The sequence below is a fragment of the Notamacropus eugenii genome, chromosome 3, assembly GCF_028372415.1.
Source record: "Notamacropus eugenii isolate mMacEug1 chromosome 3, mMacEug1.pri_v2, whole genome shotgun sequence".
Taxonomy (NCBI): domain Eukaryota; kingdom Metazoa; phylum Chordata; class Mammalia; order Diprotodontia; family Macropodidae; genus Notamacropus; species Notamacropus eugenii.
In genome coordinates, this window is record NC_092874.1 from 297,667,304 (window position 1) to 297,737,779 (window position 70,476).

The 70,476-nt window shown below is 47.9% G+C and overlaps 2 protein-coding genes and 1 pseudogene across 2 annotated transcripts in view; 1 reads left to right on the forward strand and 2 right to left on the reverse strand.

The window, feature by feature from the left end:
* The first annotated feature begins 19,563 nt into the window (after positions 1-19,563).
* On the forward strand, positions 19,564-20,206 carry LOC140532098 (large ribosomal subunit protein eL29-like; annotated as a pseudogene).
* A 4,568-nt stretch (positions 20,207-24,774) lies between these two features.
* On the reverse strand, positions 24,775-42,400 carry LOC140532099 (SUN domain-containing protein 2-like). The gene is made up of 17 exons (XM_072650642.1): positions 42,270-42,400; positions 41,393-41,592; positions 40,702-40,836; positions 40,357-40,452; positions 39,993-40,086; positions 38,431-38,527; positions 37,691-37,786; positions 29,010-29,261; positions 28,778-28,855; positions 28,007-28,050; positions 27,490-27,655; positions 26,954-27,175; positions 26,688-26,772; positions 26,363-26,478; positions 26,044-26,211; positions 25,132-25,224; positions 24,775-24,888 (listed from the first exon to the last, which is right to left on the reverse strand). The coding sequence occupies exons 1-17, from the start codon at positions 42,398-42,400 to the stop codon at positions 24,775-24,777; spliced, it is 2,187 nt and encodes a 728-aa protein (XP_072506743.1).
* Positions 42,401-58,210: 15,810 nt separating this feature from the next.
* The window catches only part of LOC140532100 (SUN domain-containing protein 2-like), a 17,667-nt gene continuing 5,401 nt past the window's right edge, over positions 58,211-70,476 (reverse strand). Inside the window, exons 8-17 of the mRNA XM_072650643.1 lie at positions 62,484-62,735; positions 62,252-62,329; positions 61,467-61,510; positions 60,950-61,115; positions 60,414-60,635; positions 60,148-60,232; positions 59,823-59,938; positions 59,504-59,671; positions 58,568-58,660; positions 58,211-58,324 (exon numbers count right to left, since the gene is read on the reverse strand). Coding sequence (XP_072506744.1) covers positions 58,211-58,324; positions 58,568-58,660; positions 59,504-59,671; positions 59,823-59,938; positions 60,148-60,232; positions 60,414-60,635; positions 60,950-61,115; positions 61,467-61,510; positions 62,252-62,329; positions 62,484-62,735 — 1,338 coding nt within the window. The remainder of the gene's footprint in view (positions 58,325-58,567; positions 58,661-59,503; positions 59,672-59,822; positions 59,939-60,147; positions 60,233-60,413; positions 60,636-60,949; positions 61,116-61,466; positions 61,511-62,251; positions 62,330-62,483; positions 62,736-70,476) is intronic.

The window sequence follows — 70,476 nt, forward strand, 5'->3', positions numbered from 1 at the left end:
GTTGGGCCTGGGTCAATTATTAGGAAAACTATAAATGTAACTGATTATATCAATAACATAAACAACAAATTTATATGATTTCAACAGGTGCAGACAAAGCTTTTGACAAAATGCCTCATCCCTGTTGAAAAACACTAGAAAGCACAGGAATAAATGGAGTCTTCTTTAAAATAAGTATTATCTAACTAAAACCAAGAGCAAGCATGATATGTAATGGGGATAAGCCTTCCCAGTAAGATCACGGTAAAGGAAGAAAGTCCATTGCCAACCATTGCTATTCAGTGTTGTACCAGTTACAGCAACTGCTAGATATAGCAATAAGGCAGAAAAGAAACTGAAGGGAAAAAACTGCAATGAGGAACCAAAACTATCTCTTTTGGTAGATGATACAATGGTTTACCAAGAGAACCCTAGAGAGTCATCTAAAAAACCAGTTTAAAACAAAACCAGTTCAAACAATTACTTAAAGAAAGTTGGAAGCCCATCAAAACCATCAGCATTTCTATACATTAATCAAGAAAATCCAGCAGGAAGAGATAGAAAGAGAAATTCCATTGAAAATAACTGTATACAATTGTATACTGTATACAACCTGAGAGTTTGCCTGCCAAGACACACACAGGAACTATATGAACACAATTACAAAACATTCTTCATACGTAGAGATCTCAACAGTTGGAGATGTACTCACTCCTCGTGGGTAGGTCAAGCCAGTAGCATAAAAATGATAAAACTACCTAAATTAACTTATTCAGTGCCATACCAACTGAACCACTAAGAAAGTTCTTTGGTAGCAAAGAACTCATTGACAGAGGAGTGGCTTATGGATACAAGGAAATATGACTATGCTGTACGAAGCCACAACTCTGCTTAATTAGAAGACTTACATGAACTGGGGAAAAGTGGAATAAATGAATGAGGAGAACAAGAAAACAAGCACCACAGACAACCATGGAAATGGAAAGAACAGAGATGACCCATGAGGATCTTCTTCCCTTCCTGTCCTGGCTAGGGTGGGAAATACTGGCAGGGAACCTGCATCTAATGCTGGGCTCGCCTGCTGTGTTCTGCTGAACTTTTCTTCCCCTTTTTGGTTTATTCTTTTGCTTAAGGGCTGGCTCTGTGGGAGGGCAAAATGGGAAGGATACACTGAGCAAGGTGGGTCACATGAAAGCAAAAGCTAGAGACAAGTCTTCAAAGTCAGTGGGATGTGTGCGTGTGTGTGTGTGTGTGTGTGTGTGTGTGTGTGTGTGTAAAGATGTACCTAATTCAAAATGATTTTCACTAGTAGATCACACAAGCTTTGCAGGGTTTTTCCAAATTCCTTGCTTCTCTTTCTGAGAAGACACACTGGGAAAGGTAGGTTAAGTAAAAACCAATGATATCAAGAAAACTTTTGGAAACACACAACACGATGAGGAGACATGAAAATGGTTTTCAGACTTTGTGGACATGGACAGGGTTAGAGTTGCTTTGCTTGTCCTGGCAAGGTAGAAGTTGTGGCACATTTCAGAGGCAGGAACAGCTTCCTAACAAGGTGAGTCACTGAGAGGGGAAGGAGCTGCCTCAAGAATTTGGGGGCCTCCACTCTCAGGACTGAGCTGAAGAGGGAGGCTGAGGGCCCTTCCTGATGTTTGCCGTTTCACGGGGCCACTGTTTGTATCCTTTAGTCACCACCCTCTTCTTCTCTTGCGCCAGTGGCCTATTTTCAGATCCAGTGTTGCCTTTGGTTTCTTTGCTTGCCAAGAGCCGCTGGTCTCTGACGGAGGCAGCCTCTAGGATTGCTGGCCTTCTCACTGGAATGTGATGTTTTGGGGCAGCAGTCAAACATCCTTAGGAAACGATGCTATGAGTCAGTGTTCCTTTTGCCGTGCCTGAGTGGTTGACACATCTGAAGAGGAAGGACTGGAGCTGTTGGAGCTGTACGGTATGTTTTTTCCCCTTTTGTCCCCCTTTCTTCTAACTTGCTCGATTTTGACCTTTGTGGGGCCCAGTCACTGATCTGGTCCTTGATGCTGAAATGATTCGTGTAACCAGCATTTCTCATTCCGTGAAGATGGTCCTTTGGTTTCGTTGTGACATCTTTTGGTGCTGATCATGTATCCTGTGCCTGGGGACTTTCTTACTGACAAATAATAGTTGTGTCTTCTTCCCTTGCACGTTGTTTTGTGGACTTAGTACAAGGACAGCCAACAAACACTGATACACTCCCACTAAGTGTAACAGGCTATGCCGAGTGTTGGGGTCACAAGGACAAAATGATCTTCTCAGCTTCCTCCTGGACTTCCTTTGCCCTCTGTTGCCTTATGCTCATTTGGAATAGCAACTATGGGGTTTTTTAGTTGCCTTTAAAAATGTGATGAAATCTAATCCTTGAGGCTGATTTGCCTCCTCCAAATTCTTCTGCCTGTGAGTGATCATTCCACTGATTGTTTCCCCCCCACATCTGAAAAAAAAACTCCTTGCAGCTGACATGAGAAGTCAGACAAATCAAATTCTGACACTGGCTGTGTCCAAAATCGTGGACCTCATTGTGCATCTGACATCCAGCACCTCATCTGTTGCTGTTTCTAGAGCCATGTCCTTTATCCCACCACTCCATGTCACCCCTCAGATTACACTGGAATAATGTCAACCACTTAGACTGTGGTTGGACTGTGTGAGGACTGAGGGAGACCAAGTACTCTTTGTCCTTCTCTGAGGTCCCCTGACCTCTGTCCACAAACAGAAGGTGGCTGCAGAAGGCAAAGGTTGTTTGGTCTTTTTATCTGCTTCCCAAGTCATCATGACTCCCCAAATCCAATCACCTGGTGGCCAAGCTTCTGGTGGGCAGACACCAGGATCTGCACACAGCCTTCAAGTCTTCCCAGCTTGATCAACTCTGATAGTCTGGGCTCTGCTACCAATTTCTGGAGACCCCCCCCCTCCAGAATCACTTCACTGTGTGACAAGGTGTTAGGGAAGGCCTTTTGGGGGAGGCAACTATGATTTCAGTTGAAGGCAGCGGGGGAACGCGGGAGGCTGAGTCTTGAGAGGTTGGCATTGAACTGCCCCAGGTCCCAAAGCTAGCAAGTGGCAAAGCTCAAACTTGAGCCCAGGTTTTCTGACCCTGGCTCCCCAGGGATCTGCATATCCAAGGTGAGAGAGTCTCCTAATGCTGCTTGTGAGTGGCCCTGGTGCAAAGATTGATGAGTTTGGAGATGGAAATCCATGGATAAATCGAGGTTACTAAATGAAGGCTTCATTATAGCCTGGATTTATATTCTCATCTCTTGCCCCACAGCACAGACCATTAAGAAGAGACTGTCACCACTGAGATGAATGACCTATCTTCTGCATGACACACACTTGGCACCCAAACAGCAAAGACAAAGAAATGGAAACTACTGGCTTGCCCCCGAACTGGGCAAGAGCTGAATAAATTATGGTGTAAGGATTGAATACAACCGTGCTCTAAGAAACAATGAAATAGGTGGTATTGAGAGAAACCTGAGAAGACTTTGTATGAACTGGTGCAGAGCAGAGTGAGAAGAACCACAAAGAAGCAACTTTGAAAGACTTTAGAACTCTGATCGATGCAGTGACCAAGTACTTTTCTGGAAAATGACCCAACTTCTGACGGAGAGATGGCCTCAGGAGGCAGAAGGAGACATAGATCTTTTAGACATGGCCAAAAAGGGACTGGTTTGCTTAACTCTGCACATTTGTTACAAGTGGTTTGCTTTTCATTTTTCTGAATGGGTGGGAGAGGGAGAAGGGAAATAAAACAGACTTTTGTTCATTACAAAATGGAAACAAAAGCAGCTTCCTCTGGCTAATCCTGCTTCCCCCTCCTCTGATGCCTCATAGTGCTGCAGAGCTGTTTCAAAGACAGCGCTAGGAGAGGACACCACCTGGAAGATCCTGCCAGGCCAGAACTGTCTTCAAAGATGGTATGGTAATAGTCTGTATGGCTGCCATAGAAGAAACAGCATAGCCAACTCCCTCTACTGCTTCACTCCCATCTGTCCTGGTAGATCTCCATTGTACCTAGTTGTTTCCTCATGACTCGGGGACTCCTTCAGGGCAGGGACTGTGGGCTTGTTTGTTTGGGTTTGAATTCTTTCTTTGAATTCCCATCCCTTAGCACAGTGCCTGACACACAGTAGGCCACACTTAAGAAATGGTAGTGGACTGAGTGATTCTGGGGTTGATTGGAACAGACTTGGTTGTGAGCAGACTGTCTGCCTGTCCTGCACAAAGTGTTCCTGGCACTCACCCAGGCACTCACCTGGAAATATGGGGTGGATTCTCCTGCTTCCCACACCTCCTCTCTCCTGTTGCTGCCCTTTGCTGCCCACCAGGACAGCATAGCAGGGTGGAATGTCTGTAGTCCATAGGGGTAAAAATACCAAGCACCTAGCACATGGGAGGAAAGGCTAATGAAGGCAGAGGCTGAGGCACCAGAAGGGAAACATGTCCAGGATGAGGACCTACACCTGGACTGTGTCTGGCAGTGTCACATCCACATGGGCTCAGACCCTGGCCCAAGGAAGGTGCATGCATTATGGGCCCCATGATCTGGAAGGCAAGACCCTTCAGGAAAGGCATCTCTCATGATCCTTTCAGGAGTCATTACACACTTTTGGATTATGAGAAAAATGAGGGACAAGAAGCAGCTGGGGAGAGGACATGGAGAAGTCCTGCCTCCTGGTCCCAAGCCTGGTCCACATACAGCCCTGTCTCTTCTGGAGGATCAGAGTGCTTTCAGGAGATGCCAGCTGAATAGAGGTCCTGGTAACTGACAGCTTGTGGTGTCACCATTCCCAAGCTGGGCTTCATCTCATAGTAGGGGGTAAGTGATGTCATGGTTCCTGAACAGAGTACAGCTCTTTTGGGACCATCCAGGGAGGACCACCCTGTCCATTCTCCCCAGTGAGAAGGGGCAAAGGCCTCCAGAGCTGGCATTGGCTGTGTCCTGCCCAGCTAACCCATTCATTGTGGACTCAGCTCTTCTACCAGTTCCCCCACCCTCAAGTGCCTTGACAGTGACCACTGAGGGGGCAGATCAAACACCCATGTAAAGCCAGCACTGTCATAGTAGGCATGCAGCATGAGTCTGGGAGGCCTGCATACAGAAGATGCACAAGAAAGGCTTGTGGGATTGGATCAAGAGGAGGAGACACAGGCCGTCTATCCCATTTCAGGCACAAGAACTTTCCCATACAAGGCCTGGGTCCCTTTTCCCCTAAAGGCTAAAGGCTCCCCTTCAAAGCTCTGTCTTCCAGACTTGCGTTCAGCAGCCCTGCCCCCAAGCCCTTGTCTGTCTGGGCTGGCAGGGTGCCCTGGGGACTCAGCAAGGCTCACCGTAAGCCAGCGAAGCCAGAAGCAACAGCATCAAGAGAAGCAGAAACAACTTCTTCAGAGTTGAAAAGCTCCTGGATTTCATGGGGATGAAGGAGGAGACATTAGTGCCTGGTCTTCCCCACCAGATTCCTGTGCGACCCTCCCTGAGCTGCTGAGGAAACCAACAAAGGGTGTGCCCCCACCCTGGGACAGCTACGATGGGGAGCTCTGGGCTTTTATGGACAGCCCTCGAGGTCAAGTGGAAGGAGAAAATTTGACCTTGGTCAAATCTGTGAATGTTGTTATGAAAGGTGACAGGGCTGGTGGAAGGCATCTCCCTCCCAGGGCTCTCAGGAATGTGCTTATATGCTAGTGAATTGGGCAGGCTTCTTTTGGCTAAATCATTTCAGTGCTTGTCAAATTGGGACTTGGAAGGAGTAAGCCCTGACAAGGTTGGCTAGTCTCCCTGGGCCTAGCCTGTGGCCCCAAGAATCCAGAGCTAGATAGGGAACCTGCAGCCTGGAGATCACATGTGGCACTTGAGGTCCTCAAGGGTGGCCCTTTGACTGAATCTAGACTTCCAAGAACAAATCTCCTTAAGAAAAGGATTTGTTCTGTAAAACTTGGCCTCAGTCCAAAGGTTGCACCCCAGGACCTAGAAGGCTACATGTGGCCTGGAGAGCGCAGGTTCCCTACCCCTGCTCTACAGGCTCCTGGACACAGCCCTGGAGGCTGCCTGGAAACCTGGACATGACCCCCCACAGAGAAACTGTAAGGATGGCCTGGCTACCCGAAGGACTGGGAAGAGACTACAACCCCTGGGAGCTCAGGACTTTCCAACTGGCCAAGGTGAAGCCACCAGAGTCAGTGGAGATGAGAGGCAGGAACTACTGAGGGGACAGCTCCTCCAAGATACTCAGGAATAGAGCAGCACCTGTGCTCATGGGGATTGGCATGTGCTGGGGAAGGGTTAACAAGCAGTTCTGAAGGGGGTGAAGGCACACACAACTTGTCCCATCTTCTTCTTCAGTCTAGATACCCAGAGGAGCCCTGACTGGTAGCTGACACTCAGGAGCAGGTTCAAGCTGGTTCCAGCTGATTCCAGCACACCCCTGACCCTGACCTGACCTTCTGTCATAAGATTCATGGCACAAAAGTCTCAAAAGCTGAACTGAGCTCAAGCGTGGTGAAGCTTTTTCAAGCATGGGTTCTTTGGTTCTGGCAGAGCCCAGGGAGGCCTCACTGACCTGGTTAAGACAAAGACGTCCAGCAGGGAGGCAGCTGTGGTCAGGCGGTAGCAGGTAGTGCCCAGCCACCAGTAGAACAGGCCAAAGAGCCAACCTGTAAAAGTCCCAGCAGAGGGGTTCAAAGGCTTCGCCCTCCTATCCCAGAGTTAGCTTGCTCCCAGCCTGCCCACTCTGCAGCTGCCCCTTGAATCTCCCAAGGCTTTCTAGCTGTGCCTGGGGATCCTGCCATAAAAGCCTGTCTCCACACACTGTCCTAGGGTTAGCACCCAGGCCTGGTGTGCCCCAGCGTAGGAATGAGGAAGCTCTTATGGGCCCACAGCAGGGACTGCCCTGGGCAGTGTGCCCACCCACTCCCAGAACCCACCTGGAAAAGTGATGGCCACCCACAAGAAAGCGCCAACTTGGGAGGCAGCATTCCTTAATGAGGATGCTGAGCCAGGCTGGTCCATAAGTGTGTGCCCTGCAGGAAAGTGAAGACATGAGGAGCCACCCAGAAGGAGACACAAGTGGGCCTCAGGCATCCCCATTACCATGCTGAGGCTTGGGCCCTCCCAACCTCCAAACCCCCACCTGGAGCCAGACTGCAGAGTTCTCTATCCTTTTATCTGAAATCTATGTTCTCCCCATCCCCCCTGGATGGGGCACCCTTCAAAGTACACGGGGCAGCGTCCAGGGGATGGAGTTCCAGTAGGCAGGAAGTGCTGCCTACCTGCAGAGTCATCCTCCGAGGAGTATCCTGAGGAAGATCCATAGATATCATAGGTGACTTTGCCCTCATTCAGTCCATTGATCTTACTCTTCTCAGCACCTCCCAGGCCTCTCCTCCTCCTCACCAAGTCCCCACCTGCACAGAGCATGGAGGTGCCTGATAAGCAGGGAGCTTCAGGCTTCCAGCAACAGCAGCTGCCAGAGGTGGAACACCTGGCAGAACTTTTCAGAATTCAGACTTCCCACCCCTTTGGGGGTCTGAACCCAGAAGCCCCCCCCATGTGGTTTAGGGCAGGAATGGAGTTCTGCACAAGGGCAAAATCCGGCCCCCTTCCTATTTCTGTATGAGGTAAGAACACTTTTTATGTTTTTAAGTGTAATGGAACTTTACTGAAACATGTAAAGATGATTTTTAGCTCATTGGCTGCACAAAACCAGGTGGCCTTCTGCCTTAGGAGGCATGGTTATTGTCACCCAGATCTGGAAAAGTGCCATCTATGGGACTGAGGGGCTTCAGGAGAATGGAAGGATCTCCCACCTGGGAGGATCCAGGGAGATGAGCCAACCTGGAGGAGTAAGGTAACTCCCAACAGACACTAGCCTCCTTAGGAATCTTTAGAAGACAGGGAGGAGCTTCCTTCCTTCTCCCCAGCCCAAGCCCTCGGGTTTGTCAAGCTCTGGCCAGAGCTCACCACATTCACTCCAGTAGACATCGCTGTCCAGCTGATCTTGTAGGATGGAGCTTTTGTCCACCGAGGCGACCCGGGGGCCCCTGACGTAGGACTCGCTGACCACTGATTCACTGTAGTAGGTAGTGTGAGGATTGGAAGCAGGGCCCAGGTGAGGGGCTGGTGAGAGGCGTTTCACACTGCCAGATTTCCTCTTCAGAGTCCTGGGGGGCGCCAAGCATGAAGAGCAAAGGAAAGAGGGTGAAGGAGATGAAGCAGGAGAAAAACAGGGGGAGAAAGGCCTGGAGGAGGAAGAGACTTTCAAGGAGCTTCTAGGATGAAAAGAAATGATCCCCAAAGCCCTCTTCTGTTCTTATTCCTTCAACAGATGAATCCTTTATAACATTGGAACAAATCCCCAGCTCCCATGGGCCAGGCAGGGCCTCTTTCCAAATGGAACCACCATGATGAGGTACAAGAGGAGCTAAAGCCACCTGAACCTGTCTCCTCCCCCACAGGTCCATCACCCCCATGGCTTCCTATGCTCTTGCTAGGCCCTGCAGCTCACCCCAGAAACCGTGGGTACTGGGCCACATGATGGTTGTTCCCTGCCCAGCTTTAAGCCTCAGTTTCTGGCCCTCTCAATGCTCAAAGTCACCCCTCCCTAGTTCCTGTTCTCAGAGAGTGAAGGCAGCAGCAGCCCAGGTTGGGGTAGAAGGGGAAGAGACGGTGCTGGGGACAGGAAATTCTCGCATTTGTGGGGAAAGAAAGCACTAGAGTGATGTTTCCACCAAAGATGGGGGCAGGAAAGAAAGGTGCACATGGAAGCTGGCCAGGCCCTTGGCTGCCCTGAGTGGTTGTGATCTGGAAGATGACCTAGGGTCGCTGTGGAGTGGCTTACCTTAAGGGACTGTCCTTGAAGGCAGTGTGCTGACCAGCCACCAGGGAACTTCCTCCACTGCTGCTGCTGCTGCTGCCTCCATCATCATCAACATGGTAACGATGGCTCAGGCGCTGACTGCGTCGAGACATCATCAAAATCTCACTCTAGAAGTGCTAGAAATTCCTGGAAGAAGCAAAAAGTAATGAGAAGCTGTGCTTACTGACTGACTAGGTGTGATTTTCTGGGACCCCCTGAGAAGAGCCTGATGGGGGAGACGTTGAAGGGGAGGGATGGATTCCTCCAAAAGGAAAGCTGGCTGCACTGGGACAGAGAGGCGCTTTCCTAAAGAGTTTCTGAAGTGTCTCCCAGACGCTGAGGGTGGCTGCTCAGCAGGGCCAAGCCTGCCAGCTTTGTGCCTGAGCTGGCCGTGACATCTTCTTGCAGGTGGCTTCCCTGGTGAAGCGCTGCCCCCACTCTCTCTCCAGCCTCCATTTGGAATGTCTCCCTTGGTGTCTTTACTGAATCTGGGGTTTTGACACTTGCCTTGGGATTGTTCTCAGGTCGCTTCACACACACACAATTTCCTTCTCGCCATAGTTGTTAACTCTGAGGGAAAGGCCTGCTTTCCCTTCCATGTCTTTGTTTCCCCTCATCCCCAACAGCACCCAGTTCTGTGATCATTCTGGAGGGTGGATGGGGTCCAAGCTAACCATCAGATACTAACCCCACCCCTTAGGTCATGTGTTTCTTTAGTAAGAGCCCTCAATGGACAACTGGATTATTGAACTCATTTTACAAATGAGTAAACAGACAAGTGGTAAATTCTCCAGGGGTCCCCATACCTCTTTGGAGGAAGAGCCTCCAAAGCAGGCCCTGGGCCTTCCTGTCCCCCAGCTCCCTCAGCTCCAACCTCACTGCCTCCTCAGGGATTTCTGAATTGTCAAGGATTGCACAAGCAAAGTTTCAGTGACAGAGGGCTGATACAAAAGGGAGGCTGTCCCAGCCTTAGGAGACATGGATGTCATGAACATGAATTAGACCACCCCTAACTCAGATTACAGACGAGACCAGGTTGTAGGGGATCTCAGCTTGGTTTCCTAGTCTATCCATGCTATAAAACCATCTCTAATATACCCAACCTTGATTTTGGAGGGCCTGTGACCTTTGCCAGAAGCTGTATTCTGGGGGTTACTGCTTTCATTTCCAAGATGCTTGCTTGGGTCGTGGGACAGAGACCCCAATGGATGTCTCTGCCAGTTGGGAGAACAAGAAGGCCTGGTTTGGATAGCAGGGAGAGTTCCTACTAGACTTGTCCTAAAAAGCAAGAAACCACATGTCTCCCTGGCTAAGGAAGCCCATTTGGTCGACCCGTGAGCTTCTCTGAAGATGGGGTGCCCACTTGGCAAGGACAGGAAGAGGGAAATCGGCAGCAGCCAAGGCAGACAGCTGGCCTGATGTCCCTTGCTAGCTTCCACCCCCACATGGTAATCAAGTCTGCCCCACTGGAGTCTTTGAATGCCCACCCACTCGGGCATCAGCATCAGCTCTCACCCTCCCTCCCCCATGCTTGGGTGGAGTCTTTGCCCGAGGCCTCAAACAAAGCAGTACAGCTAGTAGTCAGGCTGTTGTGGATACAAACCTAACCACATCCCAGGGGAGGCCTGAAAAGGCTGTATGGGCACCCCCCAAATTGCCAAGGAAAGCCCCCGGTCTGCCAGGTAGCCTTATCTTCAGCATTCCAGTATCATAAAGACAGAGAATCTAAGCTCTTGACTATTCTGAATTCTACAGTCAAAGGGAAAAGCCAACCCTACCCTCTGTCATCATAATCTAATCCCTGCTCTGCCCTCCCCCCCTCAAAAAACCCCCATGTTTTGAACAGCACAAGGCATGGTTGCAGGCCCAGTAAAGGCAGAACTCTCTCTCTGCTACTACTTCCTATGCTGACCTACAACCATAGAATATGAGTATTGAAAGGGCCCTTGGAGATTTCAGAGGCAGTCACAGTACTGGCCCCCAATAAGGTGGCGCTCATCAAGAAGAGTCCTTTGTTTTCATGTGAGAGGATAAAAGCCCAGTTTAGAAAGATACTGCCTCATCTGCCATCACATGGTCACCAGCAGGGCCAGGGTGGTGTTAGAACCTGGGGCACCTGCCCCCTACATCCCTCTGCTTTATCCTGACTCACCCCACTCCATCCTGTTATGTGCAAATGAGAGCTGATTTTACCCAGAATCTCACTAGTCTCCCACAGTCTCCTGGGGACTGTCAGGCCAAGATGCTACCATCCCCCTGCCTTGAACCTTCACATGCCTCCCCAGCCAAGTGACTTTCATCTGAAGGCCACCTACTGTCTTGCTCTGGCAGTCACTGACCCACAGGGATGGACTCCTGTTGGCTCAGGCTGGTGAGCACACAGGATCTGCCCAGACTGTGAACAGAATTTGCAGGGCCAGAGATGGACAGACTCTTCCAGGCTGCCCAGAAAGGGCCTGGGGGATTGGTAAGGTTTCAACCACAAACATTGACACTTTTCAATAGCTCCAGCGTGGAGCAGCCTGGCCTTCTCTCATCTGCCCAGCGATGACCCACAACACCCTCCACAGTCCTTTTCAGGATCTGCTAACCCAACGAAAAGGGATCACTTGCACGTGCCGGGAGTCTGAGTTTGGTTCAGCTCTGCAAAGTTCAGGGGAAGTGGAGGAAAGTGGCCAGTGGCCTGAGAGGATTTCTTTCAGGGAGGAACTAGGAAGGGGGCCATGATGCTCCGGCAGGGTCACCCAGTGAGCCAGGGGCAGCAGGGCCTTCATCCTGGGAGGATCATCCCCGGGCTGGGGATGCCCCACGTTAGAGGGTAAGCTGGAGAGCAGCTGGCCTCTGGCACTGGGAGGATGAGCCTGGCCAAAACCAGGCAAAGAGTGGGTGATGAGTCCCAGTCTGGCCAGCCAAGGGGGGCATCTGGGGCCAGGGGACAGGGTGCATCAGGTCTGGGCACGGGACTGTTGCCAGCTCTCCCACCCTCTCCAAATACACACAAGTCACACAGACACGTGTATGCACACACTCACTGGGAAAATCAACACAACTTTGGCCCAGAGGGAGGTGGAAAGGCATGCTAGGCCTTGGCACTGGGAAGTGAGTCCGGGCCTGGGCAACTCCATTTTGGGGTTGTTTGTGGGGAGAGGAAGCAAGGGGGCAAGCAGGCCTGGCACCGAGGGACCCAACTCAGTTACCGACATCCCTGGATGCTGGGGATTTGGGGGAGAGGTTAGGGGATGAACCAGAGGCAGCTGCCCCAGGGGCAACTCTGGCGGGAGAGCTGTGCCCAGGTTTGGGGGGCAGACAAGGGGAGGGGCCGCCTCTGTGCCCAGGTTTGGGGGGGCGGCCGTGTCCTGGCACAGAGGAGGGCACCGTGCCCGAGCCCTGGCCCCTCCCCCGCCCCCTCCTCTCCCGGCCCTGACCCGCCCGGGTACATGCAGAGAAGGTACCTGCAGAAACGGCTCCGACCCTCCCCCGCCCGCCAGCCGCGATCGCGTCCGCGTCGGCCGCTACCGTGGACACGCGGGAGGAACATTGGGGGAACGCGGGGCGAACGTGGGGCGGGCGGACAATGGGGCGCGGGGGCAAAGCGGTGGCGAGCTGAGGCGGGGGCGCGCGCGGGGAGTGGGTCCACGTAAACCTCGTGTGTGAATTCCACAAGTACCTTAATATCTGTTTTATTTCTCAACATCCTTTATTTGGGTGCCGATTACACTACCTTCTTATCCTCCCACTCCAGCTCTTAAAAAAATGGAAATAACTTGAGAATGGTTGGAATCATTCGATTTCCCATAATTAGGTCTAACTCGCTTCAATATTTTACATTCAAGTGTAAATTTCTGCGTGTGTGTGTGTGTGTGTGTGTGTGTGTGCGTGCGTGCGAGTGCATTGCAAGCAAGCTATGTTGCAGGTAAGAGAAAGTACAAGGAAGGGATTGGCATAAATGAGCTGATACAATCTTCTCCTTTACTTCTATTTTCTCTTTTGAGGAGAATGATCTCTGGGATAGGAAGGATCGGACACCACAATGGATAATGGGGAATGGAAGCCCCAGATCAGTGTGGAGGTGGTAAGTCCATTCAGCTCTGTATAATCTGAGAAGTTCTTGCTACATTGTAGGGACTGAGATACAGAAAGAGCAGTGAAGTGGCCTCTGTCCTCAGAGAGCGTCTCTTCTGTTCCGTGTACATGAATGAGTCAGTATGAGGATGGCGAGAACCCTGACAACTGGGGCAGGGAAGGCATCGGACAAGAGGAGGCTGCTGAGATAGGAGCATGAGGATCCTGAGCAGTCTTAGCTATGGGCTCGCCACCAGGTGGTGACTTTTGGCCATGGCAATTCCTAAAACAAAAAGACAAAATTTGTGGGCATCCCTCTTGCAGGACTCCAGTGATAACAGACAGTGTCAGAAAAGGAAGCAGAAGGTGGCTATGAAATTGCAGCTTTGAACCTCATTTTCTTTTCTATTTAAAAAAATACTTCTTTTCAGCATTCACTTTTATAAGGTTTTGAGTTCCAGAATCATTTTCTCCTTTTGTCTCCCCTTCCCTTTCCCCAAGACAGAAAACGCTCTGATATAGGCTATATGTGGACAATCATATTACGCGCGTTTCCACATTAGTCATGTTGTGAAAGAAGAATCAGAAGAAAAGGGAAAAACGAGAAAGAAAAACAGAGAAAAATAGTGCTCTTAAATCTGCAGTCAGACTTCACAGTTCTTTGTCTGGAGGTCGATGTCATTTCTTCCAACGAGTCTTTTGGAATTGTCTTAGAGCCTTGTACTTCTCAGAAGAACGAAGTCTATCAAAGTTACTTATCACACAAAGTGGCTGTTACTGTGTACAATGTTCTCGTAGTTCTGCTCACTTCACTCAGCATGAGTTCATGTGAGCCTTTCCAGGTTTTTCTGAAATCAGCCTACTCATCACTCTCATAGCACAGTAGTATTCCACTCCATTCATACACCCCAGCTTGTTCAGCCATTTCCCTATCGATGAGCATCCCTTCAATTTCCAATACTTTGCTCTCACAAAAAGCTGCTATAAACATTTTTGTGCATGTGGGTCCTTTCCCTTCTTTATGATCTCTTTGGAATACAGACCTAGTAGTGGTATTGCTGGGTCAAAGGGTACATATAACACAGTTGTATAGTCCTTTGGGTATAGTTTGAACTTCAGTTGAACTGCACTTCCTTAAATGTGAGATCCTTCTCCATTGATTCCTATTCAGCATTCCATTGGAGGATAGCATGTGTATCAATATTGACATTTTTGCTATAAATGAAGCCACAGAAATCAGGAAATGGAAGGATGGCTCACAGGCTCTTTGAGAAATCAAGAAAAGGATTGATATCATTGGATCTAACAAACAAGAAGTGACTCAGGTGATTCAGCCTACTTACTTTACAGATCTCATTAGCCAAACGCAAATACAGCAGCTCCCGAAACCTCCTTGGAACTTTGGAGTCAACATCAGAGCAAAAGATGAGGTCAAGAAATTCTATGAAAAAAATGGTAGATTTCTCCAGATGAAGTCAATATACACCTTGATATTTGGTGATTTCAGTGCAAAGGTGGGCAGAGAAAATGGCAAAAAAGACATTGCAAAGTGTAACCTAGGATTAGGAAAGGAAAGAGTTCAGTCATCTATGTAGCAGAAATACTTGTTTCAGGAAGAGTTAGAAGAATTGAAAAAAATTTAATTGCAGGAATTTGAATTGTATATATTTATTATAAGGGTTTTTTTTCCCATAGATAAGGGAGACCAGAGGTGGATTTTCGTTAAAATGAAAAAACATGAGTGGGGTGGCGGAGCCAAGATGGGGGACTAGAAAAACACACTTATGTAGGGTCTCCCCACACAGCCCACAAAATACCTGTAGAGAGGGACTCTCAACAAATCGTGGAGCAGCAGAAGTGGAGAACAACAGACTGGAGGAGATTTTCAGCCTACGGTGACCTGAAAGGCCCACAGAAACATCGTTTGTGCTGGACGCTGAGCGGAGCGTGGAGCCCAGCCTGGCCTTGCCCGCCTGATGTGGCGTGGAGCAACGCGATGAGACTCTGGAAGGAGGACACCTCAGGAGTGGAATTTCCAGTTGTGGAGTCTCCAGTTGCAGCAGCAGGTTCTCAGATCCCTCAACCCACAGGCGCCAAAGATCTGTGATGTGGTTTATTCAGTTGGCCAGGAAGGGAGAAGGGCCTTCCTATAGCTCCAGCAGCAGGCAGCAGCCACAGAGAGTGCACAGCAGCCCATACAGCGTAAAAACCCCTGGGGGCACTGAAGAGCTGAGTCTTACCTCAGCCCTGGGTGGAGGACCTGGCCTAGCTGGTCTTTGTCTCACACTGAATGGCGGCCCTGCCTGTTGGGGTCCCCTAGACCATTTACGGGAACCCCTGACCGCGACCCAAGGCTCTTGTCCAGCAAGAGGCCTTGATCTCGTGAGTAATGAAATGGGGTGGGAGACAAAGGTAGTGAAGACTCCGTTTATTTCATCTCATTCACATGCATATGTAGTCTTTATGTAAAACATTCCTAAGCCTTACGTTGAACCTATCAGCTATCACCTTTCACATTGAACCTATCACCTATCACCTTTCCTTATATGGGTGTCTTCTCCACTGGACATCCGGAGCCAGGACAAAGAACTGCCACGTTGCAAACAAAGACGAGACCCTTCCTCCTGAAATCCATCTAGTTCCACCCCTACTGACAAGCCCCTAGGTTATCTAGGCAGGCTCTCAGTGTGGCGTCCTGAAATGGATAGGGGTTGGCTCTAACTCGTCCCGTTACACCTGCCCATACAGCTTATCTGAAAATCAGCCCCCAGTGCTGACTTGATGGAACTGGAGGCTAGGTGGCTGTGGAGAGGTAATTGCTAAGATTCTGGACATAAAAATCCCTTTCTGCGTCCAGAGCAGCACATGCTTGATCGTGCCACCTTGGAGCAACTGAGATCTCACAGATTCTCAAAGTATACCCTACTCTTGACAAAGGACCCAAGAGTCAAGTAACTGGTTGGGAAAATGCCAAAAAAATGGAAAAAAAAATAAGACCAGAGAAGGTTACTTTCTTGGTGAACAGATATCTCTTCCCATCCTTTCAGATGAGGAAGAACGAGGCTTACCATCAGGGAAAGACATAGAAGTCAAGGCTTCTGTATCCCAAACGTCCAAAATCAATATTCAAGGGGCTGAGGCCATGGAAGAGCTCAAAAAGGATTTTGAAAATCAAGTTAGAGAGGTGGAGGGAAAACTGGGAAGAGAAATGAGAGAGATGCAAGAAAAACAAGAAAAGCAGGTCAACACCTTGCTAAAAGAGACCCAAAAAGATGCTGAAGAAAATAACACCTTTAAAAATAGCCTAACTCAATTGGCAAAAGAGGTTCAACAAGCCAATGAGGAGAAGAATGCTTGAAAAAGCAGAATCAGTCAAATGGAAAAGGATGTCCAAAAGCTCACTGAAGAAAATAGTTCTTTCAAAATTAGAATGGAACAGATGGAGGCTAATGACTTTATGAGAAACCAAGAAATCACAAAACAAAACCAAAAGAATGAACAAATGGAAGATAACATGAAATACCTCATTGGAAAAACACTGACCTAGAAAATAGATCCAGGAGAGACAATTTAAAAATTATGGGACTACTTGAAAGCCGTGATCAAAACAAGAGCCTGGACATCATCTTTCATGAAATTATCAAGGAAAACTGCCCTGATATTCTCGAATGAGAGGGCAAAATAAATATTGAAAGAATCCACCCATCACCACCTGAAAGACATCCAAAAAGAGAAACTCCTAGGAACATTGTGGCCAAATTCCAGAGTTCCCAGGTCAAGGAGAAAATATTGCAAGCAGCTGGAAAGAAACAATTCAAATATTGTGGCAATACAATCAGGATAACACAAGATCTAGCAGCTTCTACATTAAGGGATCAAAGGGCGTGGAATATGATATTCCCAAAGTCAAAGGAAGTAGGACCAAAACCAAGAATCACCTACCCAGCAAAACTGAGTATAATACTTCAGGGGAAACAATGGTCTTTCAACAAAATAGAGGACTTTCAAGCATTCTTGATGAAAAGACCAGAGCTGAAAAGAAAATCTGACTTTCAAACACAAGAATGAAGAGAAGCATGAAAAGGTAAACAGCAAAGAGAAGTCAAAGGGACTTACTAAAGTTGAACTGTTTACATTCCTACATGGAAAGACAATATTTGTAACTCTTGAAACTTTTCAGTATTTGGGGAGTTGGTAGGATTACACACACACACACACACACACACACACAGACACACACACACAGACACACGCACGCACACACACACAAAGCACAGAGTGAATTAAATAGGATGGGATCATATCTTAAAGAAATGAAATTAAGCAGCAAGAGAGAAATATATTGGGAGGAGACAGGGAGAAATGGAATGGGGCAAATTATTTCTCATAAAAGAGGCAAGCAAAAGACTTTTCAGTGGAGGGAAAAAGAGGGGAGGAGAGAGAAAAACATGAAGCTTACTCTCATCGCATTCGACTAAAGGAAGGAATAAAATGCACACTCGTTTTGGTATGAAAACCTATCCTACAATACAGGAAAGTGGGGGAGAATGGGATCAGCAGGGTGGGAGGGATGATAGAAGGGAGGGCAGTGGAAGGAGGGAGCAATTTGAAGTCAACACTTAGGGAGGGACAGGATCAAAAGAGAGAATAGAAGCAATGCGGGGCAGGATAGGATGGAGGGAAATATAGTTAGTCTTACACAACACGACTATTATGGAAGTCACTTGCAAAACTACACAGATATGGCCTATAGTGAATTGCTTGCCTTCCCAAAGGGAATGGTTGGGGAGGGAGGGATGAAGAGAAGTTGGAATTCAAAGTTTTAGGAACAACTGTCAAGTATTTTTCTTGCTACTAGGAAATAAGAAATACAGGTAATGGGGTATAGAAAGTTATCTGGCCCTACAGGACAAAAGAGAAGATGGGGACAAGGGAAGGGCAAGAAGAGAGGGCAGACTGGTGATTGGGGCAATTAGAATGCTTGGCGTTTTAGGGGGAAGGGGAGAAATGGGGAGAAAATTTGGAACCCAAAATTTTGTGAAAATGAATGTTAAAAGTTAAATAAATAAATTAATTTAAAACACAAAAACAAAAAACATGAGTGTAGGAAATCCCTGGATGTGGCAAATGCCAAACAATCTCAGCCTAAAATGTATCTTAATGGATAAGAAATGATTGGTTATCGATGTGGGAATCATTTCTGAATAATCTTTGCAGTCAAATCATCTTGTTAAAGCAGAGGACAAAACCCCCAAATTAGAGAGAAAGATAAGATGGCATGCAATCCAAATAGCTTCAACTTGACCCACTCAAGTAAGTGAAAAGTGGTGAAAAGTAGGAAACAGAGGAAGGAAAGGGCAGAAATTGAATCAACATAAAGCAATTGCCACCTAGAGGAGGTCAAAATATCCTAGAAAATATTTAGCCAAGCACCACCTGATCCCATTATCAAATAGAGAAATGTGGCAACCAAGGGCAACACAGGTTTAGAACATGACCTCGTTCCCAAAACCTGAATTAGGGCGATGGAAGATCATGAAGAAAGATCCCCTCTGCCTTTATAAAAACGGAGAAAAATTGTGGAAGGAAAAGCTAAATTTCCAGCAATCTAGGTGTGAGATTGAACCACCCCGAGAGTATATATCAAAAACGAAACTGCCAAGGAGACAACAAAAATACTAAAAATGCAACAGATGTGTTGGTGTTTCTGTAAGAAATGAGGTTACCATTGACCACATTTGGATGTTTCTGTCCCTCATGTCCTCTGCTGGATTGAGGAATGTTTATTGATTGGGTACATTGTCTACAAGAGGCACATTCACTTCCTTTCTTTCACTCTCTTTACCCTCTGTAGTCTGGCCTCCAACCTCATTATTCCACCCAAACTGGTGACTTCTTGACTGTCCGATCCTCTCTCAGTCCTCTCTCAGTCCTCATCCTCCATCCATCGCTCTGCAGCTTTTAATAGGATCATTCAGTCAATAAATATTTATTAAATACTTATCATGCACCAGGTGTGTTAAAAGGTAGGAATAGAAAGAAAGACAAAAACAGGGTGCCTGCCCTCAAGGGCCTCACAATCTGATGAGAGAGACAACGTGCAAAAAATGAGTACAAAGAATGTACTGAAAAAGAGGAAAAAGTCAGCAGAAGACAGAATGAAGGCGAGTTGGGGGAGGTTTCTTGTAGAAGGTAAGATTTTAACTGGTGCTTGAAGGGAGCTAGGGAAGCAGAGAAAAGGAGGGACAACATTCCCAGCATGGAAGATGGACGGTCATGTGCAAGGAAGAGTCAGGAGGCCAGTGTCACTGGATTGAAGAAGTGGGGAGTGAAGTGCGAGACGAGTGGAAAGGCAGGAGAGGGCTAGGTTAGGGAGGGTTTTGAACTCTCGTTCAGAGAGGATTCTGTATTTGATCCTGGAGGCAATAGAGAGTCACAGGTTTATTGAGGAGTTGAGTGGCATAGACCTGCACCTCAGGAAAATCAGTTTGACAACTGGAAGGAGGAGGGAGAGACTTGAGGGAGGCACATCCACCAGGAAATACTGCAGTAGTGCAGGCATGACCTTTCCTGTCTCTAGCTTTGACTTCTTCTAGTGGGTGGAATGCCTGTTAGTGAAGGTTGTTGTATAAAGATGGCTAAGTCTAAGAACCATACCAGCCACAACCAATCACAAAAATGGCACAGAAATGGCATCAGGAAACCTAAGTCACGGTGATACATGTCTCTGAGATGGGTCAACTCCAAGTTTCTGAGAAACACATGCTTTGCCAAGAAACACAAGAAGGAGCTGAAGAAGATGTAAACCAAAAAAACCAAACAATTCCCAAGGTCCAAGCAGAAGCCATGAAGCCACCAAGGCCTTCGAGGTCAAACTTCTTAGGGCTAAGATCCCTGAGGCGAGTGCCCAGCATGCTGGCCACAAGATGGCCACTAAGCATCCAGGCCCTAGGGTTGCCACCAAACGTCCAGGCTTCAGGATCATGAAGCCTGACTCTAAGGCTCCAAAGCGCACTGACCTTAAGGTCACCAAGTCTGCCATCAAGGTCACCAAGTCTGATCCCACGGCAGCCAAGTCTGATTCTAAGGACACAGAGCCCAGTGATTCCAAGGCTGGGAAGCCTGCTGAGTCCAAACCCAAAGATGCTGGAGCTAAAATTGCTAGTCCCAAGCCTTCAAAAGAGATGTTTCAAAATGAAAGAACTTGTTTAAATCCTAAAACATCATTTTCCCCCAGCCATGGTATGATTCTTCACTACTTTGTACAAATAAAATAAATGGTGAGTCATAAGAAAACAACAGTGCACAGGAGATGAGGCCTGGACTAGGGTAGGGGCAGCATCAGAGAAGAAAGTTCTGTTTTTGAAAGATGCTGCAGAGGTGAGCCTGAGGAGAGATGGTGCCAAGGTGAAATCTGCAAGAGACGTTGAAGGGTGAAATCTGCATGACATATTGGAGAGGTGAAACCGATGAGAGATGCTGTAAAGATGAAATCTGTGAGAGATATTGGAGAGGTGAAATTGATGAGAGGTGCTGCAAAGCTGAAATGGACAAGAGATGTTGGAGAGGTGAAATTGATGACAAATGTTGCAAAGCTGAAATGGACAAGAGATGTTGGAGAGGTAAAACTGATCAGAGATGCTGCAAAGATGAAATCTGAGAGATGTTGAAGGGTGAAATCTGCAAGGGATGTTGGAGAGGTGAAACTGATGAGAGGTGCTGCAAAGCTGAAATCCACAAGAGATGTTGCAGAGGTAAATTGGACAATCTTTGGCAATCCCTTGGACAGAAGTTAGGATTTGAAGATGATGCCAAGGTTAGGAGCCTGGAAGATGGTGGTGCCCTCTACAGTAATAGGGAAGGTAGGAGGGGAAAGAATAGGGGGAAGATGAAGAGTTCTGTTTTGGACATGTTGAGCTGAAAATATCTACACGACATCCAATTTGTGACATCAACAAAGCAACGAGAGATGAAAGACTGGAGGTCAGCAAAGGGTTTTAGGCAGAATAGGTAGATTTGAGAAATCATGAGCATGGAGAGGGTGATTCAATCCATGGCAGCTGATCAGATCACTGAGTGAAGTAGAATGAAGAGAGAAGAGTAACGGACCCAGGATTGAATCCAGGGTCTTCTTCTCCTTCCCACTCTTTTCTCTCCAGGTTTTCATGGGTCCAACCTCACCTGTTTTTCTTCCTTCATGTTTGACTGCCCTTTCTCAGTCTCCTGGTCGGGATCTTCATCCAGGTCATGCCTGTTAAGAGGCTGGGCTCCCTAGAGCTCTGTAAAATCTCTGCATCTCTTCCTACTGGATTGGACAGGTTACCTTTAGGTAATTGTAGGACCCAGATTAACTTACTTTCCTTTTTAAACTCTTCCCCCCCACCACTCCCCCCTTAAGTTAGAAGCATAGAGGCAAAGGTTTATTAACCTCACTCTCCCTTCTCTCCCATCTCAAGGTGAGCTCCAGCCTATTCTAAATGTCCCTTAGGTAACCCTGATTTTATGTTCTTGCCCCATTTGTGCTTTGTGCCTCAATGAGACATTATGGGCAAGTGACTCTGGACAGAGAATCCTGAACTCTCCCTTCCTGTTCACTGCTTTATATAAGGTGCATGAGTTCATCAAGCAGGTGGGAACTGCTCCATCAAGAAAGCCATTTCCAACCTCAGTTGAACAAGCACTTTTTCAGACTGAGCACTATCTCTCCTTTGGTCCACGAAGCAGTTTGTTTTCGTGACAGGAGGGCAGAACTGCACGGGATAAAAATGTGCATTTCCTGCCTACGCTGCCAAGATCCCAGATCCCTTGTAAAATGGTGTCTGATGAGCTGCTAGTCTTTGCTTGGATCAGAGCAATTCTGCAAAGTGCAGTCAGATTTTAGCACAGTCTGAATCTCAGATGACAGGTGGATTTGGAAAGGGTTAACGGGTTACATTGCCCTACCTGTCGAGTGCTGGCTAATGAGCTGATGCCAGCTCCCTGGGAGGTCTCAGGGGAATTGTCCTGATTGCCCCAGGGATCTCCCCTTTTCTCCGTGCTTGTTCAGCATTTTTATCAACGACTTCAGTGAAATAGCACAAGGTGTGCTTGTCCAAATGTGCCAATGCTAGAGCTGGGAGGGAGGGGTGGAGATGTCACATGACTGATAGGATGGAGGAGGTTTCAGCTAGCTAAAATTTAGGATTCTATCCAAATGAAAATATCCAGTGGAGGTAAAAGCAGAGTCCTCAACAAGAATTAGAAAAGAAAAACCAATGAGTGGGGGAGGGTGATGCAGCCATGGCTCCTGTTAAAGGATTTGGGGATTTTAGGGGATAGCAGTGTCTGTGTGAATCACTAGTTAAACTTGATGGTTGGAATGACCAGTGCCTTCCTGAGGGGCATGGAGAGGCCTACGATCTAGGAAGGGGGGTCAGTAACAGGTCAGCCCAAGTCTGTCCTGAGGAGACCACAGCTAGAGGGCAGTGTTCAGGCATGAGCATCACAGTGTGGGAAAGAAATGACCAAGGTGAGGTGCATTCAGAGAAGGGTGAACAGAATGATGAAGGGCTCCAAGAACATGGTGTAAGGCCCTTGAGAAGCTGTCAGAGGACCATGAGAACTGTCTTCAGGTGGCACAGGAGATGGAACTCTGCACCTGGAAGCAGGAAGATCCAAGTTCAAATTCTCCCTCAGATACTTACCAGCTGTGTGACCCTGGACAAGTCATTTCACCTCTGTGCCTACATTTCCTCATCTGCAAAATGGGTCTAGAAATGGTGCCTACCTCACAGGGTTGTTGTGTGGATCAAAGGAGATATTTGTAAAGTGCTCGGCACAGTGGCTGGCACGCAGTAGCCACTCTCTAATGCTACTATTTGAAAAGTGATGTGGAAGGGGGATTAGCGTGTTCTGCTTGACCCAGGATGAAAGAACGAGGAATAGTGGGTGGAAGATGCCCAAAGATAGATTTCAGCCTGATTTCAGGACAAATTTCCCAACAACTTGAGCTGTCTGAAAGTGGAAGAGGACGGCTGGCAGTTTGTGACGTGTTTAACCCTTGCTGGAGGCTGTCAAAGGCATGCTGGTGACCCCTTGTTGAGAAGGCTGTAGAGTATATTCTTTCTTTACACCTGAGTTGAAGTGAATAGCAATGCTCAGATAAAGTGTCTGCTGGGTGGCAGGCCTTGTGCTAGCTATGGGGGAGACCAAGGCAGACACAAAGCTCTTTTCCTTAGAAAGCTGTCCTGCTCCTGAAAGATGGAGCAGGCACACAGAGGAATGTCTGTCTGGATAGGTGTGTGTTTATGTATGGATATGCAGACACACACAAGGAAGTATAAAACATCAATTTGGGCGCACTGAGGGAGGATTAAGACCAGGAGAGGCCTTGGGTGAGCTTTAAAGGAGCAGGCAGAAATGAGAAAGCCTCCTCTGGTTCCCTTACCCAGCTTTGCTTCTCCCAGCCCAGGCCTGGGCTTAGCTCCCTCTCGATGCCCAGGACAATCCCTCCCAGGCCTCACTCAGCAGCAAGGAAGCCGCCCTTTAACCAGGGAGTTTCTACCAGAATACCACCTTCTTTTCCCCACTACTCCAAGTTGGCCTCAAGAGCAACAGGTGGACAAGGAGAAGCCACAGATCCCAGGGAAAATTTATATTTGCATAGGCATAAATTAGAATTTGTTGATTAAAAAATCAAAGTAAAGAATTAAACAGTAGCCTTTGTGATGGGGAAGAACTAAGACCCCATCTGTAGGTTCCTACGCAGGGCTGCTCAGACGCCAGCTTCCTGGTAAGCGAACAGAAGCAGAGGGAGCAAACTGGGTTGAGGGCCAGCTAGGGTCAGCCTGCCACTGTCTGCTGGTGACCCCCAAAGCCTGCAGATGAGTGAGTGCCCCTGCTTGCTTCAGGGACCAGTGGCCAGCCCTGTGGTGTGAAGGCCTGCCTTCCCTCCTACAGTAAAAGGCAGGAAGGATGGCAATGTCACTGTGAGGATCCGTGCCTGACAGCCTGCCCCCCACCCCAAGGTGGAGCTGGAGTGAATATCACCCTGGGCCCCAGGGGGAGGAAGCCGGAAATGAAGCCCGTAGCTTTTCTGTTTGATAACAAAGAACAAAGAGATCTATGTATAAATATAAATATCTATCTATATACATAATACAATCGGCCCGCAGGGCCAAAGAATTTGCCCTTCCCCTCCCATCCCAGCCTTAACTCCAAAAAACTAACCCCAACTCTATCCCAATAAACTTAACACCAGGGAATTGTGGCCAGTCCCAGATACTTCAGATTTCAAAGACTGCCCCCATCATGCCCCATGGTAAAGAGAACTATGCATGCTACCATGGACGGGAGCTTTAGCCACCTGCTGGGGCATGCCCAAGACAGACTGTCTACCAGTCTGCCCTTTGGAACTGCCCAAGTTGTCATGCCCTCAATAAACCAAGTTCTTTGACCTAGACTCTTGGGCAAGGTAAGCTAAGGTGGCCTAAGCTGTGGTTCTGAGTGCTGCTGAGCATAATAAGGCCCTCATGATGTCTTGACTCACACCTTCAACATATCATACATAGCTGTGTATACACCTCCTGAGGGCAGGCAGGGCCTGGTAGGGAGCTGGGCCACCTGACCCTCAAGAGGATGGGGAGTGAAACAAATAGCTGAGCTGGTGATCTCCTCTCCATCAGAGAGGGCAGGGTGGGGCCAAACTGCTCCATGGTGGTAGGCTCCCACCTTGTATCTCTCCCAGAAGCCACAGTGGCCATAAGGGATGAAGTGTGGGAGAGGGCGAGAAAGTAGGATGAAGTGCTTGCTGGGGGAGGGGAGGGGCTGAAGGGGGAAAGAGGGGAAAGGCCCTGGGGGGGAGAGGCTAATTGGCAGGCTTCCCATGGACCCGGAAGCGGTAAATGCAGGTGTACTCAGGGTGACCCCAGTTGCTTAAGATCCGAAGTTCGACCACCTGGTATGGGGCTGTGTCATTGCCCTGTGGGAAGAGGAGACTGGGGTCAGGAAGGCTCGTGATCCCTTGGTGGACATCCTGACCCCAGAGCCCGTCCCCCCCAGGCCTTCTTCAGTGGCTGAATGTTATCCCTCAGGTTGCTATCAGAACCATGGGGTCCTGGCTCAAACTGCAGCTCCTAGCAAAGCCACAGCATCCCCATGGCTGGTGATCTAGCCTTCAAGAGCACCAGCCTCCCTGGGACACTGTGGGGCCAGCCCTCCATACCTGAAAGTGGAAGGTCTGAATGGACTCCCCAGCATTATCATAGGTAAAGTGCCCGAGGGCCACCCCTTCCGACTGTGAATCTTCATTTAGCCCCTACAGAGAAGGAAAAGCAAAGGGAAGGGATGGATGGATGGATGGATGGATGGGAGGGGGTTAGAGGAAAGGTCATGCTGTTAGGACATGAATCCAGATCTATCCAGGGAGGCAAAGGAAGGGGAGGTTGTGGAGGAGGAGGTGGAAGAGGAGGAGGAAGGGGGTGTAGGGGGGGATACATTGGGGAGAGTAAAGGGGAGAAAGGAAAAGCCACCATGATGTTTCCTTCTTTGGTCCCCTCACCTTCCAGCATCTCTCACTAACTCAGTAGACAGATCCTTTTCCCTCCAAGCCCCTGGCCTCCTTCTCTGCCTCTTCCCCTAAGCTGCTGAATGGCTTGGGACACACAATTTAATTGTAGGTGCCTCAGTTTCTTCATCTATCAGGATTTAGGTCCTGAAGCATCCTGTTCCCCTACACGTTTCTTCTTCTCCTCTGGCTCCACTTTTTTCACCCACATCCTCCTTATGAGGACATTCCAACTCTGCCCTAAGGAGGTGACTGTAGGGAATGGTGCTCATCATCCCCACTCAGCTCCCCCATGGGACACCTGGCCATGGAGGCACCCATGTATAAAGGAGTTGTATAAAAGGACCCTGAGACAGCATTGAAATCTTGACTGCTGTCAGCTGTCCTCTTCTGGCTTCTCTCTAAGAAGAGGGGGAGCAGGGAAAGGGCTGGTTGTGGAGTCCAGAGACCAGCCTCAATATCCCAGCTGTAAAATGGGCACATCCTTCCATTCCTCACCTCACAATGCTGCTGTTAAGAAATGGCTGTCAGGCATACTGGAATGGAGAGCTGCAAGGCTCAGATACTCACCAAGATGACAAAATCCTTGGGGGCGCTAGGGATGTTGCTGATGGGAGACAGGGCTTTGGGTACATGCTCCAAGGTGACAGCAGTGAGGTGGATGCGGGCAGATAATCGAACCACAGCAAAGCCCTGGGGGCCCCGGAATGCCCAGCAGTTGCCAGGGTAAACATCTGGCTGTGGGCAGAAGACAAGTCAGGTGACAAGTCAGGTGGGCAGCCAATGGAATAGATTTCCATTGTGTAATCCTCCCACCTTGAGAGCCCAGCCCCCACAGAAGGTGGGAGATGGCAGAGAGCCAAGCTGGGGGCCCTTTGTTCTGTCATACCTGGAGGATGGCTCTTGGGGACTGGAAATAGTACCACAAGGGGATGCCAAACAGACTGAGAAGGGCCGTCTTGGTATCATAGGTCTCTGAGCAGCGGCTACTGATGATGCTGGCCCCTGAAAGAACAAGAGGGAGAGAAGTGAGGTGGGGGCAGCTGAGGGCTGGCAGGACACAGAGGTAGTCCTGAAGATGAGGGGTCACTGCCAGGGCATCAGCCCTTCAACTGCCCCGTCCCATAAGGGGCATCATGAGTTTTTAATTCCTGCTGTCCCTTAATGGGCAACCATCATGTCCCCAGCCCTCTGGCTTTCTACAGGCTACCTACCTGAGGACTCCAGGGCATAATCCACTAGCCCAATGCGGTCTTCACTGTATCTCTTCAGGGCCTCATTCACAATCTGGTGCACATCCTAAAAGACAGGCATGGATGGACTCATGGGCCTAGCTGCCTGCAGAACTGGCCCAGCCCTTTCACCAGAGGGCCACGTGTGCTACCTGCTCTGCCAGGGCTTCCCCTTCCTTCCCTGGAGGCTCCTCTCAGGGCAAACCCATGACCTCCGACAGGCAGACAGGGAATGGGGCAGGCCTCACCTCCTCTGTGACCCCAGTCACTCCTTCCTTGTGAAGGGTCAGCCTCAGGCTGGCAGCAGCTTCACTGGCAGATTTGACCTGCCCTTCTGCCACCTGAGTGAGGATTCTGTGCTCCAGGTCCCGAAGTTGGGCCTGTACCTCCTCCAGCTGAAGAAGCCCAGCCTTAGCGCCCTTGTCTCGAAGAAGGTACTGACTGATCCAGGCTGGGAACTGAGACTCCACCTAGAAACCACCAGAGACCATCCACAAAACAGTAGAGGTAAGGAAGAAAGAGGGCCGGGACAGGGGACCTGGGGAGGGGGTGTCTAGAAAGACTCTGAGAGCTCAGAGCCTATGCATGTCTTCCTGGTGCCAGGGAAGGGACGGCTGTGAACCAAGTGACTGGCATTTTTCCACTGCTTTCAGGTCTACCAAAAAAGATCTCATTGGACCCCAGTGGACACCTTAGAGGGTTGGGTCTCCCTGGGCAGATGCTCAGGCAGCCCACCTTGGAGAGAGGGGCACATGTGGTCTAAGTGGTGGACTGGAGGACTCACATCACTGCGCAGGGCTGCCATCTTCTGTGGCCAAAGGTCTACTTCCTCTGCCACTGCAGCCTGTCTCTGGCTCACGGCTGCCAGTTCCTGTCTCAGGCCAGCCAGCTGGGCCTCCAGTGGACCCATAGCCTTTAATATGTTTTCCTGGAGGGCTTCTTGGGCCAAACTAGACAGTGACAAAAGGAAAAGGGAAGGGCAGCCACTGGCTAGTGACACAGGATAGAGTCAAGCAGAACCACTATCAAAGGGAAAGAACAGAACCAGAGATCTGGGTGCAAGTCTTCCCTGACATTTACTCCCTGTGTGACCCTGGCCAAGTCATTTCCCTCCCAGGCCTCAGGACCCTCATCTGCTCTCTGAGGTCCTTACCAGCTGGGATTAATCCTATGGACATGCTAACCCAAGTATTCTGGCTCTACTGACACCCCCCCAGAGAATCTCAGTGGTGCTTTCTCTGGTCTAGTTTTCTAGCCTTCCTTCCCTCCTCTTCTCTTTGCCAGTTAGTTTGGGGCCTTACCTCTGCCATTCAGATTTTAGCTGGAGCACCCAGCTTTCCAGCTCCTGTAAGGAAGATGATGGCACAATGAGACTGATGAAAACACCAAACCACACTCTGGGGACTCATTGTCTCCTCTGGGTGGACCCTCTGTCTGCTAAGGAGGATCTGAGTCTCTGCAAACTGTTGGGCTCCAGAAATCTTGACCTTGAGTTTGGGCTAGACCTTTCAAAGACTGGACTCCTCTCTTATCATCCCACCAAGAGGAGGCATCTGACAGAGACCCCAACTCAGCTGAGATTAGGCATGAACCACTTTCCCTAGAGTGGTGAGGTCACTTCTCAGTCCCTGAAAAGAGTTTCAAACTCAGCTGTTGAGTTACAGTCTTCTCATTGACAATCTTATCCCTCCCTAGTCTTCATGCATGGATGTGCTCAGTACAGGAAAGGGGTTCCAGAAAGGAGCTACAGGAGGAGGCTTAGGTTGCTTTAGATCAGTAAGCTCTCTGCTTATCCTTCGGACAAGGGGATCCAGAGTCCTCAGACAGGAGCTCTCAGGGACAATGAGTCAATCGAATATGCTCCCATACAAGTATGGAATCTGGCCAGAAACCTGTAAGCAAGTGTTAGGTCTACTGACAGCAGCACCAACATTTCCAGCTACAAGTGACCTCCCCCAAGACGTCTCTGCCCCCTCTCCCCCCCTCCCCGCACCCTTTCCCCCGCCCCCCCCCCCCCCCGCCCTCCATCCCCTGTGTCTCTGCCTCCAGAAGCGTCAGAGCTTCTGGATTACCTGGGATGCCTGAGAAATCTTCTTTAGAACATTATCCAAATCTTGCTGATGTTCTGCCCTGAGGGTGGTGAGTGCTTCCTGGAGACCACAAAAAAGGAGACAGGCGTTCAACAAGACCCAGAGAACTTGGCAGGTCCTGCCAAGCCCAGAGTGCTGCCTCACCTCAAGACCTCTATGCCTTCCACTAGCTGGGCTTGCCGACCTGGTCTTCTTAGCAGAGCGTTCTCCTCACCTGGATGTGGGCAGTGGTGTCCCTACGGAAGTCCTTCTTCAGGGTGGGTTCCCATTGGCTCATCAGGCCCTCCAGGAGAGTTGAAATATCCTCGTGGCTCAGGCTTTTTCCACCTCCATTCCCACTGGCCCCCTGCAGCTCCAGCAACTCCAGCCTGATGGCCTCCTTCTGCCAACGTGCAGAGTATTCAGAAGCCAGAGTTTCCAGCCGCCTTTCTAGGGCATGAACCTTGGACAGGACATGCTGTTCAGCCTTGGGAACAAGGAGGAAAACACACAAAGATGAAAAGTCTCTTAGGAGGAGGAACAAGGAGCACTGGGCATTTGTTAAGCACCACTGTGTGCCCGAGGTGGGGCTGAGTGCTGAGAACACAAGGACCAAGAAGGAAACCTTTCTTGTGTACGAAGAACTTCCATTTGAATGGAGGAGACAAGGACATTAAAAGCCACCAGGTCGTTTAACTGCTGTCGGCAGATTTCTTCATTTCACACTTACGCTATTTACAAAAACGTAAGCATTGTTGGTCTCCGCCTGAGAATGGAAGTTCCTGGTCAATGGGAATGGTTTCATTTTGGGTACCTGTGTCCCCTAGGCCGGGACCCGGCACTGAGGAAGTGCTTAATAAATACATGTGGGTTGACAGGCTGACTGGAAGAAAGAGCACCAGAATGAATTCTCAGCATGGGGGCAGCCATTTGGGTAGGGTCACCGAGTGTGAAAGGAGTACAGAAGACCAATGAGGCTAAGGCTGGAAAGACAGGGTGGGGCTGTTTTCCTCTGGGGGGCAAAGGGGAGGCCCTGCCATTGACTGAGGAGGGAAGTCACTTGGTCTGCTCTGTTCTTAAGGAAAGTTCCTTTGAGAGCAGAGTGCAGAACAGACTGGAGGCAGGGAGGCCACTCAGGACACTGCGGCAGTGAGCCAGGAGAGTGATGAGGGAGGGCCAGGGTCACCAGGGTCGAAATGGCAAAGAAGCTGAGAGAGCTCAGGGCAAAAAGCCAGGTCAGAGACCTCCCCAAGAGGTACAAAGGAGGCTAAGCATGCAGAAGGTCCCCTCCCCACCAACCACACAGCACAGGGGCAGAACCAAGAGAACAGAGGGAGGGTGGGCATTTTTGATGAGCCCAGCCCACCTCCTCTCTAACCATCTAGATAATGTGCCAGACCACATTCTCATGAGGAAAGCCAAGAAAACATCCCTGTGCGTCATTTCTCCAGCCCAGGGAAGCTTAAGAAATAAGAGAGCTGTGGACACTGAGGTGGGGGCTGGCCAGGAGCCCAACATAATGGCAGCCAGGACAGTGGGAAGCATTTCATTGCCCAAGGATGGTAAAAGGGCTAGAACTGAATCCCTGAGCAGGAGCAGACCCCAGGCTATCCTGGGAGCATGAAGGGGGCCAAATGACTCTTCTAGGCTACAGACGTAGGGCTGAGAGGAGCAGTTATGAGTGAGCGAGGCCCTAGCTGAGCACTGATCAAGAAAGGGGTTCTGCAAAGAGGTTCTGGACCTGAGCCCCAGAGCACAGCTGGGGGCTCAATGTTCACTTTTAGTCCTGCAGTGGGATACCTCGGGTAGGAGACCCAGACGCAAGAAGAGTCAATAAGTTCGGTCCCTCTGAACCTGCAGAACCTCAAAGTGTGCTAACAATGACTGAGTCCAATAACATTCTACAGAAACTCCAGCACCCGCAAGCCAGAAGACCTAAACCTGAGTCAGGAACTTGCACAACTCAGACAAGAATAGCAGTGAACAGATATCACCACTATGGAAGCACTGAAAGTTTGCGGACTGAACTAAGAAAGCCCAGAGGTGAGCTGAGCCCAATGCCAACATCAAGTTCATAGTCAAGAAATAGGCTGGAAGAATGAGTAAACAAAACTGAACCTGACCACAAAGGGCTACTATGGCTCAAGACAGAAAGACAGAAGAAGCCAATGACTTGAAGATATCTTTAAGCAAATCCTCCAAGAAAAAGGGTAGATTGGATAAGAGTTGAACAAGAATTCCTAGAAGAGTTAAAGAATGAGATAAAAATGAACAAAAAGTGATTTTAAGAGTGGAAGAGGAAAAATTTTTAAAAAGCGGTACAAGAAAGATATGAGAAAAGAATGAATAATTAGTAAAGGAGGCACAAAAATGCTGAATTCCTTAAAAATTAGAACTGAGCAAATAGAAGCTAATAACTCTAGGAGACAACAACAAAAAATAAAATCAATTCAAGAGAAAATGTATAGGATCTCATACAAAACTCCAATGACCTAGAAATGGATTGAGGAGAGAGAATTGGAGAGTCATTTGTCTATCCAAAAGCCAGGAACAAAAAAGGAGCTCAACATAATATTTTAAGATATTACAAAGGAAAATGCCCAGATGTGTTAGAATCAGAGGGCAAAGTAGAACTTGAAACCACAAATCATTTCCTGAAAGAAACCCCTACATGAAAACTCCCAGCAACTGTTCTAAATCCAGAACTGCCAGGTCAAGGAGAAAATTCTGCAAATAGCCAGAGAGAAATAATCCAGTACTGTCAGGACACATGAGATTTAGAAGCTTCCACATTAAAGGAGTACAGGGCTTGGGATATCATATTCTGGAGTGGAAAAGATCTAGGATTAGAGCCCACAATAAGATTAAACTACCCAGCAAAACTGTGTATTGTCCTACAGGGGAATAAGGACCCTTCCTGAAATAGAGAACTTTCAAGCATTCCTGATGAAAAGACCAGAACAGAATAGAAAATTTGACATTCAAACACAGAACTCAGGAGAAGAATAATAAGGTGAACATGAGTGAGAAATCACAAGTCACTAAAAAAGGGCAAATTGTTTAGATCCCTTGTGTGGCAAGATGATACATGTAACCACTTCAGAATTTTATGATCACCACGGGTCCTAGAAGCAGTCTAAATAGATAGCGACCTGAATGACTGTATTATGTTGTGAGGATCTCAAAAGAATGGAAGGGTGGAGAAGAGAAATGCACTGGAAGGTTGTGGGGAAGGAGAGAAAGAATGGGGAAAGTTATCTCATAAATGGGGTGCACTAGAAAGAGTTTATACAATGGGAGGGACAGAAGAGGGGAACAGGCAACACGAACCTTATTCTCATCTGAACTGGTTGAAAGAGGGAAGAATACACATACACACACAATGAGATGGAGAGATTCATTTTACGCAAGGAGAAGTAGGAGGAAAAGCGTCTAAGAGAAAGGTGAGGGGGAGGGAAGAATGACGGGATAGATTAAGGGAGGCAAAGGTCAGAAACAAAAGACTACTGAAGAAGGGACAGAGTAAAAAACAAAAGGATGAGTGTAAAAGAATAGCATGGAAAAAAATATACATTTAATGAACACAACTGTGAATGGGAATGGGATGAACTCACTCATAAAATGGAAGAATACAGTTGAATGGATTAGAAACCAGAATCCAACAATATGTTATTTACAAGAAATATGCTTGAAACAGAAAGATACACAAATAGAGGAGTTGGAGAAAAAGAATGGATCTTACAGAATGGATCCTAAAGAATGGATGAGTCAAAGAACAAATCATAGAAATGGTTAACAATTTCATGGTGACAATGACATAACTAAATTTTGGGGATGCAGTCAATGCAGGACTTAGAGGGAAATGTATATTTTCAAATGCTTACATCAATCAAAGAGACAAAGAAACAGATTAAAGAATTAGACATGCAACTAAAATATTTAGAAAACCAACAGATTAATCCCTTCCCAATTAAACACCAAAATTAAAATCTTGAATCGATAGAAAGATGAACGAAATTGAAAGAACAAAACCCCAATGAACTAATAAATAAAACTATAAGCTTTGAGAAAAACAATTAAATAGATAAATCCTTGGCTAATTTAATTTTTACAAAAGAAAACCAAATTATTACATCAGAAAATGAAAACAGTGAATTTACAATCTATGAAGAGAAAATAAAAGTAATTACTAGGAGCTTTGTTGCCCAACTACATGCCAATAATAAAAATGAAAATCTAAATGAAATGAATTTTACAAATATAAATAGTCCTGTTTAACAGAGCCCTTAAATAACCCCATCTTAGAAAAAGGAACGAAACAAGCTATAAATGATCTCTCTAAGAAAAAACCCCAGGACTAAATCAAATTTTTCCAAATGATTAAAAAGTAATCAATTCCAACACTAAATAAACGATTTGAAAAACAGGTAAAGATAGAATCTTATCAAATTCTTTCTATGACAAAAATATAATCTTGATACCCAAACCAAGGAGAGTCACGTCTCCCCAAGAAAGGGAACTATAGATCAATTTCCTTAATGAATATTGATGAAAAATATTAAATGCTAAGAAAGGAGATTACAGGAATATATCACAAAGATATATTGTGACACTGTGACCAAGCTGGATTGATACCAAGAAGTTGGGCCTGGGTCAATTATTAGGAAAACTATAAATGTAACTGATTATATCAATAACATAAACAACAAATTTATATGATTTCAACAGGTGCAGACAAAGCTTTTGACAAAATGCCTCATCCCTGTTGAAAAACACTAGAAAGCACAGGAATAAATGGAGTCTTCTTTAAAATAAGTATTATCTAACTAAAACCAAGAGCAAGCATGATATGTAATGGGGATAAGCCTTCCCAGTAAGATCACGGTAAAGGAAGAAAGTCCATTGCCAACCATTGCTATTCAGTGTTGTACCAGTTACAGCAACTGCTAGATATAGCAATAAGGCAGAAAAGAAACTGAAGGGAAAAAACTGCAATGAGGAACCAAAACTATCTCTTTTGGTACATGATACAATGGTTTACCAAGAGAACCCTAGAGAGTCATCTAAAAAACCAGTTTAAAACAAAACCAGTTCAAACAATTACTTAAAGAAAGTTGGAAGCCCATCAAAACCATCAGCATTTCTATACATTAATCAAGAAAATCCAGCAGGAAGAGATAGAAAGAGAAATTCCATTGAAAATAACTGTATACAATTGTATACTGTATACAACCTGAGAGTTTGCCTGCCAAGACACACACAGGAACTATATGAACACAATTACAAAACATTCTTCATACGTAGAGATCTCAACAGTTGGAGATGTACTCACTCCTCGTGGGTAGGTCAAGCCAGTAGCATAAAAATGATAAAACTACCTAAATTAACTTATTCAGTGCCATACCAACTGAACCACTAAGAAAGTTCTTTGGTAGCAAAGAACTCATTGACAGAGGAGTGGCTTATGGATACAAGGAAATATGACTATGCTGTACGAAGCCACAACTCTGCTTAATTAGAAGACTTACATGAACTGGGGAAAAGTGGAATAAATGAATGAGGAGAACAAGAAAACAAGCACCACAGACAACCATGGAAATGGAAAGAACAGACATGACCCATGAGGATCTTCTTCCCTTCCCGTCCTGGCTAGGGTGGGAAATACTGGCAGGGAACCTGCATCTAATGCTGGGCTCGCCTGCTGTGTTCTGCTGAACTTTTCTTCCCCTTTTTGGTTTATTCTTTTGCTTAAGGGCTGGCTCTGTGGGAGGGCAAAATGGGAAGGATACACTGAGCAAGGTGGGTCACATGAAAGCAAAAGCTAGAGACAAGTCTTCAACGTCAGTGGGATGTGTGCGTGTGTGTGTGTGTGTGTGTGTGTGTGTGTGTGTGTGTGTGTGTAAAGATGTACCTAATTCAAAATGATTTTCACTAGTAGATCACACAAGCTTTGCAGGGTTTTTCCAAATTCCCTGCTTCTCTTTCTGAGAAGACACACTGGGAAAGGTAGGTTAAGTAAAAACCAATGATATCAAGAAAACTTTTGGAAACACACAACACGATGAGGAGACGTGAAAACGGTTTTCAGACTTTGTGGACATGGACGGGGTTAGAGGTGCTTTGCTTGTCCTGGCAAGGTAGAAGTTGTGGCACATTTCAGAGGCAGGAACAGCTTCCTAACAAGGTGAGTCACTGAGAGGGGAAGGAGCTGCCTCAAGAATTTGGGGGCCTCCACTCTCAGGACTGAGCTGAAGAGGGAGGCTGAGGGCCCTTCCTGATGTTTGCCGTTTCACGGGGCCACTGTTTGTATCCTTTAGTCACCACCCTCTTCTTCTCTTGCGCCAGTGGCCTATTTTCAGATCCAGTGTTGCCTTTGGTTTCTTTGCTTGCCAAGAGCCGCTGGTCTCTGACGGAGGCAGCCTCTAGGATTGCTGGCCTTCTCACTGGAATGCGATGTTTTGGGGCAGCAGTCAAACATCCTTAGGAAACGATGCTATGAGTCAGTGTTCCTTTTGCCGTGCCTGAGTGGTTGACACATCTGAAGAGGAAGGACTGGAGCTGTTGGAGCTGTACGGTATGTTTTTTCCCCTTTTGTCCCCCTTTCTTCTAACTTGCTCGATTTTGACCTTTGTGGGGCCCAGTCACTGATCTGGTCCTTGATGCTGAAATGATTCGTGTAACCAGCATTTCTCATTCCGTGAAGATGGTCCTTTGGTTTCGTTGTGACATCTTTTGGTGCTGATCATGTATCCTGTGCCTGGGGACTTTCTTACTGACAAATAATAGTTGTGTCTTCTTCCCTTGCACGTTGTTTTGTGGACTTAGTACAAGGACAGCCAACAAACACTGATACACTCCCACTAAGTGTAACAGGCTATGCCGAGTGTTGGGGTCACAAGGACAAAATGATCTTCTCAGCTTCCTCCTGGACTTCCTTTGCCCTCTGTTGCCTTATGCTCATTTGGAATAGCAACTATGGGGTTTTTTAGTTGCCTTTAAAAATGTGATGAAATCTAATCCTTGAGGCTGATTTGCCTCCTCCAAATTCTTCTGCCTGTGAGTGATCATTCCACTGATTGTTTTCCCCCCCACATCTGAAAAAAAAACTCCTTGCAGCTGACATGAGAAGTCAGACAAATCAAATTCTGACACTGGCTGTGTCCAAAATCGTGGACCTCATTGTGCATCTGACATCCAGCACCTCATCTGTTGCTGTTTCTAGAGCCATGTCCTTTATCCCACCACTCCATGTCACCCCTCAGATTACACTGGAATAATGTCAACCACTTAGACTGTGGTTGGACTGTGTGAGGACTGAGGGAGACCAAGTACTCTTTGTCCTTCTCTGAGGTCCCCTGACCTCTGTCCACAAACAGAAGGTGGCTGCAGAAGGCAAAGGTTGTTTGGTCTTTTTATCTGCTTCCCAAGTCATCATGACTCCCCAAATCCAATCACCTGGTGGCCAAGCTTCTGGTGGGCAGACACCAGGATCTGCACACAGCCTTCAAGTCTTCCCAGCTTGATCAACTCTGATAGTCTGGGCTTCTACCAATTTCTGGAGACCCCCCCCCTCCAGAATCACTTCACTGTGTGACAAGGTGTTAGGGAAGGCCTTTTGGGGGAGGCAACTATGATTTCAGTTGAAGGCAGCGGGGGAACGCGGGAGGCTGAGTCTTGAGAGGTTGGCATTGAACTGCCCCAGGTCCCAAAGCTAGCAAGTGGCAAAGCTCAAACTTGAGCCCAGGTTTTCTGACCCTGGCTCCCCAGGGATCTGCATATCCAAGGTGAGAGAGTCTCCTAATGCTGCTTGTGAGTGGCCCTGGTGCAAAGATTGATGAGTTTGGAGATGGAAATCCATGGATAAATCGAGGTTACTAAATGAAGGCTTCATTATAGCCTGGATTTATATTCTCATCTCTTGCCCCACAGCACAGACCATTAAGAAGAGACTGTCACCACTGAGATGAATGACCTATCTTCTGCATGACACACACTTGGCACCCAAACAGCAAAGACAAAGAAATGGAAACTACTGGCTTGCCCCCGAACTGGGCAAGAGCTGAATAAATTATGGTGTAAGGATTGAATACAACCGTGCTCTAAGAAACAATGAAATAGGTGGTATTGAGAGAAACCTGAGAAGACTTTGTATGAACTGGTGCAGAGCAGAGTGAGAAGAACCACAAAGAAGCAACTTTGAAAGACTTTAGAACTCTGATCGATGCAGTGACCAAGTACTTTTCTGGAAAATGACCCAACTTCTGACGGAGAGATGGTCTCTGGAGGCAGAAGGAGACATAGATCTTTTAGACATGGCCAAAAAGGGACTGGTTTGCTTAACTCTGCACATTTGTTACAAGTGGTTTGCTTTTCATTTTTCTGAATGGGTGGGAGAGGGAGAAGGGAAATAAAACAGACTTTTGTTCATTACAAAATGGAAACAAAAGCAGCTTCCTCTGGCTAATCCTGCTTCCCCCTCCTCTGATGCCTCATAGTGCTGCAGAGCTGTTTCAAAGACAGCGCTAGGAGAGGACACCACCTGGAAGATCCTGCCAGGCCAGAACTGTCTTCAAAGATGGTATGGTAATAGTCTGTATGGCTGCCACAGAAGAAACAGCATAGCCAACTCCCTCTACTGCTTCACTCCCATCTGTCCTGGTAGATCTCCATTGTACCTAGTTGTTTCCTCATGACTCGGGGACTCCTTCAGGGCAGGGACTGTGGGCTTGTTTGTTTGGGTTTGAATTCTTTCTTTGAATTCCCATCCCTTAGCACAGTGCCTGACACACAGTAGGCCACACTTAAGAAATGGTAGTGGACTGAGTGATTCTGGGGTTGATTGGAACAGACTTGGTTGTGAGCAGACTGTCTGCCTGTCCTGCACAAAGTGTTCCTGGCACTCACCCAGGCACTCACCTGGAAATATGGGGTGGATTCTCCTGCTTCCCACACCTCCTCTCTCCTGTTGCTGCCCTTTGCTGCCCACCAGGACAGCATAGCAGGGTGGAATGTCTGTAGTCCATAGGGGTAAAAATACCAAGCACCTAGCACATGGGAGGAAAGGCTAATGAAGGCAGAGGCTGAGGCACCAGAAGGGAAACATGTCCAGGATGAGGACCTACACCTGGACTGTGTCTGGCAGTGTCACATCCACATGGGCTCAGACCCTGGCCCAAGGAAGGTGCATGCATTATGGGCCCCATGATCTGGAAGGCAAGACCCTTCAGGAAAGGCATCTCTCATGATCCTTTCAGGAGTCATTACACACTTTTGGATTATGAGAAAAATGAGGGACAAGAAGCAGCTGGGGAGAGGACATGGAGAAGTCCTGCCTCCTGGTCCCAAGCCTGGTCCACATACAGCCCTGTCTCTTCTGGAGGATCAGAGTGCTTTCAGGAGATGCCAGCTGAATAGAGGTCCTGGTAACTGACAGCTTGTGGTGTCACCATTCCCAAGCTGGGCTTCATCTCATAGTAGGGGGTAAGTGATGTCATGGTTCCTGAACAGAGTACAGCTCTTTTGGGACCATCCAGGGAGGACCACCCTGTCCATTCTCCCCAGTGAGAAGGGGCAAAGGCCTCCAGAGCTGGCATTGGCTGTGTCCTGCCCAGCTAACCCATTCATTGTGGACTCAGCTCTTCTACCAGTTCCCCCACCCTCAAGTGCCTTGACAGTGACCACTGAGGGGGCAGATCAAACACCCATGTAAAGCCAGCACTGTCATAGTAGGCATGCAGCATGAGTCTGGGAGGCCTGCATACAGAAGATGCACAAGAAAGGCTTGTGGGATTGGATCAAGAGGAGGAGACACAGGCCGTCTATCCCATTTCAGGCACAAGAACTTTCCCATACAAGGCCTGGGTCCCTTTTCCCCTAAAGGCTAAAGGCTCCCCTTCAAAGCTCTGTCTTCCAGACTTGCGTTCAGCAGCCCTGCCCCCAAGCCCTTGTCTGTCTGGGCTGGCAGGGTGCCCTGGGGACTCAGCAAGGCTCACCGTAAGCCAGCGAAGCCAGAAGCAACAGCATCAAGAGAAGCAGAAACAACTTCTTCAGAGTTGAAAAGCTCCTGGATTTCATGGGGATGAAGGAGGAGACATTAGTGCCTGGTCTTCCCCACCAGATTCCTGTGCGACCCTCCCTGAGCTGCTGAGGAAACCAACAAAGGGTGTGCCCCCACCCTGGGACAGCTACGATGGGGAGCTCTGGGCTTTTATGGACAGCCCTCGAGGTCAAGTGGAAGGAGAAAATTTGACCTTGGTCAAATGTGTGAATGTTGTTATGAAAGGTGACAGGGCTGGTGGAAGGCATCTCCCTCCCAGGGCTCTCAGGAATGTGCTTATATGCTAGTGAATTGGGCAGGCTTCTTTTGGCTAAATCATTTCAGTGCTTGTCAAATTGGGACTTGGAAGGAGTAAGCCCTGACAAGGTTGGCTAGTCTCCCTGGGCCTAGCCTGTGGCCCCAAGAATCCAGAGCTAGATAGGGAACCTGCAGCCTGGAGATCACATGTGGCACTTGAGGTCCTCAAGGGTGGCCCTTTGACTGAATCTAGACTTCCAAGAACAAATCTCCTTAAGAAAAGGATTTGTTCTGTAAAACTTGGCCTCAGTCCAAAGGTTGCACCCCAGGACCTAGAAGGCTACATGTGGCCTGGAGAGCGCAGGTTCCCTACCCCTGCTCTAGAGGCTCCTGGACACAGCCCTGGAGGCTGCCTGGAAACCTGGACATGACCCCCCACAGAGAAACTGTAAGGATGGCCTGGCTACCCGAAGGACTGGGAAGAGACTACAACCCCTGGGAGCTCAGGACTTTCCAACTGGCCAAGGTGAAGCCACCAGAGTCAGTGGAGATGAGAGGCAGGAACTACTGAGGGGACAGCTCCTCCAAGATACTCAGGAATAGAGCAGCACCTGTGCTCATGGGGATTGGCATGTGCTGGGGAAGGGTTAACAAGCAGTTCTGAAGGAGGTGAAGGCACACACAACTTGTCCCATCTTCTTCTTCAGTCTAGATACCCAGAGGAGCCCTGACTGGTAGCTGACACTCAGGAGCAGGTTCAAGCTGGTTCCAGCTGATTCCAGCACACCCCTGACCCTGACCTGACCTTCTGTCATAAGATTCATGGCACAAAAGTCTCAAAAGCTGAACTGAGCTCAAGCGTGGTGAAGCTTTTTCAAGCATGGGTTCTTTGGTTCTGGCAGAGCCCAGGGAGGCCTCACTGACCTGGTTAAGACAAAGACGTCCAGCAGGGAGGCAGCTGTGGTCAGGCGGTAGCAGGTAGTGCCCAGCCACCAGTAGAACAGGCCAAAGAGCCAACCTGTAAAAGTCCCAGCAGAGGGGTTCAAAGGCTTCGCCCTCCTATCCCAGAGTTAGCTTGCTCCCAGCCTGCCCACTCTGCAGCTGCTCCTTGAATCTCCCAAGGCTTTCTAGCTGTGCCTGGGGATCCTGCCATAAAAGCCTGTCTCCACACACTGTCCTAGGGTTAGCACCCAGGCCTGGTGTGCCCCAGCATAGGAATGAGGAAGCTCTTATGGGCCCACAGCAGGGACTGCCCTGGGCAGTGTGCCCACCCACTCCCAGAACCCACCTGGAAAAGTGATGGCCACCCACAAGAAAGCAACAACTTGGGAGGCAGCATTCCTTAATGAGGATGCTGAGCCAGGCTGGTCCATAAGTGTGTGCCCTGCAGGAAAGTGAAGACATGAGGAGCCACCCAGAAGGAGACACAAGTGGGCCTCAGGCATCCCCATTACCATGCTGAGGCTTGGGCCCTCCCAACCTCCAAACCCCCACCTGGAGCCAGACTGCAGAGTTCTCTCTCCTTTTATCTGAAATCTATGTTCTCCCCATCCCCCCTGGATGGGGCACCCTTCAAAGTACACGGGGCAGCGTCCAGGGGATGGAGTTCCAGTAGGCAGGAAGTGCTGCCTACCTGCAGAGTCATCCTCCGAGGAGTATCCTGAGGAAGATCCATAGATATCATAGGTGACTTTGCCCTCATTCAGTCCAGTGATCTTACTCTTCTCAGCACCTCCCAGGCCTCTCCTCCTCCTCACCAAGTCCCCACCTGCACAGAGCATGGAGGTGCCTGATAAGCAGGGAGCTTCAGGCTTCCAGCAACAGCAGCTGCCAGAGGTGGAACACCTGGCAGAACTTTTCAGAATTCAGACTTCCCACCCCTTTGGGGGTCTGAACCCAGAAGCCCCCCCCATGTGGTTTAGGGCAGGAATGGAGTTCTGCACAAGGGCAAAATCCGGCCCCCTTCCTATTTCTGTATGAGGTAAGAACACTTTTTATGTTTTTAAGTGTAATGGAACTTTACTGAAACATGTAAAGATGATTTTTAGCTCATTGGCTGCACAAAACCAGGTGGCCTTCTGCCTTAGGAGGCATGGTTATTGTCACCCAGATCTGGAAAAGTGCCATCTATGGGACTGAGGGGCTTCAGGAGAATGGAAGGATCTCCCACCTGGGAGGATCCAGGGAGATGAGCCAACCTGGAGGAGTAAGGTAACTCCCAACAGACACTAGCCTCCTTAGGAATCTTTAGAAGACAGGGAGGAGCTCCCTTCCTTCTCCCCAGCCCAAGCCCTCGGGTTTGTCAAGCTCTGGCCAGAGCTCACCACGTTCACTCCAGTACACATCGCTGTTCAGCTGATCTTGTAGGATGGAGCTTTTGTCCACCGAGGCGACCCGGGGGCCCCTGACGTAGGACTCGCTGACCACTGATTCACTGTAGTAGGTAGTGTGAGGATTGGAAGCAGGGCCCAGGTGAGGGGCTGGTGAGAGGCGTTTCACACTGCCAGATTTCCTCTTCAGAGTCCTGGGGGGCGCCAAGCATGAAGAGCAAAGGAAAGAGGGTGAAGGAGATGAAGCAGGAGAAAAACAGGGGGAGAAAGGCCTGGAGGAGGAAGAGACTTTCAAGGAGCTTCTAGGATGAAAAGAAATGATCCCCAAAGCCCTCTTCTGTTCTTATTCCTTCAACAGATGAATCCTTTATAACATTGGAACAAATCCCCAGCTCCCATGGGCCAGGCAGGGCCTCTTTCCAAATGGAACCACCATGATGAGGTACAAGAGGAGCTAAAGCCACCTGAACCTGTCTCCTCCCCCACAGGTCCATCACCCCCATGGCTTCCTATGCTCTTGCTAGGCCCTGCAGCTCACCCCAGAAACCGTGGGTACTGGGCCACATGATGGTTGTTCCCTGCCCAGCTTTAAGCCTCAGTTTCTGGCCCTCTCAATGCTCAAAGTCACCCCTCCCTAGTTCCTGTTCTCAGAGAGTGAAGGCAGCAGCAGCCCAGGTTGGGGTAGAAGGGGAAGAGACGGTGCTGGGGACAGGAAATTCTCGCATTTGTGGGGAAAGAAAGCACTAGAGTGATGTTTCCACCAAAGATGGGGGCAGGAAAGAAAGGTGCACATGGAAGCTGGCCAGGCCCTTGGCTGCCCTGAGTGGTTGTGATCTGGAAGATGACCTAGGGCCGCTGTGGAGTGGCTTACCTTAAGGGACTGTCCTTGAAGGCAGTGTGCTGACCAGCCACCAGGGAACTTCCTCCACTGCTGCTGCTGCTGCTGCCTCCATCATCATCAACATGGTAACGATGGCTCAGGCGCTGACTGCGTCGAGACATCATCAAAATCTCACTCTAGAAGTGCTAGAAATTCCTGGAAGAAGCAAAAAGTAATGAGAAGCTGTGCTTACTGACTGACTAGGTGTGATTTTCTGGGACCCCCTGAGAAGAGCCTGATGGGGGAGACGTTGAAGGGGAGGGATGGATTCCTCCAAAAGGAAAGCTGGCTGCACTGGGACAGAGAGGCGCTTTCCTAAAGAGTTTCTGAAGTGTCTCCCAGACGCTGAGGGTGGCTGCTCACCAGGGCCAAGCCTGCCAGCTTTGTGCCTGAGCTGGCCGTGACATCTTCTTGCAGGTGGCTTCCCTGGTGAAGCGCTGCCCCCACTCTCTCTCCAGCCTCCATTTGGAATGTCTCCCTTGGTGTCTTTACTGAATCTGGGGTTTTGACACTTGCCTTGGGATTGTTCTCAGGTCGCTTCGCACACACACAATTTCCTTCTCGCCATAGTTGTTAACTCTGAGGGAAAGGCCTGCTTTCCCTTCCATGTCTTTGTTTCCCCTCATCCCCAACAGCACCCAGTTCTGTGATCATTCTGGAGGGTGGATGGGGTCCAAGCTAACCATCAGATACTAACCCCACCCCTTAGGTCATGTGTTTCTTTAGTAAGAGCCCTCAATGGACAACTGGATTATTGAACTCATTTTACAAATGAGTAAACAGACAAGTGGTAAATTCTCCAGGGGTCCCCATACCACCAGGAAGAGCCTCCAAAGCAGGCCCTGGGCCTTCCTGTCCCCCAGCTCCCTCAGCTCCAACCTCACTGCCTCCTCAGGGATTTCTGAATTGTCAAGGATTGCACAAGCAAAGTTTCAGTGACAGAGGGCTGACACAAAAGGGAGGCTGTCCCAGCCTTAGGAGACATGGATGTCATGAACATGAATTAGACCACCCCTAACTCAGATTACAGACGAGACCAGGTTGTAGGGGATCTCAGCTTGGTTTCCTAGTCTATCCATGCTATAAAACCATCTCTAATATACCCAGCCTTGATTTTGGAGGGCCTGTGACCTTTGCCAGAAGCTGTATTCTGGGGGTTACTGCTTTCATTTCCAAGATGCTTGCTTGGGTCGTGGGACAGAGACCCCAGTGGATGTCTCTGCCAGTTGGGAGAACAAGAAGGCCTGGTTTGGCTAGCAGGGAGAGTTCCTACTAGACTTGTCCTAAAAAGCAAGAAACCACATGTCTCCCTGGCTAAGGAAGCCCATTTGGTCGACCCGTGAGCTTCTCTGAAGATAGGGTGCCCACTTGGCAAGGACAGGAAGAGGGAAATCGGCAGCAGCCAAGGCAGACAGCTGGCCTGATGTCCCTTGCTAGCTTCCACCCCCACATGGTAATCAAGTCTGCCCCACTGGAGTCTTTGAATGCCCACCCACTCGGGCATCAGCATCAGCTCTCACCCTCCCTCCCCCATGCTTGGGTGGAGTCTTTGCCCGAGGCCTCAAACAAAGCAGTACAGCTAGTAGTCAGGCTGTTGTGGATACAAACCTAACCACATCCCAGGGGAGGCCTGAAAAGGCTGTATGGGCACCCCCCAAATTGCCAAGGAAAGCCCCCGGTCTGCCAGGTAGCCTTATCTTCAGCATTCCAGTATCATAAAGACAGAGAATCTAAGCTCTTGACTATTCTGAATTCTACAGTCAAAGGGAAAAGCCAACCCTACCCTCTGTCATCATAATCTAATCCCTGCTCTGCCCTCCCCCCCTCAAAAAACCCCCATGTTTTGAACAGCACAAGGCATGGTTGCAGGCCCAGTAAAGGCAGAACTCTCTCTCTGCTACTACTTCCTATGCTGACCTACAACCATAGAATATGAGTATTGAAAGGGCCCTTGGAGATTTCAGAGGCAGTCACAGTACTGGCCCCCAATAAGGTGGCGCTCATCAAGAAGAGTCCTTTGTTTTCATGTGAGAGGATAAAAGCCCAGTTTAGAAAGATACTGCCTCATCTGCCATCACATGGTCACCAGCAGGGCCAGGGTGGTGTTAGAACCTGGGGCACCTGCCCCCTACATCCCTCTGCTTTATCCTGACTCACCCCACTCCATCCTGTTATGTGCAAATGAGAGCTGATTTTACCCAGAATCTCACTAGTCTCCCACAGTCTCCTGGGGACTGTCAGGCCAAGATGCTACCATCCCCCTGCCTTGAACCTTCACATGCCTCCCCAGCCAAGTGACTTTCATCTGAAGGCCACCTACTGTCTTGCTCTGGCAGTCACTGACCCACAGGGATGGACTCCTGTTGGCTCAGGCTGGTGAGCACACAGGATCTGCCCAGACTGTGAACAGAATTTGCAGGGCCAGAGATGGACAGACTCTTCCAGGCTGCCCAGAAAGGGCCTGGGGGATTGGTAAGGTTTCAACCACAAACATTGACACTTTTCAATAGCTCCAGCGTGGAGCAGCCTGGCCTTCTCTCATCTGCCCAGCGATGACCCACAACACCCTCCACAGTCCTTTTCAGGATCTGCTAACCCAACGAAAAGGGATCACTTGCACGTGCCGGGAGTCTGAGTTTGGTTCAGCTCTGCAAAGTTCAGGGGAAGTGGAGGGAAGTGGCCAGTGGCCTGAGAGGATTTCCTTCAGGGAGGAACTAGGAAGGGGGCCATGATGCTCCGGCAGGGTCACCCAGTGAGCCAGGGGCAGCAGGGCCTTCATCCTGGGAGGATCATCCCCGGGCTGGGGTTGCCCCACGTTAGAGGGTAAGCTGGAGGGCAGCTGGCCTCTGGCACTGGGAGGATGAGCCTGGCCAAGACCAGGCAAAGAGTGGGTGATGAGTCCCAGTCTGGCCAGCCAAGGGGGGCATCTGGGGCCAGGGGACAGGGTGCATCAGGTCTGGGCACGGGACTGTTGCCAGCTCTCCCACCCTCTCCAAATACACACAAGTCACACAGACACGTGTATGCACACACTCACTGGGAAAATCAACACAACTTTGGCCCAGAGGGAGGTGGAAAGGCATGCCAGGCCTTGGCACTGGGAAGTGAGTCCGGGCCTGGGCAACTCCATTTTGGGGTTGTTTGTGGGGAGAGGAAGCAAGGGGGCAAGCAGGCCTGGCACCGAGGGACCCAACTCAGTTACCGACATCCCTGGATGCTGGGGATTTGGGGGAGAGGTTAGGGGATGAACCAGAGGCAGCTGCACCAGGGGCAACTCTGGCGGGAGAGCTGTGCCCAGGTTTGGGGGGCAGACAAGGGGAGGGGCCGCCTCTGTGCCCAGGTTTGGGGGGGCGGCCGTGTCCTGGCACAGAGGAGGGCACCGTGCCCGAGCCCTGGCCCCTCCCCCGCCCCCTCCTCTCCCGGCCCTGACCCGCCCGGGTACATGCAGAGAAGGTACCTGCAGAAACGGCTCCGACCCTCCCCCGCCCGCCAGCCGCGATCGCGTCCGCGTCGGACGCTACCGTGGACACGCGGGAGGAACATTGGGGGAACGCGGGGCGAACGTGGGGCGGGCGGACAATGGGGCGCGGGGGCAAAGCGGGGGCGAGCTGGGGCGGGGGCGCGCGCGGGGAGTGGGTCCACGTAAACCTCGTGTGTGAATTCCACAAATACCTTAATATCTGTTTTATTTCTCAACATCCTTTATTTGGGTGCCGATTACACTACCTTCTTATCCTCCCACTCCAGCTCTTAAAAAAATGGAAATAACTTGAGAATGGTTGGAATCATTCGATTTCCCATAATTAGGTCTAACTCGCTTCAATATTTTACATTCAAGTGTAAATTTCTGCGTGTGTGTGTGTGTTTGTGTGTGTGTGTGTGTGTGTGTGTGTGTGCGTGCGTGCGAGTGCATTGCAAGCAAGCTATGTTGCAGGTAAGAGAAAGTACAAGGAAGGGATTGGCATAAATGAGCTGATACAATCTTCTCCTTTACTTCTATTTTCTCTTTTGAGGAGAATGATCTCTGGGATAGGAAGGATCGGACACCACAATGGATAATGGGGAATGGAAGCCCCAGATCAGTGTGGAGGTGGTAAGTCCATTCAGCTCTGTATAATCTGAGAAGTTCTTGCTACATTGTAGGGACTGAGATACAGAAAGAGCAGTGAAGTGGCCTCTGTCCTCAGAGAGCGTCTCTTCTGTTCCGTGTACATGAATGAGTCAGTATGAGGATGGCGAGAACCCTGACAACTGGGGCAGGGAAGGCATCGGACAAGAGGAGGCTGCTGAGATAGGAGCATGAGGATCCTGAGCAGTCTTAGCTATGGGCTCGCCACCAGGTGGTGACTTTTGGCCATGGCAATTCCTAAAACAAAAAGACAAAATTTGTGGGCATCCCTCTTGCAGGACTCCAGTGATAACAGACAGTGTCAGAAAAGGAAGCAGAAGGTGGCTATGAAATTGCAGCTTTGAACCTCATTTTCTTTTCTATTTAAAAAAATACTTCTTTTCAGCATTCACTTTTATAAGGTTTTGAGTTCCAGAATCATTTTCTCCTTTTGTCTCCCCTTCCCTTTCCCCAAGACAGAAAACGCTCTGATATAGGCTATATGTGGACAATCATATTACGCGCGTTTCCACATTAGTCATGTTGTGAAAGAAGAATCAGAAGAAAAGGGAAAAACGAGAAAGAAAAACAGAGAAAAATAGTGCTCTTAAATCTGCAGTCAGACTTCACAGTTCTTTGTCTGGAGGTCGATGTCATTTCTTCCAACGAGTCTTTTGGAATTGTCTTAGAGCCTTGTACTTCTCAGAAGAACGAAGTCTATCAAAGTTACTTATCACACAAAGTGGCTGTTACTGTGTACAATGTTCTCGTAGTTCTGCTCACTTCACTCAGCATGAGTTCATGTGAGCCTTTCCAGGTTTTTCTGAAATCAGCCTACTCATCACTCTCATAGCACAGTAGTATTCCACTCCATTCATACACCCCAGCTTGTTCAGCCATTTCCCAATCGATGAGCATCCCTTCAATTTCCAATACTTTGCTCTCACAAAAAGCTGCTATAAACATTTTTGTGCATGTGGGTCCTTTCCCTTCTTTATGATCTCTTTGGAATACAGACCTAGTAGTGGTATTGCTGGGTCAAAGGGTACATATAACACAGTTGTATAGTCCTTTGGGTATAGTTTGAACTTCAGTTGAACTGCACTTCCTTAAATGTGAGATCCTTCTCCATTGATTCCTATTCAGCATTCCATTGGAGGATAGCATGTGTATCAATATTGACATTTTTGCTATAAATGAAGCCACAGAAATCAGGAAATGGAAGGATGGCTCACAGGCTCTTTGAGAAATCAAGAAAAGGATTGATATCATTGGATCTAACAAACAAGAAGTGACTCAGGTGATTCAGCCTACTTACTTTACAGATCTCATTAGCCAAACACAAATACAGCAGCTCCCGAAACCTCCTTGGAGCTTTGTAGTCAACATCAGAGCAAAAGATGAGGTCAAGAAATTCTATGAAAATAAACGGTCGATTTCTCCAGATGAAGTCAATATACACCTTGATATTTGGTGATTTCAGTGCAAAGGTGGGCAGAGAAAATGGCAAAAAAGACATTGCAAAGTGTAACCTAGGATTAGGAAAGGAAAGAGTTCAGTCATCTATGTAGCAGAAATACTTCTTTCAGGAAGAGTTAGAAGAATTGAAAAAAATTTAATTGCAGGAATTTGAATCGTATATATTTATTATAAGGGTTTTTTTTTCCCATAAATAAGGGAGACCAGAGGTGGATTTTCGTTAAAATGAAAAAACATGAGTGGGGTGGCGGAGCCAAGATGGGGGACTAGAAAAACACACTTATGTAGGGTCTCCCCACACAGCCCACAAAATACCTGTAGAGAGGGACTCTCAACAAATCATGGAGCAGCACAAGTGGAGAACAACAGAGTGGAGGAGATTTTCAGCCGACGGTGACCTGAAAGGCCCACAGAAACATCGTTTTAGCTGGACGCTGAGCGGAGCGTGGAGCCCAGCCTGGCCTTGCCCGCCTGATGTGGCGTGGAGCAACATGATGAGACTCTGGAAGGAGGACACCTCAGGAGTGGAATTTCCAGTTGTGGAATCTCCAGTTGCAGCAGCAGGTTCTCAGATCCCTCAACCCACAGGCGCCAAAGATCTGTGATGTGGTTTATTCAGTTGGCCAGGAAGGGAGCAGGGCCTTCCTATAGCTCCAGCAGCAGGCAGCAGCCACAGAGGGTGCACAGCAGCCCATACAGCGTAAAAACCCCTGGGGGCACTGAAGAGCTGAGTCTTACCTCAGCCCTGGGTGGAGGACCTGGCCTAGCTGGTCTTTGTCTCACACTGAATGGCGGCCCTGCCTGTTGGGGTCCCCTAGACCATTTACGGGAACCCCTGACCGCGACCCAAGGCTCTTGTCCAGCAAGAGGCCTTGATCTCGTGAGTAATGAAATGGGGCGGGAGACGAAGGTGGTGAAGACTCCGTTTATTTCATCTCATTCACATGCATATGTAGTCTTTATGTAAAACATTCCTAAGCCTTACGTTGAACCTATCAGCTATCACCTTTCACATTGAACCTATCACCTATCACCTTTCCTTATATGGGTGTCTTCTCCACTGGACATCTGGAGCCAGGACAAAGAACTGCCACGTTGCAAACAAAGACGAGACCCTTCCTCCTGAAATCCATCTAGTTCCACCCCTACTGACAAGCCCCTAGGTTATCTAGGCAGGCTCTCAGTGTGGCGTCCTGAAATGGATAGGGGTTGGCTCTAACTCGTCCCGTTACACCTGCCCATACAGCTTATCTGAAAATCAGCCCCCAGTGCTGACTTGATGGAACTGGAGGTTAGGTGGCTGTGGAGAGGTAATTGCTAAGATTCTGGACATAAAAATCCCTTTCTGCGTCCAGAGCAGCACATGCTTGATCGTGCCACCTTGGAGCAACTGAGATCTCACAGATTCTCAAAGTATACCCTACTCTTGACAAAGGACCCAAGAGTCAAGTAACTGGTTGGGAAAATGCTCAAAAAATGGAAGAAAAATAAGACCAGAGAAGGTTACTTTCTTGGTGAACAGATATCTCTTCCCATCCTTTCAGATGAGGAAGAACGAGGCTTACCATCAGGGAAAGACATAGAAGTCAAGGCTTCTGTATCCCAAACATCCAAAATCAACATTCAATGGGCTGAGGCCATGGAAGAGCTCAAAAAGGATTTTGAAAATCAAGTTAGAGAGGTGGAGGGAAAACTGGGAAGAGAAATGAGAGAGATGCAAGAAAAACAAGAAAAGCAGGTCAACACCTTGCTAAAAGAGACCCAAAAAGATGCTGAAGAAAATAACACCTTTAAAAATAGCCTAACTCAATTGGCAAAAGAGGTTCAAAAAGCCAATGAGGAGAAGAATGCTTGAAAAAGCAGAATCAGTCAAATGGAAAAGGATGTCCAAAAGCTCACTGAAGAAAATAGTTCTTTCAAAATTAGAATGGAACAGATGGAGGCTAATGACTTTATGAGAAACCAAGAAATCACAAAACAAAACCAAAAGAATGAACAAATGGAAGATAACATGAAATACCTCATTGGAAAAACACTGACCTAGAAAATAGATCCAGGAGAGACAATTTAAAAATTATGGGACTACCTGAAAGCCGTGATCAAAACAAGAGCCTGGACATCATCTTTCATGAAATTATCAAGGAAAACTGCCCTGATATTCTCGAATGAGAGGGCAAAATAAATATTGAAAGAATCCACCCATCACCACCTGAAAGACATCCAAAAAGAGAAACTCCTAGGAACATTGTGGCCAAATTCCAGAGTTCCCAGGTCAAGGAGAAAATATTGCAAGCAGCTGGAAAGAAACAATTCAAATATTGTGGCAATACAATCAGGATAACACAAGATCTAGCAGCCTCTACATTAAGGGATCAAAGGGCGTGGAATATGATATTCCCAAAGTCAAAGGAAGTAGGAAAATAACCAAGAATCACCTACCCAGCAAAACTGAGTATAATACTTCAGGGGAAACAATGGTCTTTCAACAAAATAGAGGACTTTCAAGCATTCTTGATGAAAAGACCAGAGCTGAAAAGAAAATCTGACTTTCAAACACAAGAATGAAGAGAAGCATGAAAAGGTAAACAGCAAAGAGAAGTCAAAGGGACTTACTAAAGTTGAACTGTTTACATTCCTACATGGAAAGACAATATTTGTAACTCTTGAAACTTTTCAGTATTTGGGGAGTTGGTAGGATTACACACACACACACACACACACACACACACAGACACACACACACAGACACACGCACGCACACACACACAGAGCACAGAGTGAATTAAATAGGATGGGATCATATCTTAAAGAAATGAAATTAAGCAGCAAGAGAGAAATATATTGGGAGGAGAAAGGGAGAAATGGAATGGGGCAAATTATTTCTCATAAAAGAGGCAAGCAAAAGACTTTTCAGTGGAGGGAAAAAGAGGGGAGGAGAGAGAAAAACATGAAGCTTACTCTCATCACATTCGACTAAAGGAAGGAATAAAATGCACACTCGTTTTGGTATGAAAACCTATCCTACAATACAGGAAAGTGGGGGAGAATGGGATCAGCAGGGTGGGAGGGATGATAGAAGGGAGGGCAGTGGAAGGAGGGAGCAATTTGAAGTCAACACTTAGGGAGGGACAGGATCAAAACAGAGAATAGAAGCAATGCGGGGCAGGATAGGATGGAGGGAAATATAGTTAGTCTTACACAACACGACTATTATGGAAGTCACTTGCAAAACTACACAGATATGGCCTATATTGAATTGCTTGCCTTCCCAAAGGGAATGGTTGGGGAGGGAGGGATGAAGAGAAGTTGGAATTCAAAGTTTTAGGAACAACTGTCAAGTATTTTTCTTGCTACTAGGAAATAAGAAATACAGGTAATGGGGTATAGAAAGTTATCTGGCCCTACAGGACAAAAGAGAAGATGGGGACAAGGGAAGGGCAAGAAGAGAGGGCAGACTGGTGATTGGGGCAATTAGAATGCTTGGCATTTTAGGGGGAAGGGGAGAAATGGGGAGAAAATTTGGAACCCAAAATTTTGTGAAAATGAATGTTAAAAGTTAAATAAATAAATTAATTTAAAACACAAAAACAAAAAACATGAGTGTAGGAAATCCCTGGATGTGGCAAATGCCAAACAATCTCAGCCTAAAATGTATCTTAATGGATAAGAAATGATTGGTTATCGATGTGGGAATCATTTCTGAATAATCTTTGCAGTCAAATCATCTTGTTAAAGCAGAGGACAAAACCCCCAAATTAGAGAGAAAGATAAGATGGCATGCAATCCAAATAGCTTCAACTTGACCCACTCAAGTAAGTGAAAAGTGGTGAAAAGTAGGAAACAGAGGAAGGAAAGGGCAGAAATTGAATCAACATAAAGCAATTGCCACCTAGAGGAGGTCAAAATATCCTAGAAAATATTTAGCCAAGCACCACCTGATCCCATTATCAAATAGAGAAATGTGGCAACCAAGGGCAACACAGGTTTAGAACATGACCTCGTTCCCAAAACCTGAATTAGGGCGATGGAAGATCATGAAGAAAGATCCCCTCTGCCTTTATAAAAACGGAGAAAAATTGTGGAAGGAAAAGCTAAATTTCCAGCAATCTAGGTGTGAGATTGAACCACCCCGAGAGTATATATCAAAAACGAAACTGCCAAGGAGACAACAAAAATACTAAAAATGCAACAGATGTATTGGTGTTTCTGTAAGAAATGAGGTTACCATTGACCACATTTGGATGTTTCTGTCCCTCATGTCCTCTGCTGGATTGAGGAATGTTTATTGATTGGGTACATTGTCTACAAGAGGCACATTCACTTCCTTTCTTTCACTCTCTTTACCCTCTGTAGTCTGGCCTCCAACCTCATTATTCCACCCAAACTGGTGACTTCTTGACTGTCCGATCCTCTCTCAGTCCTCTCTCAGTCCTCATCCTCCATCCATCACTCTGCAGCTTTTAATAGGATCATTCAGTCAATAAATATTTATTAAATACTTATCATGCACCAGGTGTGTTAAAAGGTAGGAATAGAAAGAAAGACAAAAACAGGGTGCCTGCCCTCAAGGGCCTCACAATCTGATGAGAGAGACAACGTGCAAAAAATGAGTACAAAGAATGTACTGAAAAAGAGGAAAAAGTCAGCAGAAGACAGAATGAAGGCGAGTTGGGGGAGGTTTCTTGTAGAAGGTAAGATTTTAACTGGTGCTTGAAGGGAGCTAGGGAAGCAGAGAAAAGGAGGGACAACATTCCCAGCATGGAAGATGGACGGTCATGTGCAAGGAAGAGTCAGGAGGCCAGTGTCACTGGATTGAAGAAGTGGGGAGTGAAGTGGGAGACGAGTGGAAAGGCAGGAGAGGGCTAGGTTAGGGAGGGTTTTGAACTCTCGTTCAGAGAGGATTCTGTATTTGATCCTGGAGGCAATAGAGAGTCACAGGTTTATTGAGGAGTTGAGTGGCATAGACCTGCACCTCAGGAAAATCAGTTTGACAACTGGAAGGAGGAGGGAGAGACTTGAGGGAGGCACATCCACCAGGAAATACTGCAGTAGTGCAGGCATGACCTTTCCTGTCTCTAGCTTTGACTTCTTCTAGTGGGTGGAATGCCTGTTAGTGAAGGTTGTTGTGTAAAGATGGCTAAGTCTAAGAACCATACCAGCCACAACCAATCACAAAAATGGCACAGAAATGGCATCAGGAAACCTAAGTCACGGTGATACATGTCTCTGAGATGGGTCAACTCCAAGTTTCTGAGAAACACATGCTTTGCCAAGAAACACAAGAAGGAGCTGAAGAAGATGTAAACCAAAAAAACCAAACAATTCCCAAGGTCCAAGCAGAAGCCATGAAGCCACCAAGGCCTTCGAGGTCAAACTTCTTAGGGCTAAGATCTCTGAGGCGAGTGCCCAGCATGCTGGCCACAAGATGGCCACTAAGCATCCAGGCCCTAGGGTTGCCACCAAACGTCCAGGCTTCAGGATCATGAAGCCTGACTCTAAGGCTCCAAAGCGCACTGACCTTAAGGTCACCAAGTCTGCCATCAAGGTCACCAAGTCTGATCCCACGGCAGCCAAGTCTGATTCTAAGGACACAGAGCCCAGTGATTCCAAGGCTGGGAAGCCTGCTGAGTCCAAACCCAAAGATGCTGGAGCTAAAATTGCTAGTCCCAAGCCTTCAAAAGAGATGTTTCAAAATGAAAGAACTTGTTTAAATCCTAAAACATCATTTTCCCCCAGCCATGGTATGATTCTTCACTACTTTGTACAAATAAAATAAATGGTGAGTCATAAGAAAACAACAGTGCACAGGAGATGAGGCCTGGACTAGGGTAGGGGCAGCATCAGAGAAGAAAGTTCTGTTTTTGAAAGATGCTGCAGAGGTGAGCCTGAGGAGAGATGGTGCCAAGGTGAAATCTGCAAGAGACGTTGAAGGGTGAAATCTGCATGACATATTGGAGAGGTGAAACCGATGAGAGATGCTGTAAAGATGAAATTTGTGAGAGATATTGGAGAGGTGAAATTGATGAGAGGTGCTGCAAAGCTGAAATGGACAAGAGATGTTGGAGAGGTGAAATTGATGACAAATGTTGCAAAGCTGAAATGGACAAGAGATGTTGGAGAGGTAAAACTGATCAGAGATGCTGCAAAGATGAAATCTGAGAGATGTTGAAGGGTGAAATCTGCAAGGGATGTTGGAGAGGTGAAACTGATGAGAGGTGCTGCAAAGCTGAAATCCACAAGAGATGTTGCAGAGGTAAATTGGACAATCTTTGGCAATCCCTTGGACAGAAGTTAGGATTTGAAGATGATGCCAAGGTTAGGAGCCTGGAAGATGGTGGTGCCCTCTACAGTAATAGGGAAGGTAGGAGGGGAAAGAATAGGGGGAAGATGAAGAGTTCTGTTTTGGACATGTTGAGTTGAAAATGTCTACACGACATCCAATTTGTGGCATCAACAAAGCAACGAGAGATGAAAGACTGGAGGTCAGCACAGGGTTTTAGGCAGAATAGGTAGATTTGAGAAATCATGAGCATGGAGAGGGTGATTCAATCCATGACAGCTGATGAGATCACTGAGTGAAGTAGAATGAAGAGAGAAGAGTAACGGACCCAGGATTGAATCCAGGGTCTTCTTCTCCTTCCCACTCTTTTCTCTCCAGGTTTTCATGAGTCCAACCTCACCTGTTTTTCTTCCTTCATGTTTGACTGCCCTTTCTCAGTCTCCTGGTCGGGATCTTCATCCAGGTCATGCCTGTTAAGAGGCTGGGCTCCCTAGAGCTCTGTAAAATCTCTGCATCTCTGCCTACTGGATTGGACAGGTTACCTTTAGGTAATTGTAGGACCCAGATTAACTTACTTTCCTTTTTAAACTCTTCCCCCCCACCACTCCCCCCTTAAGTTAGAAGCATAGAGGCAAAGGTTTATTAACCTCACTCTCCCTTCTCTCCCATCTCAAGGTGAGCTCCAGCCTATTCTAAATGTCCCTTAGGTAACCCTGATTTTATGTTCTTGCCCCATTTGTGCTTTGTGCCTCAATGAGACATTATGGGCAAGTGACTCTGGACAGAGAATCCTGAACTCTCCCTTCCTGTTCACTGCTTTATATAAGGTGCCTGAGTTCATCAAGCAGGTGGGAACTGCTCCATCAAGAAAGCCATTTCCAACCTCAGTTGAACAAGAACTTTTTCAGACTCTGAGCACTATCTCTCCTTTGGTCCACGAAGCAGTTTGTTTTCGTGACAGGAGGGCAGAACTGCACAGGATAAAAATGTGCATTTCCTGCCTACGCTGCCAAGATCCCAGATCCCTTGTAAAATGGTGTCTGATGAGCTGCTAGTCTTTGCTTGGATCAGAGCAATTCTGCAAAGTGCAGTCAGATTTTAGCACAGTCTGAATCTCAGATGACAGGTGGATTTGGAAAGGGTTAACGGGTTACATTGCCCTACCTGTCGAGTGCTGGCTAATGAGCTGATGCCAGCTCCCTGGGAGGTCTCAGGGGAATTGTCCTGATTGCCCCAGGGATCTCCCCTTTTCTCCGTGCTTGTTCAGCATTTTTATCAACGACTTCAGTGAAATAGCACAAGGTGTGCTTGTCCAAATGTGCCAATGCTAGAGCTGGGAGGGAGGGGTGGAGATGTCACATGACTGATAGGATGGAGGAGGTTTCAGCTAGCTAAAATTTAGGATTCTATCCAAATGAAAATATCCAGTGGAGGTAAAAGCAGAGTCCTCAACAAGAATTAGAAAAGAAAAACCAATGAGTGGGGGAGGGTGATGCAGCCATGGCTCCTGTTAAAGGATTTGGGGATTTTAGGGGATAGCAGTGTCTGTGTGAATCACTAGTTAAACTTGATGGTTGGAATGACCAGTGCCTTCCTGAGGGGCATGGAGAGGCCTACGATCTAGGAAGGGGGGTCAGTAATAGGTCAGCCCAAGTCTGTCCTGAGGAGACCACAGCCAGAGGGCAGTGTTCAGGCCTGAGCATCACAGTGTGGGAAAGAAATGACCAAGGTGAGGTGCATTCAGAGAAGGGTGAACAGAAGGATGAAGGGCTCCAAGAACATGGTGTAAGGCCCTTGAGAAGCTGTCAGAGGACCATGAGAACTGTCTTCAGGTGGCACAGGAGATGGAACTCTGCACCTGGAAGCAGGAAGATCCAAGTTCAAATTCTCCCTCAGATACTTACCAGCTGTGTGACCCTGGACAAGTCATTTCACCTCTGTGCCTACATTTCCTCATCTGCAAAATGGGTCTAGAAATGGTGCCTACCTCACAGGGTTGTTGTGTGGATCAAAGGAGATATTTGTAAAGTGCTCGGCACAGTGGCTGGCACGCAGTAGCCACTCTCTAATGCTACTATTTGAAAAGTGATGTGGAAGGGGGATTAGCGTGTTCTGCTTGACCCAGGATGAAAGAACGAGGAATAGTGGGTGGAAGATGCCCAAAGATAGATTTCAGCCTGATTTCAGGACAAATTTCCCAACAACTTGAGCTGTCTGAAAGTGGAAGAGGACGGCTGGCAGTTTGTGATGTGTTTAACCCTTGCTGGAGCTGTCAAAGGCATGCTGGTGACCCCTTGTTGAGAAGGCTGTAGAGTATATTCTTTCTTTACACCTGAGTTGAAGTGAATAGCAATGCTCAGATAAAGTGTCTGCTGGGTGGCAGGCCTTGTGCTAGCTATGGGGGAGACCAAGGCAGACACAAAGCTCTTTTCCTTAGAAAGCTGTCCTGCTCCTGAAAGATGGAGCAGGCACACAGAGGAATGTCTGTCTGGATAGGTGTGTGTTTATGTATGGATATGCAGACACACACAAGGAAGTATAAAACATCAATTTGGGCGCACTGAGGGAGGATTAAGACCAGGAGAGGCCTTGGGTGAGCTTTAAAGGAGCAGGCAGAAATGAGAAAGCCTCCTCTGGTTCCCTTACCCAGCTTTGCTTCTCCCAGCCCAGGCCTGGGCTTAGCTCCCTCTCGATGCCCAGGACAATCCCTCCCAGGCCTCACTCAGCAGCAAGGAAGCCGCCCTTTAACCAGGGAGTTTCTACCAGAATACCACCTTCTTTTCCCCACTACTCCAAGTTGGCCTCAAGAGCAACAGGTGGAGAAGGAGAAGCCACAGATCCCAGGGAAAATTTATATTTGCATAGGCATAAATTAGAATTTGTTGATTAAAAAATCAAAGTAAAGAATTAAACAGTAGCCTTTGTGATGGGGAAGAACTAAGACCCCATCTGTAGGTTCCTATGCAGGGCTGCTCAGACGCCAGCTTCCTGGTAAGCGAACAGAAGCAGAGGGAGCAAACTGGGTTGAGGGCCAGCTAGGGTCAGCCTGCCACTGTCTGCTGGTGACCCCCAAAGCCTGCAGATGAGTGAGTGCCCCTGCTTGCTTCAGGGACCAGTGGCCAGCCCTGTGGTGTGAAGGCCTGCCTTCCCTCCTACAGTAAAAGGCAGGAAGGATGGCAATGTCACTGTGAGGATCCGTGCCTGACAGCCTGCCCCCCACCCCAAGCTGGAGCTGGAGTGAATATCACCCTGGGCCCCAGGGGGAGGAAGCCAGAAATGAAGCCCGTAGCTTTTCTGTCTGATAACAAAGAACAAAGAGATCTATGTATAAATATAAATATCTATCTATATACATAATACAATCGGCCCGCAGGGCCAAAGAATTTGCCCTTCCCCTCCCATCCCAGCCTTAACTCCAAAAAACTAACCCCAACTCTATCCCAATAAACTTAACACCAGGGAATTGTGGCCAGTCCCAGATACTTCAGATTTCAAAGACTGCCCCCATCATGCCCCATGGTAAAGAGAACTATGCATGCTACCATGGACGGGAGCTTTAGCCACCTGCTGGGGCATGCCCAAGACAGACTGTCTACCAGTCTGCCCTTTGGAACTGCCCAAGTTGTCATGCCCTCAATAAACCAAGTTCTTTGACCTAGACTCTTGGGCAAGGTAAGCTAAGGTGGCCTAAGCTGTGGTTCTGAGTGCTGCTGAGCATAATAAGGCCCTCATGATGTCTTGACTCACACCTTCAACATATCATACATAGCTGTGTATACACCTCCTGAGGGCAGGCAGGGCCTGGTAGGGAGCTGGGCCACCTGACCCTCAAGAGGATGGGGAGTGAAACAAATAGCTGAGCTGGTGATCTCCTCTCCATCAGAGAGGGCAGGGTGGGGCCAAACTGCTCCATGGTGGTAGGCTCCCACCTTGTATCTCTCCCAGAAGCCACAGTGGCCATAAGGGATGAAGTGTGGGAGAGGGCGAGAAAGTGGGATGAAGTGCTTGCTGGGGGAGGGGAGGGGCTGAAGGGGGAAAGAGGGGAAAGGCCCTGGGGGGGAGAGGCTAATTGGCAGGCTTCCCATGGACCCGGAAGCGGTAAATGCAGGTGTACTCAGGGTGACCCCAGTTGCTTAAGATCCGAAGTTCGACCACCTGGTATGGGGCTGTGTCATTGCCCTGTGGGAAGAGGAGACTGGGGTCAGGAAGGCTCGTGATCCCTTGGTGGACATCCTGACCCCAGAGCCCGTCCCCCCCAGGCCTTCTTCAGTGGCTGAATGTTATCCCTCAGGTTGCTATCAGAACCATGGGGTCCTGGCTCAAACTGCAGCTCCTAGCAAAGCCACAGCATCCCCATGGCTGGTGAACTAGCCTTCAAGAGCACCAGCCTCCCTGGGACACTGTGGGGCCAGCCCTCCATACCTGAAAGTGGAAGGTCTGAATGGACTCCCCAGCATTATCATAGGTAAAGTGCCCGAGGGCCACCCCTTCCGACTGTGAATCTTCATTTAGCCCCTACAGAGAAGGAAAAGCAAAGGGAAGGGATGGATGGATGGATGGATGGATGGATGGATGGATGGATGGATGGATGGGAGGGGGTTAGAGGAAAGGTCATGCTGTTAGGACATGAATCCAGATCAATCCAGGGAGGCAAAGGAAGGGGAGGTTGTGGAGGAGGAGGTGGAAGAGGAGGAGGAAGGGGGTGTAGGGGGGGATACATTGGGGAGAGTAAAGGGGAGAAAGCAAAAGCCACCATGATGTCTCCTTCTTTGGTCCCCTCACCTTCCAGCATCTCTCACTAACTCAGTAGACAGATCCTTTTCCCTCCAAGCCCCTGGCCTCCTTCTCTGCCTCTTCCCCTAAGCTGCTGAATGGCTTGGGACACACAATTTAATTGTAGGTGCCTCAGTTTCTTCATCTATCAGGATTTAGGTCCTGAAGCATCCTGTTCCCCTACACGTTTCTTCTTCTCCTCTGGCTCCACTTTTTTCACCCACATCCTCCTTATGAGGACATTCCAACTCTGCCCTAAGGAGGTGACTGTAGGGAATGGTGCTCATCATCCCCACTCAGCTCCCCCATGGGACACCTGGCCATGGAGGCACCCATGTATAAAGGAGTTGTATAAAAGGACCCTGAGACAGCATTGAAATCTTGACTGCTGTCAGCTGTCCTCTTCTGGCTTCTCTCTAAGAAGAGGGGGAGCAGGGAAAGGGCTGGTTGTGGAGTCCAGAGACCAGCCTCAATATCCCAGCTGTAAAATGGGCACATCCTTCCATTCCTCACCTCACAATGCTGCTGTTAAGAAATGGCTGTCAGGCATACGGGAATGGAGAGCTGCAAGGCTCAGATACTCACCAAGATGACAAAATCCTTGGGGGCGCTAGGGATGTTGCTGATGGGAGACAGGGCTTTGGGTACATGCTCCAAGGTGACAGCAGTGAGGTGGATGCGGGCAGATAATCGAACCACAGCAAAGCCCTGGGGGCCCCGGAATGCCCAGCAGTTGCCAGGGTAAACATCTGGCTGTGGGCAGAAGACAAGTCAGGTGACAAGTCAGGTGGGCAGCCAATGGAATAGATTTCCATTGTGTAATCCTCCCACCTTGAGAGCCCAGCCCCCACAGAAGGTGGGAGATGGCAGAGAGCCAAGCTGGGGGCCCTTTGTTCTGTCATACCTGGAGGATGGCTCTTGGGGACTGGAAATAGTACCACAAGGGGATGCCAAACAGACTGAGAAGGGCCGTCTTGGTATCATAGGTCTCTGAGCAGCGGCTACTGATGATGCTGGCCCCTGAAAGAACAAGAGGGAGAGAAGTGAGGTGGGGGCAGCTGAGGGCTGGCAGGACACAGAGGTAGTCCTGAAGATGAGGGGTCACTGCCAGGGCATCAGCCCTTCAACTGCCCCGTCCCATAAGGGGCATCATGAGTTTTTAATTCCTGCTGTCCCTTAATGGGCAACCATCATGTCCCCAGCCCTCTGGCTTTCTACAGGCTACCTACCTGAGGACTCCAGGGCATAATCCACTAGCCCAATGCGGTCTTCACTGTATCTCTTCAGGGCCTCATTCACAATCTGGTGCACATCCTAAAAGACAGGCATGGATGGACTCATGGGCCTAGCTGCCTGCAGAACTGGCCCAGCCCTTTCACCAGAGGGCCACGTGTGCTACCTGCTCTGCCAGGGCTTCCCCTTCCTTCCCTGGAGGCTCCTCTCAGGGCAAACCCATGACCTCCGACAGGCAGACAGGGAATGGGGCAGGCCTCACCTCCTCTGTGACCCCAGTCACTCCTTCCTTGTGAAGGGTCAGCCTCAGGCTGGCAGCAGCTTCACTGGCAGATTTGACCTGCCCTTCTGCCACCTGAGTGAGGATTCTGTGCTCCAGGTCCCGAAGTTGGGCCTGTACCTCCTCCAGCTGAAGAAGCCCAGCCTTAGCGCCCTTGTCTCGAAGAAGGTACTGACTGATCCAGGCTGGGAACTGAGACTCCACCTAGAAACCACCAGAGACCATCCACAAAACAGTAGAGGTAAGGAAGAAAGAGGGCCGGGACAGGGGACCTGGGGAGGGGGTGTCTAGAAAGACTCTGAGAGCTCAGAGCCTATGCATGTCTTCCTGGTGCCAGGGAAGGGACGGCTGTGAACCAAGTGACTGGCATTTTTCCACTGCTTTCAGGTCTACCAAAAAAGATCTCATTGGACCCCAGTGGACACCTTAGAGGGTTGGGTCTCCCTGGGCAGATGCTCAGGCAGCCCACCTTGGAGAGAGGGGCACATGTGGTCTAAGTGGTGGACTGGAGGACTCACATCACTGCGCAGGGCTGCCATCTTCTGTGGCCAAAGGTCTACTTCCTCTGCCACTGCAGCCTGTCTCTGGCTCAGGGCTGCCAGTTCCTGTCTCAGGCCAGCCAGCTGGGCCTCCAGTGGACCCATAGCCTTTAATATGTTTTCCTGGAGGGCTTCTTGGGCCAAACTAGACAGTGACAAAAGGAAAAGGGAAGGGCAGCCACTGGCTAGTGACACAGGATAGAGTCAAGCAGAACCACTATCAAAGGGAAAGAACAGAACCAGAGATCTGGGTGCAAGTCTTCCCTGACATTTACTCCCTGTGTGACCCTGGCCAAGTCATTTCCCTCCCAGGCCTCAGGACCCTCATCTGCTCTCTGAGGTCCTTACCAGCTGGGATTAATCCTATGGACATGCTAACCCAAGTATTCTGGCTCTACTGACACCCCCCCAGAGAATCTCAGTGGTGCTTTCTCTGGTCTAGTTTTCTAGCCTTCCTTCCCTCCTCTTCTCTTTGCCAGTTAGTTTGGGGCCTTACCTCTGCCATTCAGATTTTAGCTGGAGCACCCAGCTTTCCAGCTCCTGTAAGGAAGATGATGGCACAATGAGACTGATGAAAACACCAAACCACACTCTGGGGACTCATTGTCTCCTCTGGGTGGACCCTCTGTCTGCTAAGGAGGATCTGAGTCTCTGCAAACTGTTGGGCTCCAGAAATCTTGACCTTGAGTTTGGGCTAGACCTTTCAAAGACTGGACTCCTCTCTTATCATCCCACCAAGAGGAGGCATCTGACAGAGACCCCAACTCAGCTGAGATTAGGCATGAACCACTTTCCCTAGAGTGGTGAGGTCACTTCTCAGTCCCTGAAAAGAGTTTCAAACTCAGCTGTTGAGTTACAGTCTTCTCATTGACAATCTTATCCCTCCCTAGTCTTCATGCATGGATGTGCTCAGTACAGGAAAGGGGTTCCAGAAAGGAGCTACAGGAGGAGGCTTAGGTTGCTTTAGATCAGTAAGCTCTCTGCTTATCCTTCGGACAAGGGGATCCAGAGTCCTCAGACAGGAGCTCTCAGGGACAATGAGTCAATCGAATATGCTCCCATACAAGTATGGAATCTGGCCAGAAACCTGTAAGCAAGTGTTAGGTCTACTGACAGCAGCACCAACATTTCCAGCTACAAGTGACCTCCCCCAAGACGTCTCTGCCCCCTCTCCCCCCCTCCCCGCACCCTTTCCCCCGCCCCCCCCCCCCCCCCCCCCCCCCCCCCCGCCCTCCATCCCCTGTGTCTCTGCCTCCAGAACCGTCAGAGCTTCTGGATTACCTGGGATGCCTGAGAAATCTTCTTTAGAACATTATCCAAATCTTGCCGATGTTCTGCCCTGAGGGTGGTGAGTGCTTCCTGGAGACCACAAAAAAGGAGACAGGCGTTCAACAAGACCCAGAGAACTTGGCAGGTCCTGCCAAGCCCAGAGTGCTGCCTCACCTCAAGACCTCTATGCCTTCCACTAGCTGGGCTTGCCGACCTGGTCTTCTTAGCAGAGCGTTCTCCTCACCTGGATGTGGGCAGTGGTGTCCCTACGGAAGTCCTTCTTCAGGGTGGGTTCCCATTGGCTCATCAGGCCCTCCAGGAGAGTTGAAATATCCTCGTGGCTCAGGCTTTTTCCACCTCCATTCCCACTGGCTCCCTGCAGCTCCAGCAACTCCAGCCTGATGGCCTCCTTCTGCCAACGTGCAGAGTATTCAGAAGCCAGAGTTTCCAGCCGCCTTTCTAGGGCATGAACCTTGGACAGGACATGCTGTTCAGCCTTGGGAACAAGGAGGAAAACACACAAAGATGAAAAGTCTCTTAGGAGGAGGAACAAGGAGCACTGGGCATTTGTTAAGCACCACTGTGTGCCCGAGGTGGGGCTGAGTGCTGAGAACACAAGGACCAAGAAGGAAACCTTTCTTGTGTACGAAGAACTTCCATTTGAATGGAGGAGACAAGGACATTAAAAGCCACCAGGTCGTTTAACTGCTGTCGGCAGATTTCTTCATTTCACACTTACGCTATTTACAAAAACGTAAGCATTGTTGGTCTCCGCCTGAGAATGGAAGTTCCTGGTCAATGGGAATGGTTTCATTTTGTGTACCTGTGTCCCCTAGGCCGGGACCCGGCACTGAGGAAGTGCTTAATAAATACATGTGGGTTGACAGGCTGACTGGAAGAAAGAGCACCAGAATGAATTCTCAGCATGGGGGCAGCCATTTGGGTAGGGTCACCGAGTGTGAAAGGAGTACAGAAGACCAATGAGGCTAAGGCTGGAAAGACAGGGTGGGGCTGTTTTCCTCTGGGGGGCAAAGGGGAGGCCCTGCCATTGACTGAGGAGGGAAGTCACTTGGTCTGCTCTGTTCTTAAGGAAAGTTCCTTTGAGAGCAGAGTGCAGAACAGACTGGAGGCAGGGAGGCCACTCAGGACACTGCGGCAGTGAGCCAGGAGAGTGATGAGGGAGGGCCAGGGTCACCAGGGTCGAAATGTCGAAGAAGCTGAGAGAGCTCAGGGCAAAAAGCCAGGTCAGAGACCTCCCCAAGAGGTACAAAGGAGGCTAAGCATGCAGAAGGTCCCCTCCCCACCAACCACACAGCACAGGGGCAGAACCAAGAGAACAGAGGGAGGGTGGGCATTTTTGATGAGCCCAGCCCACCTCCTCTCTAACCATCTAGATAATGTGCCAGACCACATTCTCATGAGGAAAGCCAAGAAAACATCCCTGTGCGTCATTTCTCCAGCCCAGGGAAGCTTAAGAAATAAGAGAGCTGTGGACACTGAGGTGGGGGCTGGCCAGGAGCCCAACATAATGGCAGCCAGGACAGTGGGAAGCATTTCATTGCCCAAGGATGGTAAAAGGGCTAGAACTGAATCCCTGAGCAGGAGCAGATCCCAGGCTATCCTGGGAGCATGAAGGGGGCCAAATGACTCTTCTAGGCTACAGACGTAGGGCTGAGAGGAGCAGTTATGAGTGAGCGAGGCCCTAGCTGAGCACTGATCAAGAAAGGGGTTCTGCAAAGAGGTTCTGGACCTGAGCCCCAGAGCACAGCTGGGGACTCAATGTTCACTTTTAGTCCTGCAGTGGGATACCTCGGGTAGGAGACCCAGACGCAAGAAGAGTCAATAAGTTCGGTCCCTCTGAACCTGCAGAACCTCAAAGTGTGCTAACAATGACTGAGTCCAATAACATTCTACAGAAACTCCAGCACCCGCAAGCCAGAAGACCTAAACCTGAGTCAGGAACTTGCACAACTCAGACAAGAATAGCAGTGAACAGATATCACCACTATGGAAGCACTGAAAGTTTGCGGACTGAACTAAGAAAGCCCAGAGGTGAGCTGAGCCCAATGCCAACATCAAGTTCATAGTCAAGAAATAGGCTGGAAGAATGAGTAAACAAAACTGAACCTGACCACAAAGGGCTACTATGGCTCAAGACAGAAAGACAGAAGAAGCCAATGACTTGAAGATATCTTTAAGCAAATCCTCCAAGAAAAAGGGTAGATTGGATAAGAGTTGAACAAGAATTCCTAGAAGAGTTAAAGAATGAGATAAAAATGAACAAAAAGTGATTTTAAGAGTGGAAGAGGAAAAATTTTTAAAAAGCGGTACAAGAAAGATATGAGAAAAGAATGAATAATTAGTAAAAGAGGCACAAAAATACTGAATTCCTTAAAAATTAGAACTGAGCAAATAGAAGCTAATAACTCTAGGAGACAACAACAAAAAATAAAATCAATTCAAGAGAAAATGTATAGGATCTCATACAAAACTCCAATGACCTAGAAATGGATTGAGGAGAGAGAATTGGAGAGTCATTTGTCTATCCAAAAGCCAGGAACAAAAAAGGAGCTCAACATAATATTTTAAGATATTACAAAGGAAAATGCCCAGATGTGTTAGAATCAGAGGGCAAAGTAGAACTTGAAACCACAAATCATTTCCTGAAAGAAACCCCTACGTGAAAACTCCCAGCAACTGTTCTAAATCCAGAACTGCCAGGTCAAGGAGAAAATTCTGCAAATAGCCAGAGAGAAATAATCCAGTACTGTCAGGACACATGAGATTTAGAAGCTTCCACATTAAAGGAGTACAGGGCTTGGGATATCATATTCTGGAGTGGAAAAGATCTAGGATTAGAGCCCACAATAAGATTAAACTACCCAGCAAAACTGTGTATCGTCCTACAGGGGAATAAGGACCCTTCCTGAAATAGAGAACTTTCAAGCATTCCTGATGAAAAGACCAGAGCAGAATAGAAAATTTGACATTCAAACACAGAACTCAGGAGAAGAATAATAAGGTGAACATGAGTGAGAAATCACAAGTCACTAAAAAAGGGCAAATTGTTTAGATCCCTTGTGTGGCAAGATGATACATGTAACCACTTCAGAATTTTATGATCACCACGGGTCCTAGAAGCAGTCTAAATAGATAGCGACCTGAATGACTGTATTATGTTGTGAGGATCTCAAAAGAATGGAAGGGTGGAGAAGAGAAATGCACTGGAAGGTTGTGGGGAAGGAGAGAAAGAATGGGGAAAGTTATCTCATAAATGGGGTGCACTAGAAAGAGTTTATACAATGGGAGGGACAGAAGAGGGGAACAGGCAACACGAACCTTATTCTCATCTGAACTGGTTGAAAGAGGGAAGAATACACATACACACACAATGAGATGGAGAGATTCATTTTACGCAAGGAGAAGTAGGAGGAAAAGCGTCTAAGAGAAAGGTGAGGGGGAGGGAAGAATGACGGGATAGATTAAGGGAGGCAAAGGTCAGAAACAAAAGACTACTGAAGAAGGGACAGAGTAAAAAACAAAAGGATGAGTGTAAAAGAATAGCATGGAAAAAAATATACATTTAATGAACACAACTGTGAATGGGAATGGGATGAACTCACTCATAAAATGGAAGAATACAGTTGAATGGATTAGAAACCAGAATCCAACAATATGTTATTTACAAGAAATATGCTTGAAACAGAAAGATACACAAATAGAGGAGTTGGAGAAAAAGAATGGATCTTACAGAATGGATCCTAAAGAATGGATGAGTCAAAGAACAAATCATAGAAATGGTTAACAATTTCATGGTGACAATGACATAACTAAATTTTGGGGATGCAGTCAATGCAGGACTTAGAGGGAAATGTATATTTTCAAATGCTTACATCAATCAAAGAGACAAAGAAACAGATTAAAGAATTAGACATGCAACTAAAATATTTAGAAAACCAACAGATTAATCCCTTCCCAATTAAACACCAAAATTAAAATCTTGAATCGATAGAAAGATGAACGAAATTGAAAGAACAAAACCCCAATGAACTAATAAATAAAACTATAAGCTTTGAGAAAAACAATTAAATAGATAAATCCTTGGCTAATTTAATTTTTACAAAAGAAAACCAAATTATTACATCAGAAAATGAAAACAGTGAATTTACAATCTATGAAGAGAAAATAAAAGTAATTACTAGGAGCTTTGTTGCCCAACTACATGCCAATAATAAAAATGAAAATCTAAATGAAATGAATTTTACAAATATAAATAGTCCTGTTTAACAGAGCCCTTAAATAACCCCATCTTAGAAAAAGGAACGAAACAAGCTATAAATGATCTCTCTAAGAAAAAACCCCAGGACTAAATCAAATTTTTCCAAATGATTAAAAAGTAATCAATTCCAACACTAAATAAACGATTTGAAAAACAGGTAAAGATAGAATCTTATCAAATTCTTTCTATGACAAAAATATAATCTTGATACCCAAACCAAGGAGAGTCACGTCTCCCCAAGAAAGGGAACTATAGATCAATTTCCTTAATGAATATTGATGAAAAATATTAAATGCTAAGAAAGGAGATTACAGGAATATATCACAAAGATATATTGTGACACTGTGACCAAGCTGGATTGATACCAAGAAGTTGGGCCTGGGTCAATTATTAGGAAAACTATAAATGTAACTGATTATATCAATAACATAAACAACAAATTTATATGATTTCAACAGGTGCAGACAAAGCTTTTGACAAAATGCCTCATCCCTGTTGAAAAACACTAGAAAGCACAGGAATAAATGGAGTCTTCTTTAAAATAAGTATTATCTAACTAAAACCAAGAGCAAGCATGATATGTAATGGGGATAAGCCTTCCCAGTAAGATCACGGTAAAGGAAGAAAGTCCATTGCCAACCATTGCTATTCAGTGTTGTACCAGTTACAGCAACTGCTAGATATAGCAATAAGGCAGAAAAGAAACTGAAGGGAAAAAACTGCAATGAGGAACCAAAACTATCTCTTTTGGTAGATGATACAATGGTTTACCAAGAGAACCCTAGAGAGTCATCTAAAAAACCAGTTTAAAACAAAACCAGTTCAAACAATTACTTAAAGAAAGTTGGAAGCCCATCAAAACCATCAGCATTTCTATATATTAATCAAGAAAATCCAGCAGGAAGAGATAGAAAGAGAAATTCCATTGAAAATAACTGTATACAATTGTATACTGTATACAACCTGAGAGTTTGCCTGCCAAGACACACACAGGAACTATATGAACACAATTACAAAACATTCTTCATACGTAGAGATCTCAACAGTTGGAGATGTACTCACTCCTCGTGGGTAGGTCAAGCCAGTAGCATAAAAATGATAAAACTACCTAAATTAACTTATTCAGTGCCATACCAACTGAACCACTAAGAAAGTTCTTTGGTAGCAAAGAACTCATTGACAGAGGAGTGGCTTATGGATACAAGGAAATATGACTATGCTGTACGAAGCCACAACTCTGCTTAATTAGAAGACTTACATGAACTGGGGAAAAGTGGAATAAATGAATGAGGAGAACAAGAAAACAAGCACCACAGACAACCATGGAAATGGAAAGAACAGACATGACCCATGAGGATCTTCTTCCCTTCCCGTCCTGGCTAGGGTGGGAAATACTGGCAGGGAACCTGCATCTAATGCTGGGCTCGCCTGCTGTGTTCTGCTGAACTTTTCTTCCCCTTTTTGGTTTATTCTTTTGCTTAAGGGCTGGCTCTGTGGGAGGGCAAAATGGGAAGGATACACTGAGCAAGGTGGGTCACATGAAAGCAAAAGCTAGAGACAAGTCTTCAAAGTCAGTGGGATGTGTGCGTGTGTGTGTGTGTGTGTGTGTGTGTGTGTGTGTGTGTGTGTGTAAAGATGTACCTAATTCAAAATGATTTTCACTAGTAGATCACACAAGCTTTGCAGGGTTTTTCCAAATTCCTTGCTTCTCTTTCTGAGAAGACACACTGGGAAAGGTAGGTTAAGTAAAAACCAATGATATCAAGAAAACTTTTGGAAACACACAACACGATGAGGAGACATGAAAATGGTTTTCAGACTTTGTGGACATGGACAGGGTTAGAGTTGCTTTGCTTGTCCTGGCAAGGTAGAAGTTGTGGCACATTTCAGAGGCAGGAACAGCTTCCTAACAAGGTGAGTCACTGAGAGGGGAAGGAGCTGCCTCAAGAATTTGGGGGCCTCCACTCTCAGGAGTGAGCTGAAGAGGGAGGCTGAGGGCCCTTCCTGATGTTTGCCGTTTCACGGGGCCACTGTTTGTATCCTTTAGTCACCACCCTCTTCTTCTCTTGCGCCAGTGGCCTATTTTCAGATCCAGTGTTGCCTTTGGTTTCTTTGCTTGCCAAGAGCCGCTGGTCTCTGACGGAGGCAGCCTCTAGGATTGCTGGCCTTCTCACTGGAATGCGATGTTTTGGGGCAGCAGTCAAACATCCTTAGGAAACGATGCTATGAGTCAGTGTTCCTTTTGCCGTGCCTGAGTGGTTGACACATCTGAAGAGGAAGGACTGGAGCTGTTGGAGCTGTACGGTATGTTTTTTCCCCTTTTGTCCCCCTTTCTTCTAACTTGCTGGATTTTGACCTTTGTGGGGCCCAGTCACTGATCTGGTCCTTGATGCTGAAATGATTCGTGTAACCAGCATTTCTCATTCCGTGAAGATGGTCCTTTGGTTTCGTTGTGACATCTTTTGGTGCTGATCATGTATCCTGTGCCTGGGGACTTTCTTACTGACAAATAATAGTTGTGTCTTCTTCCCTTGCACGTTGTTTTGTGGACTTAGTACAAGGACAGCCAACAAACACTGATACACTCCCACTAAGTGTAACAGGCTATGCCGAGTGTTGGGGTCACAAGGACAAAATGATCTTCTCAGCTTCCTCCTGGACTTCCTTTGCCCTCTGTTGCCTTATGCTCATTTGGAATAGCAACTATGGGGTTTTTTAGTTGCCTTTAAAAATGTGATGAAATCTAATCCTTGAGGCTGATTTGCCTCCTCCAAATTCTTCTGCCTGTGAGTGATCATTCCACTGATTGTTTTCCCCCCCACATCTGAAAAAAAAACTCCTTGCAGCTGACATGAGAAGTCAGACAAATCAAATTCTGACACTGGCTGTGTCCAAAATCGTGGACCTCATTGTGCATCTGACATCCAGCACCTCATCTGTTGCTGTTTCTAGAGCCATGTCCTTTATCCCACCACTCCATGTCACCCCTCAGATTACACTGGAATAATGTCAACCACTTAGACTGTGGTTGGACTGTGTGAGGACTGAGGGAGACCAAGTACTCTTTGTCCTTCTCTGAGGTCCCCTGACCTCTGTCCACAAACAGAAGGTGGCTGCAGAAGGCAAAGGTTGTTTGGTCTTTTTATCTGCTTCCCAAGTCATCATGACTCCCCAAATCCAATCACCTGGTGGCCAAGCTTCTGGTGGGCAGACACCAGGATCTGCACACAGCCTTCAAGTCTTCCCAGCTTGATCAACTCTGATAGTCTGGGCTCTGCTACCAATTTCTGGAGACCCCCCCCCCTCCAGAATCACTTCACTGTGTGACAAGGTGTTAGGGAAGGCCTTTTGGGGGAGGCAACTATGATTTCAGTTGAAGGCAGCGGGGGAACGCGGGAGGCTGAGTCTTGAGAGGTTGGCATTGAACTGCCCCAGGTCCCAAAGCTAGCAAGTGGCAAAGCTCAAACTTGAGCCCAGGTTTTCTGACCCTGGCTCCCCAGGGATCTGCATATCCAAGGTGAGAGAGTCTCCTAATGCTGCTTGTGAGTGGCCCTGGTGCAAAGATTGATGAGTTTGGAGATGGAAATCCATGGATAAATCGAGGTTACTAAGTGAAGGCTTCATTATAGCCTGGATTTATATTCTCATCTCTTGCCCCACAGCACAGACCATTAAGAAGAGACTGTCACCACTGAGATGAATGACCTATCTTCTGCATGACACACACTTGGCACCCAAACAGCAAAGACAAAGAAATGGAAACTACTGGCTTGCCCCCGAACTGGGCAAGAGCTGAATAAATTATGGTGTAAGGATTGAATACAACCGTGCTCTAAGAAACAATGAAATAGGTGGTATTGAGAGAAACCTGAGAAGACTTTGTATGAACTGGTGCAGAGCAGAGTGAGAAGAACCACAAAGAAGCAACTTTGAAAGACTTTAGAACTCTGATCGATGC

What these genes read in the sequence shown, in the direction of transcription:
- LOC140532099 (XM_072650642.1), bottom strand. Translation starts at nt 42,400, where the DNA reads ATGTCTCGACGCAGTCAGCGCCTGAGCCATCGTTACCATGTTGATGAT. An exon ending in TTCAAGGACAGTCCCTTAAG is followed by an intron (nt 41,593 to 42,269) that starts GTAAGCCACTCC and finishes GGCGCCCCCCAG; the next exon opens with GACTCTGAAGAGGAAATCTG. An exon ending in AGATTTCTCAGGCATCCCAG is followed by an intron (nt 28,051 to 28,777) that starts GTAATCCAGAAG and finishes TCTTCCTTACAG; the next exon opens with GAGCTGGAAAGCTGGGTGCT.